Source organism: Humulus lupulus, chromosome 4 (genome assembly GCF_963169125.1).
Source record: "Humulus lupulus chromosome 4, drHumLupu1.1, whole genome shotgun sequence".
Taxonomy (NCBI): domain Eukaryota; kingdom Viridiplantae; phylum Streptophyta; class Magnoliopsida; order Rosales; family Cannabaceae; genus Humulus; species Humulus lupulus.
The window spans coordinates 19,688,766-19,760,854 of NC_084796.1; the positions used below are offsets into that span (position 1 = coordinate 19,688,766).

The 72,089-nt window shown below is 37.6% G+C and overlaps 1 protein-coding gene and 2 long non-coding RNA genes across 6 annotated transcripts; 1 reads left to right on the plus strand and 2 right to left on the minus strand.

Annotated features, from left to right (window-relative positions):
• The first annotated feature begins 8,236 nt into the window (after positions 1-8,236).
• LOC133830124 (uncharacterized) lies at positions 8,237-14,656 on the plus strand. Of its 4 annotated transcripts, XR_009891921.1 has the most exons (5): positions 8,237-8,595; positions 9,853-10,818; positions 10,911-11,016; positions 11,553-13,379; positions 14,057-14,656. It is a non-coding gene; the product is annotated as an uncharacterized LOC133830124 (long non-coding RNA). The 4 variants fall into 4 exon arrangements; XR_009891920.1 differs by having other exon boundaries at positions 9,853-11,016; XR_009891922.1 differs by having other exon boundaries at positions 9,853-11,016; positions 11,553-11,621.
• Positions 14,657-25,020: 10,364 nt separating this feature from the next.
• On the minus strand, positions 25,021-26,275 carry LOC133828858 (uncharacterized). Its single transcript, XR_009891347.1, has 4 exons — positions 26,136-26,275; positions 25,778-26,012; positions 25,170-25,286; positions 25,021-25,078 (listed from the first exon to the last, which is right to left on the minus strand). It is a non-coding gene; the product is annotated as an uncharacterized LOC133828858 (long non-coding RNA).
• Positions 26,276-46,164: 19,889 nt separating this feature from the next.
• Positions 46,165-46,818, minus strand: LOC133831963 (uncharacterized). The gene has a single exon (XM_062262364.1). The coding sequence runs from the start codon at positions 46,816-46,818 to the stop codon at positions 46,165-46,167; it is 654 nt and encodes a 217-aa protein (XP_062118348.1).
• Between the last annotated feature and the right edge of the window lie 25,271 nt (positions 46,819-72,089).

A 72,089-nucleotide genomic window follows, 5' to 3' on the forward strand; every position in this document is an offset into this window, starting at 1 on the left:
CTACAGGGCAAAGGCCAGAGCAAAAATATTGCTTGAAGGTAATGTCTCTGAGCAATATGCTATCTTGGAAGACTACTGCAAAATGATATTGGCTACAAACCCAGGTAGCACTGCCATCATCAAATCAAATATGGTAGAAGGAAAAAGGATATTTGAGAGGGTACATATCTGCTTAAAAGCTTGTAAGGAAGGTTTCAGATCTGGCTGTAGACCACTCATTGGTCTTGATGGGTGCTTCCTCAAAGGGTATTGTAAAGGATTGCTTTTAGCTGCAGTAGGAATAGATGCAACAAACTCAATGTATCCTATTGCTTATGCAGTTTGTGAGAAAGAAAACACTAACACTTGGTCTTGGTTTTTAGAATTGTTGAAGGAAGATCTAGATATTGACAGGCCTTCTCAGTTTGCTATGATGAGCGATAGGCAGAAAGGGTTGGAGAATGCTATTGCTTCTATTTTTGAGGGTGCAGAGGTGATAAATTGTGTTAGGCACTTGCATTCCAACTTCAAGAAAGACCACCCAGGTTTGTTATTGAAACAACAACTATGGGCAGCAGCAAAGGCAACCACTATTCCAGAGTTTCAAAAGAGGATGAGAGAGTTAAGGGAAACTAGTGAAAATGCTTACAATTGGTTGGCACTAAAGACTCCATCCGAGTGGTCTAGGTCACATTTTAGTGAAATGGCGAAATGTGATATGTTGTTAAACAACCTTTGTGAATCTTTTAATGCTGCAATAGTTGATGCTAGAGACAAGCCGATAATTACTTTGCTAGAAAAGATTCGTTATTGGCTAATGAGTCGGTTTCTCAATAAGAGGGAAAGTCTGAAGAAATGGATACATCCCATGGGGAAAAGAATATTGCAAGTAGTGGAGAAGAACAAGAGTATTGCCAAGAATTGTCTGACTACTAGGGCTGCAACTTATCAATTTCAAGTAGACTGCCCAAATAATGAGTCATTTGATGTTGATTTGCAAAAATTGACTTGCAGTTGCCGAAGATTTCAACTCACTGGTATCCCGTGTGGTCACGCACTGGCTGCCATATGGACAAGTGGGGCAGAGATAATGGACTATATCCATGAATGTTATAAGAAAGAGGCATTTCTGAAAGCTTATGCAGGAATCATATACCCTATGCCAAGCCCAGAGCAGTGGCCAGAGACTGGTTTGAACCCTATATACCCACCTTTTGGAACTAATCTGCCAGGGAGACCAAAAAAGGCCAGAAGAAGAGAGTCTGATGAACCACCCCTAAGTTCAACAAAAACTCGAAGGTTTGGTCAGATCCACTTGTGCAAAAAGTGCAAACAGCCAGGCCACACAAGCAAAACATGCCCCAACCCAACAAATGCTCAGGTAATGCATTATTATAACAAATGCTCAGGTAATGCATTGATGAAAGATTACACCAGATTAACTCCATGAATTTTTTATTTGTTAGGTTCCTGCTAAAAAGAAAAGGGGTAGGCCACCGGCTGCAAATCCCACTGAAGCAACAAAGAAAAGAAAAGAACGATTGACAAAGCAAAAACAAAGCTTTTCTCAGCAAGGGGGTCCCAAAACTCGAGCCAGACAACATGACCTTTCTCAGCAAGGTGGTCCTTCGACTAGGTCCACATAACATGCCTAGACAACCTGCTAGAAGAATGTTCACGCTTTTGACAAAGCTTTTGAAGATAGAGAATGAACTAATTTATGTCTAGTTAGGGACTTTTGATGTTTTTGTAAATATTTGACTTCACTAGATCTTATGTTTTTTTATAGCTATGGGCAACATGGCCTTTGCACTTGATGTAAACCAAATAGGCATTAGATCTTAGTTTGTTTGCTAGTTATGGACAACATGACCTTTAAACTTGATGTCAATACTATCTGGTTCTGGTTCTTACTCTGGTATTGCATCTTAATGAAGTACACTTGTTTATTTTTTTACTTTAGGAATTGCACAATACAAATATAAAACTTAAAACCACCAGATTAAAAATAAACCATCAAATTCAATTTAAACAAATAACACTTACAAAAGGGTCCAACAAATTGGATCATAATTTACAACAAAACATTACAATGATATCCCATAACTTAACACCATTTGTTGATACATATTAAAACTACTACAATGGCTACAACCCATAATTTTTTATTACTTTTTACCACCCTAACTTCATCTTCATGCTGTACTCCATCCTTGCAATCAGCATCAGATACAAAAATCATATCCTCTCCCATAGATTGATCACTCAAAGCTTGTTGTGTGCTCCAATCAGCATGTGTGTTTCCAGAAACAAGTTCATCCTCCAACTGTTTAATTTTTCTCAACAACCCAGGTATGACCACCTTGCTTCGGGCACACATATGAGGGTCTAACCAGGAGAAATACCCACAACCACCATTACTCTGTAAACACAAGAAATCATCAAACCAGTAGAAGTTAAGAAGAGATGAACAAACCCAAAATTTAAAAAAAAAAAACTACAAATTAACCACACCCGACCCACAACCACCATTACTCTGTAAACACAAGAAATCATCAAACCAGTAGAATTCAAGAAGAGATGAACAAACCCAAACTTAAAAAAAAAAACTACAAATTAACCACACCCGATACTTATGGCAGCACTTGAATCTTCTTCCAGGATTATCGTTGGTCCAAGAAGTCTTGATGACGACTACTTTCGATGGCCAACAATTGCAGCTCCATTGTTCCATGGTCACATTCAAATTTTTATGCCCTAGACCTTCGTTTTCTTCAAATTGTACACGAAGGATGGGGTTTATAATTTTTAAGTTTTTAATTCAGATGGTTAAGTTTTTAGTTATATTTATTAGTTTTAATTTATTATATCAGAAACTTTTTTTTAAAAAAGGATTTAGGTGACCTGTAATATTTAAAATTACGTGGACCAATTACAAATCGCCAGATTTACCTCTACATGGCACTTGACGGTCTGGTACCAACGGATGCCAAGGATTGTTGACGAAAGGTATTTTTACCACCAAAAACAAGAGTTAGGTATTTAAGTGTTATAAAACCAACAACTTAGGTATTTTCGCCGCAAATTACCCTATATTAAATATGTTGTTGAGTCGTGGTTTACTGTGTGGATTAAATATGCTATAATCTATATATATCATTCTTTTGTTTTTGAAACTAGGTTCTCTGCTCAACTTTACAGTATTTAGGTTCTATATTGGAATTCTCAAGGGAAGACTAGAAGTAGGCCATGATTTTGGGTTGAACTAGCATATGTCGTTGTGCATTTATTTTCTACAATTTCTTTGTTTTGCACACTATCTATTTGATGTTTTGATTCTTTATTTCTTTGAGTTTGTGTTGTGTTTTACAACAAATATTATTAAATATGAGTTAGAAACACATATAAGAAATATTTTATTGTATATGTATGTATATACAATTAAGAATCCTATCCATCAGTATTTGGTTTCACAAAGAAAATAAAAATCTTTCATAATAAAACTTTAAACAATGTTTATATTAAATATGTTGTTGAGTTGTGGTTTACTGTGTGGATTAAATATGTTATAATCTATATATATCATTCTTTTGTTTTTGAAACTAGGTTCTCTGCTCAACTTTACATATTCTAAGGACTAAGCCAATATTTTTTTTCCTTTAATTTGGTGTTGGCATATTGAGTGGATGCCAGCTTCTTGCCTTAAAAGCAAGCTCAGCAGACATTGAACAAATTGCCCCTATATATGAGGAAGCTGCTTCTATAATATTATTTCTTCCATTGCTTGTTCCAGTCAAATGAAATGTCTAAGCTAAAAATAATAGAAAAAAGAAATAGATATATACTCACCATGAAATGTAGTCACATATCATCATTGAGACTCAAAGGTTATTGTGTGTATATTATGTAGCTATACATGAATTATGGTTGAGGAGGGTCTTGAAGCTTGTAAATGATTACTAAATAAGGTTAGATCCACAATACATTAAATTAATCTAAACTCTATATTTGGTAAAATGGGGTTGGATTAATCAAGCGAAAAAAGGGTCCAAATTGATCAATTTCATCATATGATATCTATTATAATAAATAAGATATGTCTTAATTTTTTTTTAGAAATTTTGATATATGGTTTTGAACTAATTAAATCGTTGTATAGATTAAAGTGATAAATGCAATCACAAATAGAGCCTTAGAATGTAGGTATATGTGTGTGTGTGTATACTTTATGAGGCGCAATGCTATTATATGTGAAGATTGATGAACTAGCTAGTTTCTCCCAAATATAAATATATCATGAGATAATCACCAAGGATAAAAGAGTAATTTTGGGTATTGAATTTGAGTCAAAATCCTGAATTCGAGTTAGAGGGAGTTTTATGTTCCCTATGTTAGTCATTTGTGAGTTTGATGCTTTTGATGTGTGTATATATACTCTAGTACACACACTTGATTGATTTTGTTTAATTTGTTGTCTTTTGAATACATTTTTGGTGGTTGATATCAACATAAGTATGTTTGGTATTTGTGAATGCAATGCTTATTCTTCTATTAGTCAGATTATTTATTAGACTTCATATAATCAATGCTTTAAGTCATTAGGCCTTGTGCAATATAGAAAAGTTTTGCTAATCATAAGTTTATAACATCAAATCATACTTTGTTTTGATGTGAGAGAACTTGATGAGTGCATACTTTGCTTAAACTTGTAATATAACTTTCTTGATATTATATATATATGTCCATCAATCATTTGGATCTATATATATATATATATTTATATATTAGTCAGATTCATTGATTGTGAGCTAACTCAACTCTTGGACTTGTATTAGTTTGTGCCTAGATTTTAATTGCAACACAAAGAAAATCTTATTTGCATAATTATTTCTTTATTAAATATTTATAGTAAAATTGACTTTTTTAATGGTTGTATGTTGTAATGCAGAGAACAAGCTTGATAGCGAACCATTATAGTCCCTTTATTCTCAGTTTGCAACATCTGAGGTGAGCTCTTTTTCTCACTCTTTCTACTTTCTTTACATCTTGGAATTCTTTGATTTGAATGTTCGATTTTGAAAACTTGGGCTAATAAATTTAAAATAAGCATTATTTATGAAGACATAGATTGTGATAGTTAAAATTATGATTAGATGGATGTGAAGAATGTAGACATTGAGGATCATGCTTCTTGGCCTGAGGCTATTGAATTATATTTTTTTAGTCTTCTATATGAAGAGGTCGAAAAAGGATTACAAACAATAACCTTGGACAAAAAAGGATGGCTAAAAATAGAAAATGACATATTTAATTTTTTTGGAAAGAGATATAAAATGCCTCAATTGAAATCCAAATTCAATCGATTGAGAAAGGCACATCGAGAATTTTCTCATCTTTTGGAACAAACTGGTATGGGATGGGATCCTCAAACAAATACTATTACAGCAAGTGATAAAGTATGAGATACTTATTTAAAGGTAATAGACTTATACTATACTTGTGTTGTTGATTACTTGATTATTCTAAATTCATGTTATGTAGTAATGTTGTGTGTTTTTGGATTTTTGTAGAAATATCCAAATGCCAAGAGATTTCGAGAAAAAGGATTGCAATATTATGAGATGCTTGGAGAAATATTCAATAATACAACAGCCACTGGTGGTATGAGTTATGCCTCCACTCAACTTCCGCCTTCTTAAGTTGAGGAACGCCAACAAGAGCGCCATTTTGTTGGCACTGGAGCACATGTTGATATTGGTTTTGAATTTGATGGTGATAATTATGGAGAGGAAGAAGAAGAAGAAGAAGTTACTGGTGTACGTCGTCGAGCTACTTCTGCTCCACCAGATGCACCAAAACCAAAAGAGAAAAAGAACAAAGGGGCTAATTCTGCCTTCGACCAAGTGATGAAAGAACTTGCAAAAAGTATTTCTGCTAAGACTGAGGCATCATTAACACGGAGTGAGACTATGCATAAGTATTATGAATCGAGAGAAAAAAGAATTAGCGAGGACAATGTCGCTAATTCTTACAATGTGGAAGATTGTCAAAACGTTCTTGATGATATTCCAGATCTGGATAACAAAATATACCTCAAAGCGTTGCATGGGTTTGTAGCAACCCCAGAATGGCGCAGAATATTCATGAGAATGAATGAGGAGCATCGACATGCTTATCTTGATTCATTGTTGGAGTGATTTAATATTGTTTATTTATTATGACTTTGTCTGTTATGAACTACCAAACCATGAAGTTTACATTTTCTTAGATAATGTGTAATGAACTTGACTTGGTGTTTATTGTCGTGATTGAACTTTTATTATTGTCATAATTAGGTACCTAAGATGGATGATTCGGATGAGGATTTTGAAATATTATTTGGTGATACTTCATCTTCATCAAGCGAGGAATTAATTGGTCAAGTTCTCATGGCTAATCGAATACATGAGATGCAAAAATCTCAATAGATTAGACGACCACTACGCACTTCAAATATGTCTAGACGTCAATATTACTTGAGCTGCTAAATGGACATCCTGATAGATTGTTTTACACAATTAGAATGGACGTTAATACTTTTAGATCTTTATGTCTTCAATTAGTTGAAATGGAAGTCATAGAACATGACAGGGTAATTAGTGCTGAAGAAGTTGTTGTCATGTTTCTATGGATAGTAACACATAACCAACGAGTTAGGACTGTGGCCAAAAGATATCAACATTCGGTAGAAACTGTTTGTCGTCAGTTTGGCAGAGTGCTAGATGCATTGTGTTATTTAGGAAATGTAGTAATAAGGCCTCTTCACTTTAATACTATGCAAGCAGAAATTCAAAATAATTCGAAGTATTTCCCATGGTTTAAGGTAAATTTTATTTATTAATTTTAATAAAAAAAACTTGTTATAATTCATATCAATTTAATTGAAGTTGGTAATGATTTATCTGATTTGTTATGTAGGATTGTGTTGGAGCAATTGATGGTACTCACGTAAGTGCAGTTGCACCAGCTCTAAAACAACTTGCATATAGATGAAGAAAAGTAGATGTAACACAAAATGTAATGGCTGCATGCTCCTTTAATATGATGTTTTCTTATGTCTACGCTGGATGGGAAGGAACAACCAATAACTCTCGAGTGCTTCTTGATGCAATTAGAAAAGACGATAACTTTCCCATGCCATCACCAAGTCTTAAATTACACTTGTCTTGATGCATTATAATTTTCTTTCACATTCCCTTGTTCATAATAAGTGATTTTAATATAGGTAAATACTATGTTGTTGATTCTGGCTATCCAAATATGCCTGGGTTTCTAGCACCATATCGTGGTGAACATTATCACTTGCGTTGCTTTAGAGGAAGAGGGAACCATCCTAGAGGTGCGATGGAGTTATTCAATTATAGGCACTCATCATTGCACAATGTGATTGAACGTTGTTTTGGACTTCTTAAAGCCAGGTTTCTAATTTTGAAGTCAATGCCTCCATACTTGCTTGGAAAGCAACGTCGAATACCAATAGCATTGCGCTATCCACAACTGGATCAAAATGCATTCTATTAATGATAGAATGTTTGAACAATATTCAGTTGATGCCACCCCTGTTGAAGATATTGAAGGAACTGAAAGCCAATCTAATACAACAATAGAAAACCAACAAGAAGGAGATGAAGCAGGAATTTTTTAGGCACCGCAGATTAATTTCAGTAAAGTTTATATGTCTCAGATGGAAAATATTAGAGATGACATTGCTGGACAAATGTGGCTTACTTATAACAACAATGTTTAGTTAATTAAAAATATGTAACTTTAATTTAGAAAAAAAATCAAAATTAATGACAATGCAATATTGTTATGAATTTAATCAATGCACTATTATTAAATTTTAATTTATCAATATAATTAAATTTTACTTAATTAAATTTGTCGATAAATAAAAATTTAATATTATACAACCTATGTATATAAAATATAAAAATAAAAATAATATTTAGATTCAGCTGAATCAATCATGTTTTCAGTTTCTTATATTTTTAAATTTAATACCAATCACAGATTCAGTTTTTTAAAACTCAAAAATAGTTTCCTGACATTGTACCAATTATATTTTCAGAAACATGTTTTTAGTCACTAAATTCAGATTTTCATTTCAGAATCTCATTTTTAAAAAATATAATTTTTTAATCGTGAACCAATCATATCCGACCCTAACGGATTGTTTGGACCTTGGAATTTAATTTAGTAGGAAAAAGGGAAAAAAAGTTGAGAGAAAATGGTTTTATGTGTTTGGAGTTTTTTAAAATTTGAGGGAAAATTAACTAAGGGAAACATTGGGGAAAATCTTTAAATAAAACTTGGATTTTACTTTCCCCTTTTTTTGGTGAGGAAACTGAGAGAAAAACTATCGAGTTCTCCTCCACGTTCTCTTTCAACATCGACGAGGACGAGGCCACCACCTCTCCTCCACCGGTGCGATCATCGCCTCTTCCACTGCCACAGTTGTGGCCTCCTCCACCGGCGTGACCATTGCTGGGATCACCTCCATTCTTGGGTCCACCAACTTGGGCAAGACAATTTGGTTATGAGTCATCGAATTCAAATTTCTACTCTACTGACTCAGTATGTCATTTTATTTTGTTTTTTCTGTTAAGTCTTGTGTTCACTGAGTCCGTTTGATAATTATTAATGTTTTTGCTTTTGTTCAGATGTATGTAGTTCTTATGGTCCTAATGCTTGATAGGTGTTTGATAAAATTCCTTATTGAGCATTGTCATATCATAATTTGCTTATGTGATTAACGGATATGAGAGCTTTGTTTCTTGTCTTTCCCTTATCTGAATTTGTAAGATTCTTTAGAATTTGGTATTGATGAGAAAAATGGTTACATTCTATATCTCTTATTCTTAGAGGAAAACAGAATGCATAGCAGTTATTTGGTGGCTTGGCAAGTGATTTGTATATCTCTGCATATGGTCTTTATTTACACAATGTCTATCTATGTGCATACACAATTAGTTGACACTCAGCTTTGTTTTGGAGGGTATTCAACCCTGCCCAGTATGTACTTGACATGTCTGTTGTTATTTATCTTTGTCAAATGAGTTTTTTGATTTGTTTGATGGTGTCCTAGCTCTGGTCAAGACTTGCTTGTAGGTTGCAATAGTCTCATGGTCAGGTGAGTCTCATGTTGACTGTTATTTTCCAATATCATGTTACATTGATCCTGGATTTTAAAGAGAATGAAATTTCTTTTATTTTTCTATTTTATTTACACTTATACAAAGCCTTCTCTCTACATTTTTACACTTAAGTATATATGTTCAGGTATATTTTTTATTTAATTATTTTTAAACTTTTAATTGTTTCGCAGTGTTTGAGAACTGCATGCCAAACTCAGCAAAAGATATGTAGGCAACTTTTTATAGGAGAAGTTCCAAACTAATTTTTTAATCTTTTTCCTTCTAAATATTTTTAACATCTTCCTCGTTAAGTTATTTGATTATTTGTTTTATCTGAGGTTTCATGCATTGTAGTCAACTTGGCCTAAACTTGTATCTGTTGTTATTGCCCGATGATTTGATCAGTAAGAGTGTTGTGGCTCTGTTAAAAATCAAATGCACCACCAATCATTTGAATATTGCTCTTGACATTTGTGGTTTAAAATTATTTTTTGATGCTTTTGCAAGAATTGATTACTTTGAAAAATGGTTCTACATTGCTAAAATATGGTGGCAAATGGGTTTTGATTATTTAAGAAGATTGAATATCCTTATAGTTTTGATTGTGATTAAACATTTTTCTAGAATGCCTTTCTTTGTGATGTCAAAGGTCTTTCTCTGTTGTGATTCCTAATGCTTTACTTGTATCCCTTGTTAGGTGAAAAAACTGAGAAAACCATTCAAATTTCCTTCTCTTTCTTCGATTGTTTCAATCTCTGAGCTCCACCATGGGACAACCACCACCACCACTGCGACCACCACCTCCTCTACCTCCACGACCACATCTGTGTCACCCTCTGTAACGTCCCTAAATTCTTAATAAGGCTTAGTGCCTTTATTAGGGTGTCGGGAGGGCATAATTGGAATTATACGTAATTTTATTAAATATTTATGTGATTATGTTAATTACATGAGTTATATTATAATATGATTGATTATGCATGTTTAAGTGAATTAAATATGCTTATAGACATGATTCTGTTAAAATGTCGTTTTCGTAATTTTAACTCTCTAAGGGTATATCTGTAATTGTATGTACTATATGCTTGAGCACACATTGTTATGTGGGTATATTTGTGATACTCGGCACGAGTCGATTCTATTAAGAAATTTAGCGAAAAAGTCACAAAGAGATTAAATACCCGACTTGGGTTGAGCTTAGGGGTATATTGGTAATTTGGCAAATTAGCAGGGTTTATTGGTTAATGGGAATTAATTTGGTGAGTGTTTGAGCTTAATGGATTCAATTGGGAATTTATGGTATGATTTTAGGTTAATGGGAATTTTGGAAAAGACTAAAATACCCTTGGTTTGGACAAAGAGCATTTGAGTGGATAAGGGGCAAATTGGTCATTTTGACCATTTGACTAAGTCAAGCTCAGTGGTATGCTGAAAACCTTAGGGGATTACACGTTACTCTCTCTCTCTCTCTCTCTCTCTCTCTCTCTTTTTGTGGTTTTCTCTCAAGGTTTAGATAAGCACTTTGAGGTTTTAGTGTTCAATTCTTGAAGATTATTGGAGTGTCTTGAGGAGGAGTGGGATTAGTTGAAGAATTGGAGCTTGTTGTTGAAGTTAGCAGCCATCAAATCCAACATCATAGCTTGGAAATTCGAAATCTGAAGAGGTAAGAACCAATTGCCTTGTTTTTCATCTTTTTTTTTGGTGTTTTTGGATGAGCTGAGATTAGGTTAGGTTTTTTTGATTTGAGGTTTCTAGGGGGTTGTTGGAGCTGGATTTTTGTTGAAGAAACGTGTTTGGGTGGCTGTATCAAGTTGGGACTGAGGTTAAAGCTCATTATTCAAACCTTAACTCTTGGATTTGGGTGAGTTCTTAAGCTCAAAGCTCATCTGGCAAATATTTGAATTTTGATGTTTTAGTGTGCTTTGTGGTTTTTTATGGTTTTTTGTTGGTTGTCTAAGTTATTGGAAGTGATTTGTGGTTAAAAATTGATGGGAAACTGGCGTGTTTTGGGGGGCTTAGGTCGGGTTTCAGTGAAGTTAGGTCGGAGAAATCGCAGAAAACAAAACCCAGAATTTTGGGTTTGTGTCGTAGCGCCCCTGTGCTGTGTAGGGGAAGTTTTGGGGAGCCTCTGCCTAGTTGGGCGTTCTTGCACTAGTTTTGGGCGCCCCTGCGCTATGCAGGGGATTTTTTGAGGGGCCTTTGCCTAGTTGGGCGCTCTTGCCCTATGGCCAATTCAGCATGTGTCATTTTTAGGGTTTGGGAAGAGCATGGGGGCTCTTGGGGACGATTCCACCACCTTGTTTGGTGGAATTGGAGGTCCTGAGAGCATGAGATTGGTCTCGAACTTAGTATTTAGATTTAGTTCTTAACGGGATTAGCGTTTATGGTTGTGACTAGGTTTACCGCAAGGCTCGGGGGAAAAAGGATCGCGCTCGGGGTCGTACCATTATTCTCACAGGACTTGAGGTAAGAAAACTAGTATATGCACATAGAGTTAATCGGTTGGTATGCTCATTAGCATTGAATTATCTGTGAATATGTGGTATAATCTATATTCGGCCATCATGATGAACATGGGGTCGGACATCCATTGCATTGAGTGTGGGGTTGGTCGGTGAGCGTGTGGAATGCATGTCGTATAGGCAAGTTCAGTTTGAGGGTATGGACCCCACTTGCCCGGCATGAACCGTGAGCTGAATGCCTGTGTATGCCTCTCGCTCGGTTGGGTCGTTCCCCAAGGCTGTTTTTCCTGGGTCGTGTAATTGATTATATGATTAAAATTAATATTTTTGTAAACTATGGAACGTGTTTGCAGGTTATATGATTGGAATGAATGTATCTGATATATGTGAAACATGTGTTTATTGCTTTTGAATATTTGGAATACTGTTATACTTTGTAGGGTTTTTGTAACGTCCCAAAGTTCCTAATTAGGCTTAGTGCCTTAAATAAGGAGGCCATGAGGACATTATTTGATTATTATGTGATTTAATTAGATATTTATGTGATTGTGTGAATTGCATGAGTTATATTATGATATGACTAATTAAGCATGTTTAGGTGTATTAAATGTGTGAAACAAGTCCGCTTTTATTTAAAGGGGCATGATTGTAATTTTGACATGCTGAGTGAATAATTGTGATTATATAATTGAGATCACATTATTATGTGGATATATTTGAGATATTCGGTAGGAGTCGGTCCTTTTGAGCAAGATGGTGGTTTAATCACAACGAGGATTTATACCTGGCTCGGGGTGAGCCAAGGGGTATTATGGTGAGTTACTGGGACTTATTGGAGTAAGAGTCATATTTTGGGAAAATAATGATATTTCGGGCTTGGCAGAATTATGGAGGGGGGGTATTTTGGTCATTTGGACCATTTGACTATATGATTATTGAATGAGTTTATTAACTCAGAAGTTTTGAAACACTCTCTATGTCCTACCTCATGTTCTCTTTCTAAGTTGAGTTGATTTTTTGGAGAAAGATCTTGATCCTTTGGGTATTGGGGCAAGGCTTGGTGAGATTGGAAGCTTATAAGCTTAGGCAAACAATTTTAACTGAGGTAAATTCAAGTTTTGATTTCTGAATTTTGAATTTTTGAGTTCTTAAAGTTATTTATGAATTTTGAGTTTCTATGATGTTTTGATTGAGTTTTGAAGTGGGTTAGTGAATTTCTGAGTTACTGAGACCATTTTCATGGTCAATTGTGAGAATAACCATGTTTTAGGATGGTTTTGGGGAGATTGCAGTTTCTGAAATCGCAAGAAAATATGGCCTCGTGGGGTCGTGTGCCGCGGTTCTGTTCTTGCGGCGTCACGACCCTCATGAACTCAGTGGCCAAGTGGTGCCTCGAACTGCCTTAGCGCCGCGACGCTAGGTAAGTTCTGCCTCGGCGCATTCCCTGTGGTTTTGAACTCGGGGCTCTTTGACTAGTTGAGCGTTGCGATGCTTAGTGTGGGGGCGCCGCGACTCAAATTGGAGAAAATTCATAAATTAGGTTTTGGGTTATGGGAACCCAAACCTAAAGGCTAGGGAATGATTCTATCACCCAAGTTAGTAGAATTCAAGGTCCCAGAGGCTAGGGCTCGGCCCGAAAGTCTTTATTGATTCATTTCTTAATAGTTGTACCTTGTTTTGGTTGTAACTAGGGTATACTGTTAGGCTCGGGAGGAAAGGACCGCGCTCGGAGTCGCTATACGTGTCTTGTTAAGGACTTGAGGTAAGAAAGATGCACCCTGTTTATGCTTAGGGCTTAGCCCGGTTATCGAACATGATTATAACCATGCTTAGTATGTTTTATTAAACATGTTTGACTGTGTTGTGCATATATGTACTAAATCATGAGTGTATATCTGTTATATCTAATTGAAAAGCACGACTTATAAGCCGAGCGTTTATCGATTATAGTTAATTGGAAAAGCTCGGCTTATCAGTCGAAGATTTGTCTGTTGTATCTAATTAGGTAGCTCAACTTATCAATCGAGGGTGTATATGTTATATGTATGATTGAAAGGCTCGCCTTATGAGTCAAGGGTGGAAATAGCTTGCTGAACGCAGGCCGATGAGGTTAGGTCTACTCGAAAGCGTGATATACGCTTGAACGACCCTATGGCCACTTGAAATATAAAGCGTTAGGTACGCTTGGCCAGCCCTAAGGTTGGTTATACAAGGAATAGGGCAATGGGCCCAGTGTCGCTCTATAGTCACTTATCTGGGAAATAGGGCAATGGGCCCTGGTGTGGCTCTATAGTAAGTTATCTAGATTGAATGCATGCACGAGTAGTGTTATTATTGCTAGGCATGCTAATTAAGGTTATGTAATCTGATGATTTACTGGTTATGAGCATGTTTATGTTTTCTTGTTGCGCCATGACTCACGAGTGTTGTGTGGTGCAGGTAAAGAAAATGAAAAGTTAAACCAGCCATGCGTTGGAGAGCTTCAAGGTCGGGGTGTACATATGCGGCTTGCTTGACCACCACGACCGATGATATCTGTTGGAACTAGGGTTGGACGCTGATTTTGCTGCTTAGGAGAACTTTTGTAATCATTTTGAATCTATATCAGTTTTGAACTCTTTTGGGAACCCATGTATCGAATTCAAACTCTTTAATGGAATGGTTGACTTTTGACCAAAAAATTTAGTATCTAAACGAGGGCTGTGCAGAAATTTTTACAACCCGCCCAACCCGAATAATCCGCCCAAACCAACCCGAAAAAACCGCCAAAAAACGCAACCCGAATAAACCGACCAAAATTTAAACCGCTCAATTGTTTCATTGGGCGGGTTGAAAATATAACCCAACCCGCCCATTATAACCCAACCCGCCCAATTAAGCATTATATATATAAATTAATTAAGTTTTGTTTTATTTTTTTACTATAAATTTAAAATATTGTTTTAAGTTAAAAAAGATAAACTTCACACTATTAGTATTAGTATTTAAAAGAAAAAAATTACAAAAATTAAAAAAAAATTAAAAAAAATAAATAAAAAATTTGTTTGGGCGGGTTGACCCACCCAACCCGACCCCCGCCCAACCCGCCCCAAAAAATCCCATTTCGGTTTGGGCGGGTTAACCCGACCAACCCGCCCAAATTATTGGACGGTTTAAAAAAAAAAAATTTCTTAATTGGGCAAGTTACGGGTCATTTTTGCTAACCCGATTATGACATTGGACGGGTAAAAATGCCTTGTAACCCGACCAACCCGCCCAATGCTCACCCCTAATCTAAACCTTGTTTTAGTTTCAATTACACGTTTTCAGTCATTTAGTGAGTTAAACACTAATTTTAATACATCGTGTAACCATCCTGGATTAGAAGGACATTACAACTTGGTATCAGAGCAGTTTAAGTTTAAGGGTTCCTTAAGATTGGCCAAGCATGTACACTTGCTGTTAAAGATAAGCTCGATTCAGAGTTTGGTAACTATTGATGTTAATATGTGTTTATCTGCCTATTTGATATATGAATGTCTTATCTGCATGCTTGGTTAGGAAACATAAGTAATACCGATGGGGCCTGGCCCTTGACTGCTATATGTATGCTGAAGACGTGCTTATTAGCACTACCGTGTAAGTGTTAAAAGACATGCTTAATAGAATTATTATTGTTTACGAATGCTAGAGAATGCTTACTAGCATTGTTATATGCGTATGAATACTAAGAACATGCTTATTAGCACCCTGATTGAGCATGAATATGAACTGACATTCTTATTAGCATGACTGCTGTGTGTGAAAGCTATTGAAGTGCTTATTAGCATTACTATTGCATGTGAATTCTTATTTGCTCGGTTTTAGGACTGCGGGGTGGTGTTGGGCGCCGTTATTGTTGCATAATGAGTCGAGTCATTGATTGCAGATAGACTTTGAAGTATGCTTCTAGGGCAATCAAATGAACTAGTCAGCGCCGAAATTCAGGTTGGAAATAATGACTAAGGTCAGAACCCTCCGCTAGCCCCTGAGAACTGGCAACAGGTGCTTGCTGACATGCAAGCTAGACTACAGAGGTAGGAAGAAGAGATCTGCCTACTGAGATAGCACTAGGTTCCAGTTGGGAATGTCTCGCCAGTTGTACATCCTGCATTGGTACCAATTGTTGCATAGCCACTAAAGGCTGAGAGCAGATGGGAGCCGCTCTATGAGCATTTTAGAATATGGCACCCTTCAACCTTTAAGGGTAGTTCAGATCCACTCAAGGCAGAACAATGGATGAGCATGATTACCACTATCCTGGACTTTATGAGGGTAGTTGGTAACGAAAGAGTGGCCTATGCCATGTACGTGTTTCAAGAGGATGCCTGAATCTGGTGGGAAGTGATATCCCAAACCAGGAATGTGAATACTCTAAGTTGGGAGGAATTCAGAGACTTGTTTAATGAAAAATATTATAATGATGCAGCTAGGGCTGCAAAGGAAAAATAATTTAATAATCTGGTTCAGGGAAATATGTCAGTAACAGGGTATGCATTAAGGTTTGACAGATTGGCCAAGTTAGTTGCAGACTTGGTGCCTACAGATGTAACTAGGAAGGAGAGGTTCATTCGAGGGTTGAACTCTATGATAGCCTTAGAATTACTACAGTACCTGGAGTGACGACATACACTCAGGTAGTAGAGAGGGCCCTTACAGCAAAGGGCACTAAGAACAGAATCTAGCATGAGAGTGTGGTCAGAAGAGATACCAGGAGGGTGGGACCTCCTTTTTCAAGGTCTGGTAGGGGCGGAGGCCCTAGTGACCAAAAAAGAAAGACACCAGACACTTTTTCAGCTTCAGGCCCCGACTTGAGACCATGGGGTATACATATTGGCTGCCAGGGCGACAATGAGATTTGGAGGACGTATCCAGAATGCGCCAGATGCAGAAGATGTCATCTGGGAGTGTGTTGGGCAAAGGCCTGTTTCCTATGTGGGATAGTTGGGCACCTCAAGAAAGACTGCCCAAGGGTGAAGAAAGAGGAGCCGAAAAAGGCGGACAACTTGACTCCAGCTCGAGTGTTTGCATTGACACAGGTAGACGCTGAGGTTAGTCGTTCAGTAGTGACAGGTCAGGTTTCTAGTGCTAACATTTCTTACACTGTATTGATTGATTTTGGTGCTACAAATTCATTTGTTTATACTAGAATAGTTGATACATTGTGTAGACCCTTTGATTATTATTATGTTGTGGGATTTGGAACCTTATTGCCTACTGGGGAGCTAGTAGTCTCAAGGAGATGGGCCAGATCATTGGCAGTAGTGGTTGACAACAAGGAATTATTAGTGGATTTGATTGAACTGGTCATGGATGACTTTGACATGATTATGGGTATGAAATGGCTAGCCAAGTATGGGGCAACCATAGATTGCAAGAAAAAAGATTGTGACTTTTGAGCCTGAGGGTGAGGACCCATTTGTGTTTGTTGGCACTGTGCATGAACCTTGCATTCCTATGATATCAACATTGAGGGCTAGAGACCTATTACAAGGTGGTTGCACAAGATTCCTAGCTAGTGTGGTAAATGCCACTAAGGCTGTGCCAGTTGGACCTGAAGAGACCAGATTAGTCTATGAGTTTCTAGATGTGTTTCCAGAAGATTTACTAGGGTTCTCATCGCACAGAGAGATGGAATTTGATATTGAGTTTGCACCAGGGACAGAACCAATGTCTAGAGGACCTTATAGAATGGCTCTAGCAGAATTAAAGGTACAATTACAGGAGCTACTTGATTTGGGTTTTATCAAGCCCAGTTTCTCGTCGTGGGGTGCGCTAGTTTTATTTGTAAAGAAGAAAGATGGTTATCTAAGGATGTGTATTGATTACAGAGAGCTAAACAAGCTGACCTTCAAGAATAAGTATCCACTGCCGAGGATTGACGATTTGTTTGATCAGCTACAGGGCAAGACCGTATTCTCGAAGATTGATCTTCGATCTGGTTATCACCAGCTGAGGATCAAGGAGTAAGATATACCGAAGACAACATTTCATACCAGATATGGGCATTATGAGTTCTTGGTCATATCATTTGGATTGACTAATGCCCCAGCAACTTTTATGGGCCTGATGAGCATAGTGTTCAAGGATTACTTGGACATGTTTGTGATAGTCTTCATGACGACATCCTGGTTTACTCTCAGTCAGAGGCAGAACATGAACAACACCTCTAATTGGTATTGCAGAGGCTGAGGGAGCACATATTGTATGCAAAGTTCAAGAAATGTGAGTTTTGGTTACCTCAGGTGACATTCCTTGGTCACATAGTCAGTAAAGATGGAATTAAGGTGGATCCAGCCAAGAATAAGGCAGTTAGAGATTGGCCAAGGCCAAGGAGTGCTTTAGAGGTCAAGAGTTTCCTTGGATTAGCAGGGTATTACTGACATTTTGTGGAAGGGTTCTCAAGGATCCCAACACCACTGACGGAGTTGACACGCAAGAAACTAAAGTTTGTGTGGTCAGATAGATATGAGAACAAAATCTAGGAGTTGAAGTGGCGATTAATTGCAGCTTCAGTACTGAGTCTTCCATCATATTAGGAGATGTTTGTGGTATATTATGATGCTTCACGACAAGGGTTAGGTTGTGTCCTTATGAAGCATGGAAATGTGATTGCCTATGCATCATGACAATTAAAGGATTATGAACAGCGGTGCCCTACACATGATCTGGAGTTAGCAGCGTTGGTCTTTGCCTTGAAGGTATGGCGGCACTACCTTTTTGATATCTTGAGAGAATTTATGGAGAATTCATCCCTGAAGAATTTCCTGAAATATCCAAAGTCTTACTAAAATTGACTCGTGGACTAGGCAGAGTTAACTGCTGAACCACGTAAAATTCTCGTTGTTATTCTGTATTATTTATCTACGCCATAGTTCTTGTTGTTTAATTGCTCTACGTTTTAAGTTGACGAAAAATGACGTCAACAATTAAATATATAATATATATAATCTTTTTTTGTCACTGTCAAATTAAAAAACTAGAACAAACATAAACAAAAAAAAACAAAAATGAATTAAAATATGATATTTTAAAGATATTTTATGATAATTTAAATAATTAAATCATAATTATTTAAAAATAATAAATGTATATATATCATTTTTTTATCTTATAAATTTGTGTGATAATTTGTTTTTTTATCAAGTGATTGGAGTTATTTTTCTTCATCAAATTCACCAAAGGACATTGTGAGATACATTAGAAACTAAAAATAGTTAATGCATGTATACTACTGTCTACACTATGACTGTTTCTATTCTTATTTTATTTCTATTATTAATTTCTTTTTAAATATTATTGTATTTTATATATGTGTCATGTAGCCATGTAAATATAAATATATATCTATGTCAACGTTGTGTTTAGATGTCATATATCTAGAGATTATTGATATAAATGTTTATATATACTATAGAACTATAATTTATTCTATTATATATATATATATTTTTAAAAAGATGAATCAATTTTTATTAAAAGTATAGATATTGTTTACAATTTCAAAACTAAGCAAACGTTGTGCATTGCACGATGCACGTTTGCTTAGTTTTAAAGTTGTAGACAATGTCTATAATTTTAATAAAAACTGGCTTACCGTTTAAAAAATATATATATAATTAAATGAATTATAGTTATATAGTATATATAAATATTTATATCAATAATCTCTACATATATGACATCTAAACACAACAATGACATAAATATATATTTACATGGCTACATGACATATATATAAAAATTACAATAATATTTAAAAAGAAATTAATAATAGAAATAAAATAAGAATAAAAAAAGTCATAGTCCAGTAATATATATGCATAAATTATTTTTAGTTTTTAATGTATCTTGCAATGTCCTTTGGTGAATTTGATAAAGGAAAAGAGCTACAATCATTTGATAAAAAATAAACTATCACACAAGTTTATAAGATAAAAAAATGATGTGTATGCTTTTATTATTTTTAAATAAATATGATTTAATTATTTAAATTATCATGAAATATCTTTAAAATATCCTATTTTAATTAATTAATTTGTGTTTAAGTTTATGTTTTGTAATGACCTCCTTTCTTAACATACGTATATATAGTATAAAACAAAGCTTAACCTGAATACGACAATATTGAAATTCTGAATTTTAAAAAAAAAACTTTATTAAAAAGTACATAAACTAATGTTCATAACTTTAAACCATACAATACTCACAACCAAATAAAACTTTATCTTACATACAAATCTTAATACTTTTAGAAATAATTTTTGTGGCATTACTACACCTTAACATAGAACTATAGATGTATCCAACCGATAAATTTAAAAGTTTTATGTAAATTATAAAGTTCATGAAATACTTTTAAAGCTTTATGTAAATTATAAAGTTCACAAAATACATTTTATGAAATATACATATAAAATCAAGTTTATCGTCTATTTATAATATAACATAGCAGAATTCCACTCCCTTCAAGTTAGCCCCATATGTACAGTCATGTTGGCTTCACGTATACTCATCAACCATTTATATTTGGGGCATCTTACCTACAACACAAACATTATATGAGGAGCTAAGTCTCAATAAGCAGAATAACTATCTCATATGTATTAAAATAAATGTGCAACATGTTATGTATTTTCTTTCTTTCACTTTCCTTTCTTTGGGCCTAAGAGGATGTTGTTGCCGGCATTACATAGGGAATCACATTCCCTCCTGAACATAAACATGATAATAGGGAATTTCTCCCTCATAAACATTCATTATATAGGGAAGTACGTCTCCCTTATTACATTTTGGGACATAGGTCTCCCAAGCAGCACTACAAGAAAAAATGCTTTTAATAACACCAAAAATGTGTTATCAAAACATACCATAACACTTTTTGATGTGTTAAGACCGACTATGTTATCGTAGGTCAGGGTACTTTACATAACACTTTATCATTGTTATACAGATGTGTTATTATACTGTCAACGATAACACACTTTCTGTGTTATTTTAATAAATAGATAAGTGTTTAATTATAGTATTTATAGTCGATTATATAACACATTTCAATACTTATAAATTTGTGTTATACTACACTTTAGTATAACACATTATTTGTGTTATATAATGAAGTTTGCATAACAAAATTCTTTATATAAAAAGCGTTATTGTAATAGATATTATAACACAATTTTCGTATTATTTTAATATTTAGATAAGTTTAAATTCTCATTATATATTCATTTATATAACATTAATTTATTCTATTATATTTTAATTTTTTTTATATAATTAAAATTAGCTTTCTAATATATACTAGCATCATCAAATGAACTTGATTTTCAAATAACAAAAAGTAAAAACATTCAACATTGTATTAACAATCCACAAATTAGTTTAAAACATTCAACACTGTCATCAACAACAAAATGTTCTTTAAGTATTCAAGTAGTCTTAAATATTCAACATATTGAAAAGTTACTACTTTCAGCACAAAATATTCTCCCCTGACAGTGCATATATGCCTAAGCTCCTAGTATTTGCCAAATTAAAAAACAACAGTTGCAATGACTGTACAGTTGCAGGGAGAGGGTCCACTGGTCAGCAATGACTGTACAGTTGCAAAGAATGGGTAGTAATCCCAGACACATTAGAAATATTAGCCACGTCCTCGACAGATTCCATATCTATCATGCCACCAAAACGTGAATTGAGACAACAAAACTCCACTATCAAGAGAAGCAACACAATGAAAAGCTTTATTGTTATGTTAACCTCTGTAGTTGATGGCCTGAAGTCACACAGTACCCGAAGGCCAGAACCTGATGTTTTCAACAAATGTATGCAAACAGATAAGTTGAGGCTTTTACGTGCAGATCTCAAAAGAATCAGAAAGTAACATGTCCCAAATGAACCAGTAGCAAAATACACCAAAGCCAATAACAAAATACATATTCTATGCCATTGAACCAGTAGCAAAATGCACCAAAGATGTTAAAGAAAAAAATAAAAAACTGTCAAAATGCACCAAATGACAAGGAAATCTCAAAATACGGACACAAAAACATGTTTAAAACTATTTCTAAATCATGCATACTTATAGTTACTTCAAGGATAGTTCAATTATGTTTACACCACGAGTTGCCATTCTTATGGTCTTTAGTAGAAATATCACCCAAAAATGTTTCTTTCAGTAAATTAATCAAAGAGTTTCAAGGCAAACGAATGAAACATACCCAAAAACAAAGCAAGTTATAGACAAAATTATGGACTGTCCAATACGCAAAAATAGAACTTATATATATGTATGCATGAAATCTTATGAAATGGAATAAATGAACAAAAACTTAATAAGCTAGCTGCCAATATAATTTTCAAGATGATTACAATAAACACCATGCCATGATGAGCTTTGATGACCTTGTGGCTATAGAACTGTAGTGTACAACTCTACTTACACTTGTTCCAAATCCAAGGACATCCAATCCAACAGATAAATCTGTCCTACATTCATTCTCTCTCTCTCTCTCTCTCTATATATATATATATATATGAGTTTAGTCTATATATAAATATGGGAGAGGAAATGATAGTACCAGTTGGTGTGAATAATACAAGGAATTAGATAATCCTTGTATAATCCTTAAATGATATGTTGGGGACGTGAGCAATGATTGACCAGTCCTCCCCTGTTTCCCTTTCGATTCGAGGTGTTAGCAATTCACAATAGTAAATGCGTAGATAATAAAAGAGAAGTGAGCAGTTATTTAGGCAAGCATCGATATATGAGTTTAGCAAAAATTCATTCCTATTAAGATACAAATACATACAAAGAGAAGAAGGAATAGAAAGAATATCCTTAAGGCATACAGAAAAACAGAAAGTAAATTAAAATGGAAACAGAGAGAGAAATAGAAAAACAAATAAATTCATTTCCATACATATACAATGTAGTTATAATTGATATAGAGGCACATAAAAGTTCAGAAGACAATGCTCTTGAAAGAAATGACACATTCAGGAGATTGTGGCATGTCTTTAATCATCAGTTACCCATCCAACTTTTTGTTACCCAGTAGTGATAGAAGGTTAGATAACTATTTTCCATTAGGGGTATGGGGAAAGAAATGAAAACAAGAAAATAATAACAATTTAATTGGGGATGAGATTCGAGTAATGTACCAAAATTTAATGAGGTTGCTCCTCTAATTTAGAGATCACTTATACTTTTTGCTATTTTTCTATGTTTTTGTTTCCTCTGATTTTCCTCGTTATGTCTTCTGACACAGAAAAGAAAAGAGATAAATAAATAAAAACAAGCACATTAGCTATTAAAAAATGCCTAACATTGATTTCACACCATAATTGAAAAAAGGGCCTGATCTAGATAATTTCATATTTTCACAAAATTAGCTGAAACTGTGAGCTAGAATAAAAGTTTGAAGACAAGAAGATTAGAATTTGTGAGGCATCTTTGTAATACGAAGGTGCTTGTATATGCTTAGACCATAAAAAGACAAGATGAAAATATTATCATGTCTAGAACAAATGTATCTATAAATATGGTAGCAATAGTTGGTATGAGCAAAAGAGAAAGAAGCCATGGCAAGTTGTAAGCTAAAATTTGGTTAAGAGAAGAAGCAAATTTTGTTTTCAAATTATTGGCCCTATTCAAATATTTAAAGAATTTGCACCTAAAAATAATCACAAGATTCTGAGAACAGCAGCAGCATACTAAGCGTATAAACTCCACTTCGTAATAAACATTTATCTAAAAGAATTTAGTGAAGAAATTAATTTCATGCAAGTAAAAGTTAGAAATAAACTCAGTACGCGTGTGTTCAAAAAGGAACAAGTAAATGATTACAAAAGAATAATATAATGATTATGTAAAAGCTTACTTGCTTCAGAAGCTCTGCTTCTGTCGCAAAAGAAGACCATTGCAACAACATCAAAAGATTAGACATAAAATGCTCTTTACCATGCAAGAAGTCCAATGTTCCCGTCGATGTATTAAACTCATAATGAACCTACAATAAAATTAATACACAAGTCAAGCACCACACAACCAAAATTATTCACAAGGCAAATGAAACTACAAAACATTAAATTTATTTACTCATTTGCTGATTTTCTCCAAAACCAAGTAGCAGAGCAGGCATTAGATGAACAAGAATCCATAAAAGCAAAAGGACTACTAAATACTAAATTTCGAAAAAAAAACAACATACCTACAATAGGTACAACTATTCTGTCATAGTTTGCTTTTCTCAAGAATGTATAAGAAAGAAGTCCGATGCTTTAAGTCAATACCCTGCACACAAGAATAAGGGGATAAGACCTATTCTAATTATTCATTATGCATGCATAAGCCACGACGTTAATTTAAAGTAATATTCAAGCTGTGAATAGCATATACCTAAATTTAATACATTTAAGAGGGAAAATCATAAAAATCCCCCATCTTCCCTTCCTTTCCAACAACAGTATAATATATATTTATATATAAATAAATATAGTACAAACAATAAACATATGTATTTCAACAAATATATATATTAATATGAAACTGAAAACTAAAAACCATAGATGAGATTTTGAGAGACGCATAGAGAAATCCTCAAAATCATGAGAGAAATTGTCTGAAGGGCTACAAGCGCTTGCTGAAGCAGGTTCTTTGTACCATTCATTTGCTTCTCGAGTCAGAAAGTTGGCCTTTGCATATAAGAAAACCACTTATTTCAAAATATATATATTTTTAAAAAAATGAAAGGAAATTACTGTAAACAGTAAACACTGCATTGGCAATATCAAAATTTTGAGGGAAATCAGTATCTAGAGAAATTAATTAAAATAGTTGGACTCCATTTCTGTCATAGTTGTATCTCTCCAATTGTTCCCTTATTCTTGCTGTGATGAGTGTTGTACCAGTAGATCCTCAAAGGTCATTTTCAGTGGCTCACTCCAACAAAAGCCTCTAGTTCTCAAATGTGGACTACATTTGAGTTGACACATACATAGCCATCTTGAATCTATTAGGAAGAAGGAGGAGCATTCTTTAGTCTCAAGTAAACTCAGTGGTTTGAGTTTTTTATTCATCCATAAAAATCATAAAGTTATCCATTCAGGAAAGCATCTTAAGGTGTTCCATACGAAATTGAACAATAATGAGCATGAGAACAAGCCAACATGCAAGAACTACAGAGAAAATCACAACTAAAAGCCTTTTCAAACTTATGTGAGTCAATAAATTTAACCAACTACACATATTGTGAATCATCTATATCTATTGGCATCAGAACACTTTGTAATACTAATTTTTGTCATCTTGTAGTTGTAACCATGTACACCTAATATCATACCTATCAAGAAAGAAAAAAAATACCATAGATTCCACACCTCTTGAACTAATCCTTGAGCTTTCATCAAATTCCCAAGATTACTATGTGCATCAACCTGTAACATTAAGAAGAAATGCTATGTTCTATTCAAATATTTTGTTAAATCATTGAATGTCCAAGTGTCAAGAGTCAGAAAGAAATTCTACCAAACGTGGATTCAGTGCAAGAGCCTGGCGACAACATTGAGATGCCTCCTTAAACTGCCATTTACGCATATATGCACTTGCTAAATTTGACCATGCATCAGCAAAATTTGGTCGGAGCTGCGAAATAAAACAATCAGTATAATATGGAAAAAAGAATTCAAAGAAAGAATATATATTTTTGCTCTTGATGATCATGCCCCCACGAAAAAACAAATTTGGCTCCGCCACTGGGTGTAAGATTCCTAGTACTAGGAGTGATATTAGCTAATATAACAACCAAAACCTTCCCATCAAATTGACTCTACCCAATACTTCAAAACAACCTAGTTGGAGTGTTTGCTCTAGCCAGGTTGGTTAAGTTTCACTGGAATTTATCAACACTAAAGTAATAATTTAAGCAAGCACCAACTTACGTCAGCTAAAGAATTGATTATTAACACTTTTAATTAACATAAACACCCCCACCAGTGGAAAGAATATATCAGGAGTTAACTAATAATTGTAAGACAAAAACATAAAATATAATTTGAACTCAAAAAGTATATATTGCAAACACATCACAAAAAAAAAAATCCCACTTATGGACTAGATTGATGGCTGTAACAAACCTCGATAGCAATTAAATAGTAGCGGATTGCAACATCAATGTTGCCCTTCTCTTGCAGCAGAAACATAATAACTGTCTATTAGATGCTTGCAGGCTAAATACTTGACAGTGGAACCATAAAAGATACTAAAGATTACCTTCCAAGTATTTGCCATGTTTCCATAACACTCAGCAAAGCGAGGATCAATTTGAATAGCTTCTTCATTTTTTGCAATGCACGTATCAAAATCATGTAGCTAAAACAGAATAAAATAAAATTTAAGAATCAGGTGCAAGTAAATTCACTTACAAGCCAGAAACACTGAAGAGCGTACATATATTGAGAAAATACATGAATGCTAATAAGCTTCATTGAGAACCTAATAATGGATTGCACCCAAGAGAAGGAGATTATCTGTGCGCCGAGGATTTCTTTCATAAATAGCATTACTATGCTCTAATGATTGCTTATAGTTTCCAGCTTTGTACTTCTGGTGAGCCAGAGACATGAGCATGTCTTCATTGATTGCAAGGACTCAAAATTAGGCAAAGGAGAAATTAAAATAACTAGGAAAGGACCAAATCATTGAAATAAATATATATATATATATATATTGGCCCCTTTAAGTTTGCACCTCACTGCTAATTTGGAAAAAAATATAAATGAAGTTAAACACAAAGTAAATGATAGGTAGAACATTGTTAAATAAATTAGTTCTGGGAAAAATAAATCACATGCAACTTACAACATATGTTACCTCAAAGTTATATATGCATTATGTGTTAATAAGGATGGCACTTGTCATTGGTTTTTTATTATACAAGAAAACGAATCTATATGTGCAAACAGAAATATGAATGCTTACATGTGGGAGACATTATAACTATTCCACAATATCGAGCTAAATTTTCAGAAACAAGACCATTTGCATTTTAGAGTCCTTGTAGAAGTCATTTACTAAGGTTAACTTCTATGGAATAAACAATATGAATCAATTGCTTTCAGAAACTGGGAGCATATTTAATACTTATAAAATATTGTTTATGCACATCTTTATGTGTAGTGTGAACAATATTTTAGTTCTGGAGCATAGATCATTTTAGTGGAGAAACAAGACATATTTCACAAGAAAATCTTGTACCCGATCCCAAAAACAAAAACACCTTTCACATATATCTCTCTAAACCTTCACCCTTAGTACTATATAATTGTTTAATCTTTCAGAACTGACGAATTTTCTTCATAATATTAATACTTATGTCAAACAGAACCCAGATTCATTGCACCAAAATCTTAATAACAAAGGACCGATCACTCAAAGACCAAAAACCTAACTCAATTACAACTGAGGAAAACAGGAAAAGGCAGTAACCTTCGCGAGAATCCAAGGGCTGAGACTGCTTGATGACATTAACAGAAGACGAAGCAGAGGCAGCAACATCGGAACGAAGAGCCAGAACCTCATCGCCGTAAGGCACCAAATTAAGTTGCTAATGGGACGACGACGGCAGCGGCGATGGCTGCTGATTCTGGTACTGGCCATGGTGGAGCCGAGGATTGGCTTGCAACGAGAGCATTGTTGTCACTTGTTCGGATTGCGAGAAAATTCAGAATTGGATCATGAAAGAAAAGAAAAACCATAAAAAAAAGGAAACGAAAGTGATTTTCCCTTTTTCTTTCTCTTTTTCTTGCTCAAGAAGCCCAACGACTAGAAATTGAAGGTTGACAGAGAGATAGAGAAAGACGAGAGAGAGTGAGGAGTTTGGATGTAGTACCAAGCCGAAGAAATGGGGAAAGGAAATGGGTCTCAGAAATGTTGAAGGAAAGGATGGGTCTCAGAAATCAGAAATGTTGAAGGAGAGGAAATGTTGAAGGAGAGGAAATGGGTCTCGCGTCTCAGAAATGTTGAAGGAATTGAAGGAAAGGAATTGGGTCTCTCGGGTCTCACAAATTTTCAGGTCTCACAAATGAAAAAAAATGCTAAGTGGCGGGATGGTGCAATTATTACCGCCCTTTTTTCATAAAGTGGCCCAATATAGTACTCTAGCATAATACTTTTTTATTAGTATTATATTCATGTGTTATGGAAATGGGTATTTGGTGTAGTGCAACACCTCTACTTTAACGCTTTCAATAACTTGTCTGTGAACATTAAACGTGCTTATGCATAATAAATAACATTCTTGAAAATAACTTATGCATAAAAACAATAAGGCAGGATAACATGTAAAACATATAAATGCACATAAGACATATACAATACTTGTGTTGTAGAAGATGATTCTATTTACTTTACGTCCTGATAAAACAATCGAAATTGTTAGCTTCCTAATAAAAATACAAACTATTAACTTACATAAAATCTACATGATGTAATTTTAGTTTATAATTGTTATTATTCCATTTTCCTATTTTATTATTTATTTTATGTCCAGGTGAATGGTCATACTATAATTGTCCATAGCAAGATCCCGATCTAAAAGTCGTGGTCATAGTCATACGAAAATGTCCAAGTCATAATATATGTCCATAATATCAGGGAATAAGGTCATATAATAAAAGTCCATAATAGTCCAAAGTGTGACCATAGCATATATACGTTTAGTATTATAATGACACATAAAAAAATAGTTTATATTTCAATTTTGGCATTGTAAATTATAACGACATGGTAAAATAATCTATATATAAATTTTGGCATTATAACGACATGGTAAAATAATCTATATATATAAATTTTGGCATTATAACGACATGATAAAATAATATATATATATATAAATTTTGGCATTATAACTGCATAGTAAAATAATCTATGTATAAATTTTGGCATTATAACGACATAGTAAAATAATCTATGTATAAATTTTGGCATTATAACGACATAGTAAAATAATTTATATATAAATTTTGGCATTATAACGGCATAGTAAAATAATCTATATATATATAATAGCTAAGTAACTGAATTGAAAGGCTCGGTAAGGAGCTTACCTAAAATGTTTTCGTAGGCTAGCGATACAGAAAAATTTTCACCTAGATCTTAGAGATTTAGAACTTTAAAAGAGTGTTAAGAAGATTTGTAGGCAGAGTGAGAGAAAGAAAATGAGGTTTTGTAATTCAAAATGAGTTTTGGAAGAGCTTATTTATAGGAAAACCTTGGGTTACTATGCTAATAAAATATTTAAAATATAAAATATAGTGGAATAATAAAATATTCAAAATATCAAGCATAGTGGTATAATAAAATATTCAAAATATCAAGCACAGTGGTATAATAAAATATTCAAAATATCAAGCATAGTAATTTACTGAAGTCATCACTGTATCACTATTGCATCAACATGTGGAACCCATGGGGTGAACCCCACTATGGGACCCATGTGGACTCTACTGTGGGACCCACTATGAATAGTACTCGGTGAATAGTAACCAAAAAATGAAAGTTTGATGAATCTTCTTATATTACTTAGTTCAACATTTTTTACTCACAAACTTTTCTGAAAAAGTTTCTCCAACATTCATAATTATTCTTATGTGTTAGTTACTTCAACAACTTAGAATTTTAAAATCCCACAATAGAATACAGTTATATCCCCAACGGTCAGGTTACTGTTTCCAACGGTCGGATCACTATTCACCAACGGTCATAACGGCTAGTTTTTGTCCTATAAATATTTGTTCCTTCTATCATTTACTTGCAACAACTTTAACATCGCTTACCCTTCTAGATAAAATTCATCATCTAATCATGAATTTCTCTTTATTGCTCATAACTTTAGTGTTTGTTTGTACTTTGCATCATTCTATGCGTATTCGCTAGTTATTTTTCCACTTTACTTAATAGCTCTAGGCTTCGATTAACATTGTAATGCACTCAAAAGTATGAATAAAAATATCTTCTCTTATTTTTCATGATTGTTATAATGCATGTGTAGAAAGAAGTGAGAGTTACATGTTTGTTCTAGTTTTTGAATTTGACAGTGACAACAAGATATTATATATTATATGTTTAATATTATAAGTGAATTTTAAATGGGAAATTTTAGACAGTATGTTTAATAACATACTTAATTTTTTTTAAATGCCAACATAAAATACTCTCCCATATATATGCCATTTTAAAATTTTGGACAAAAATACCCATATCACTAACCGAGATCCCTCACCTTCTCTCTTCCCAGCCAAACCAAACTCTTCCCCCTTCCCAGCCAAACTCTCTCATTTCTATCTCCTTATTTTCTCTCGGTTCACATTCTCACCATCTCTCTCAGGCGAAGCTCTCTCTCTCCTCACAGTCGCCGTCGCCACCGTCTTCTCCATCGCCAGCCACGGTAAGGTAAGACATTCGGTTGTAATGTGGTTTTTTTTAAAAATTTGAATCGTAATGTATAAATCGATGAAATGGGTTTGATTGTTAATCTTTATTTTGCAAAAAATGTAACTTAAAATGGGTTTGATTCTATATGCATTCTGCAAATTCTGCAAAAATTTTATGGGTCGATGTTCTTTCGATTCCACATTGATGCTCCATCGATTCTCCATCGATGACATACAGTGAGCAATCGATGCTCCATCGATGTTATATCGATTCTTTCATAATCGATGGTTTATCGATACCACATCGATGCTGAAGTATAATCGATGCGCAATCGATGCCACATCGATGCTAAACATATATGGCATCGATTCGACATCGATACACCATCGATATCACATTGAAAATAACATCTAAGTTAGATGTTCGCATCAGCATCGATGGAGCATCGATGTGGAATCGAAAGGCTGCATTGATGTACCATCGAAAGGCCATCGATGGTTTATCGATGCTACATCGATGCATAATCGATGGCAAACGATGGTTTATCGATGCCATATCGATGCTGAAGCATAATCGATGGCAAATGATGGTTTATCGATGCTGAACATATATGGCATCGATTCCATGCTCCATCGATGCTATTTCGATAGTACATCGATCCCATTTCGATGACAACAACAGATTGAGTATTTTTTTTATAAATTCAACTAATTTTTTTTTTTGGATATATTTCAGATGCCACCTGTTGACGCGGTTCTTCGGCAACAGGTAATTAAGAGAAGAAGAGAAAGAGATTAGTACTAAAAGTAGAACCGTCACAGATATGAAATCTTTTGGAAAGAACTAGGTGACTCAAGACACGTTTTTAAGTGGTTCGAAGGTTAAAATCCTTCTACTCCACTAGTCAATATTATTGATATTCTCTGGGTATTTGGTTTACAAAGTATATAGTTCTTCAAAGACTATTTTTTCCAACCCCTATCAATTCCCAGGGTCTCCTTATTTATAGGAGAAGGCACCTGGAAGTTGGTAGGGAGGTCATCCCGTGACCTTACCATTTGTCATATCAAATCTGTGACATTCATGATTAATTCCTAAACCTGACACACAAGTGTGGTCTAATCAGTATGGAAGGAGATAATGGGCCGCACGGCCCAACCCGTCCGTGGGTGTCTGAATACGCACGTTCTTGCTGCGTGTCCGAGAAGTCAAGGGGATATCGGACACGTGATGGCAGGAATATGCACGTTTATCTTGCGTGTTGACTTCCCATAGGGTCGGAGCTTCCTGAGAAGCTCGTGACCGGAGCAGTTCATAACCCGAGCTGCTCCGTCCGTGGCCTTCGGATGTCATTCTCAGCTCCTGGGGCAACAAATGCGAGCTGGAAACAGGACCCCCTCGAGCTGACAAGGGCCCGTCCTGGAAATAGAGCCTCCGGCCTGCGGGAGCCTCGGACTAAACCAGGTTTAGTCCGAGGCTCGCCCTGCTAAACAGCCCGTGGGAAAACCAGGGCGTACATCTGCCCCCCAAGCTCCTGCTCGTGGTCTATGACGTCAGATACAGGAGACCACAGTAGGGGCTTCTAGACTTCCCCCACAACCCTTCGCATTCCATTCTTTTCGCAGGCGTCTGATACGTGGAACGCCGTGGGTGGCGACGGTACACTCTACGAGAACCTCATTAAATGGCCTAGCCTACTGTCCATCCGTCGTTTCACATTTCGAGTGGAGGGTCTCCCAAGAGCCTTTTACACGTGATCCTTCCCTTGTATAAAAGGGGGTGGTCATCCCACGCACGGGCCACCTTATCATTCAAAAAAAATTCCCAAATTTCCTTCTTCTTTCTCTGACCTTCCAAAGAACGAAACCCTCATCTCTGCTGTTCTCATCTTCTCCGTTCACGAAGCTTAAGCGTACGAGTTCCTTCAAAGCCTTGGAGGCCATTGTACCAACGAAGCTCCTACCAGCGCAGCAACCTCGCTCACCATCCAACCATATACTGTAAGTTCTTCTGACCCTGTTCACTTTGAAAGCATGCCACTGTAGCTTAGGTAAAAAATATTACTGTAGCCACATGCAGGGGTTTTCTGAGCTGCGTGAATATAGAGGGTGACAGCCCTTCTTAGGTTAGGGCACGCCTGCCATGGGACATCGTTTTAGAGTGTGGGTTTCATGGTGTTTCTTCAGGAACAATTTCTGGGTAGGACCTTTAGGAATTTTTGGGTGCAAAAACCGGGTAGCTTAGGGAATACGCCTCAAAAGCGGTTTTGCCACGCTTTGCCTGTTGAAACTTTCCCCCCAAGGCAAATTTTTACTCTGAGCCCTCTAGCACACGAATTCCGAGTAATCTGGGATCTGTTGAGGGCATAGGCGCGTGTTCCTTGGAACGCGTGGCACCACTCTCCACGGGCTGGGCTTACCCCAGCTCGTGTACTTAATACTTGCTTCACTCTTCTGCTTGGGTCGCCTTTTCTAAAATGTTTTCTTTTGCTCGATAGGCGACCAGATGGCCCCGAAGAAGAACCTGCCCCAGAAGAACGTGGGAAGCTCGACCTCCCAACAAGATAAAGGAAAGGCGGTGATGCCCAGCTCGCCGATTCCCCACTTTGGCCCGGCCGTGGAGAAACAGGCCGAGGTGGCCCCCGACGCGTTTTTCGAGGCGGAGAGAATCGTCTCGAAGATAACCGACCAGACAAAGATCACCAAAATCTTCCTCAACCACAACATTCCCCTGGGGATGGCCTCCGTGATCGCCCGACCTGCTGCGGATGAGGAGCGGAGCTGCACGCCGCTCGATGAGTCGTTCGCGGCCTGAAGCGGTGAACACTTCAAGGCAGGGGCCTTCCTCCCCCTGGATCAGTATTTTGCTGATTTCTTGAACTATGTGGGGTTGGCCCCATTTTAGCTCCCCCCCAACTCATACCGTCTGCTGGCGGGATTGAGGTATTTGTTTCAAAAGCATGAGTGGGAGGTCCCCACTCCCGCTGATATTCTATACTTCTTTTGCCTCAAAGCCAGCCCGGACTAGCGGGGGCGAGGCGACGGGTTCTATTATTCAACCCGCTTCCCTAACACAGCAGCAGTCATCGAGCTGCCGAGCCATCCAAACGACTTCAAAGACCAGTTTTTCATGTCAACTGGGTTCCGCAATTGCGACCATCACTACTTCAACCGTCCTCGTAAGTGATCCTTGATTTAGTTCGCCTTTTAAAGGTTATCTTATTTTAGCTCCTCCCTTATTCCACTTCTGACTTCAACCAACCTTGCAGCCATCTATGCGAGGACCGAAAAGTTTGTGACCCTCGGGGGTCAATACGATACATTGGCGAACTTGCCCCCCAGTGAGAAAGACTACCGCGTGCTCGTGACAGACGAGACGATGGTATTCTGCAAGCTGATTTTCCCAAATCAGACTTTGAATTTGAAAAGGCCCTGGGGGCCTCCCCCAGCCCGCGACAACAGACCGACCGTCGCGGAGGAGGTCGCAGACGACGAAGGCGAGGAGGAGGGTGAAGAAGTTCCTCTCGTGATGAAAAGGAAGAGGACCTTGGAGGTCGCCCAGGGCGAGGAGAGGGTCCAATCCGGAGCAGCCGCGGGTCCTTCCGGCCAAGGTAACCCTTACTTATTTAAGAACGTAGATAGGGCCATCGGAGACCCCCGGCTGGTTAGGTTCAATCCTAGGCAGATCGTCCATCGTCATCAGAGGAATCCGGACCTGGATACGCTCTTACTCCATTGCGTTGACCAGCTCGTGCTGGACAACCAAGAGAGTCGGCCTAAGGGTACCGTAGTAGTAGATAACACCCTAGCTTTTAGGTCGGTCCTTTTTGAGGAGTACGGGACCAACTTACGCACGTGGCCAGCGCTCCAGAGGGGAATCTATGCTCCGGGGATTAGGCAGTACGTAGAAGAGTCCAGCCCCGAGTCAGAGCCGGACCTAGAACATGCGACAGTTCGCGAGATAATCGTCTTAGGCTCCTCCAGCTCGGGGGGTAGGGCTCCCTTAGTATTCGCTTACTTATTGCCTTTAAACCTTTTGTCTCTTTCTGCATGATTGCTACCTTGTAATAACCATGTTTTTTGTTCTTAGCAGAAGAGATGTCTCAGCCCGGAGGTAGTCTACGGGGCGCGGTGTTTGGCGGGAACCCCCCAGCGGGGCCGAGGCTAAAGAGGCTCCGAGAGTCCAAGAGCTCGGCTGGGACCTCCACCAAATCCCCGGCTAAGGAGAAGGAGAAAGCCCCTCCATCCCAGGGCGCGGGGGCGATCCTTCCTGTCGCCAGGACAGGACCCATGCCCCCGCCACCCCAACGATCTCCACTAGCCGTCCAGGACGGGGTAATGGAGATCGGGAATCCGGCCACGGCAGTCCCGGATGTGCGCATCCCGGTCGATCACCAGGACTTGGAGAGGATGCCGGAAGCATTCCGGGGAACGGTATATGAGTCGGCGAGCTATGCCGTCAGCCATTTCTACAAGCTCAAGGAGAAGGAACTCCGGGCAATTGAATCAACGAGCCCGGTCCGAGTTATGGAATCTTCGATGGACATGACCCTAACGGTAAACTGTTCCATTCCTTTAAAGCTTTTAACATTCACACGCCGCCCTTTTTTTAATTTTTTTATAGCTAGTTAATTTGTCCTTCCCTTCTTGCAGGGCATTGCTGCCGCGTACAGAGGCATTGCCAGGACCAAGGCCCAGCTCGAGGGTATGGAGGCTGAGCGCCAGACCGCGCTTCAGGAGGCCCAGGAGGCAAAAGACGCGCTGGCGGCCTCCAAAGCCGAACTGAAGAAGATCCGTTCCGAGAACCAAGAGCTTAAAAACTCCCTGACCGCGTCGCGGACGGATCTCGAGGCAGCGAAGACCGAGGCCCAGGCCACACAGGCCGCCCTGGAAGCCGAGCGGGTCGTTTCGGAGCAATCCTTACAAGACCTGTTCTATCACTGCTGGTCCCACAATCCGGACGCGGACTTTTCTTTCATGCCCCCAGACCTCTGGGCGTTTTTGTTGCCGAAGCTCCAAGCCCGCCTAAATAAGAAGGCTCCTCCCTCGGAGGCTGGAGAGGCTTCTGCCGCGGCGGAGCATGACGATACCGCGACCTCCAAAAGGCCAACTGATGGGGCTTAGGATACTTCTCTTTGGGAATTTTGAACTCTTACTTTACATTAGAATAAAATTTTTTATGAGGTGCTTCCACCTCGAGACAATTTGCTCAGCAATTTTAACATATATATATTTTTATGCATTTGGCTACAATTCATCTCTTTATTTCTATGAACTTAGTTCGGGTTAACCGTTATTTATATCCCGGGCTTTTTAGAGAAAGGCCACGATCTATAAATTTTAGTTAACTTCTAAGTTTTCTGACCTGGTTAAAACCAGGAGCTTATTTTAAAAAACTTAGTTCGCGTCAACTTTTATCCATATCCCGGGCTCTTTAAAGAAGAACCACGGTCAACAAATTTTAGTTAACTTCTAAGTTTTATGACCTGGTTAAAACCAGGAACTTATTTTAAAAAACTTAGTTCGCGTCAACTTTTATCCATATCCCGGGCTCTTTAAAGAAGAACCACGGTCAACAAATTTTAGTTAACTTCTAAGTTTTCTGACCTGGTTAAAACCAGGAACTTATTTTAAAAAACTTAGTTCGCGTCAACTTTTATCCATATCCCGGGCTCTTTAAAGAAGAACCACGGTCAACAAATTTTAGTTAACTTCTAAGTTTTCTGACCTGGTTAAAACCAGGAACTTATTTTAAAAAACTTAGTTCGTGTCAACTTTTGTCCATATCCCGGGCTCTTTAAAGAAGAACCACGGTCAACAAATTTTAGTTAACTTCTAAGTTTTCTGACCTGGTTAAAACCAGGATAGGACTTAGTTTGTGATAACTCTTATCCATAGATAAAAATTATCACCTAAGTCGTTAAGGAGACCTGGTTATATCCAGGTACCATATGCCCCCCAAGTAATTGGGAAAAGGTCTTTCGTGGTTACTTTAAAATTACACTTGCAAATAAAGAGAAACATTTGATTTTTATTTATACATGGAAGGTGACCTTCTAGGCCTTACAAATGGATCATTGATAGTATTTCTTTAGGTGGATAGCATTCCAAGTCCGCGGGACCGCCCCTCCACCAAGTCGAGCTAACTTATAAGTTCCCTCTTTGATGACTTCGATGACCTGGTATGGTCCTTCCCAGCTTGGTCCCAAAACCCCATCTTTGGGATCCTTCCCGGCCAGGAAAACTCTCCTCAAGACCAAATCACCGACGCCAAAGGCACGTCTTTTGACCTTAGTGTTGAAGTAGTGAGTGATCTTCTGTTGATAATGGGAGAGCTTGAGTTGTGAATCCTCTCGCCTTTCACCCAATAAGTCTAAGGAATGGCATAGGAGTTCGTGGTTCCCGTCTTGGTCGTAGGACTAGACCCTATGTGACAGGACCTTCACCTCCACGGGGAGGACTGCTTCACTCCCAAAGGTTAGGGAGAAAGGAGTGTGACCCGTGGGAGTCCGATGTGAGGTCCTATAGGCCCACAGAACTTGGGGGAGTTGTTCTGGCCAGATCCCCTTTGCCTCATCTAGCCTCTTCTTGAGGCTCGCCTTCAGAGTTTTATTGACAGCCTCGACCTGGCCGTTCGCCTGGGGATAGGCCACGGACGAGAAGCTTTTCACAATTCCGTGCCTTTCGCAAAATTCGGTGAACAGATCGCTGTCAAATTGAGTACCATTGTCGGAGACGATCTTTTTAGGTAGGCCAAATCGACATATGATGCTTTTAACCACGAAGTCTAGCACCTTTTTCGATGTTATTGTCGCCAACGGTTCTGCTTCGGCCCACTTGGTGAAGTAGTCAATGGCTACCACGGCGTAACGGACCCCGCCCTTTCCGGTGGGAAGGGCGCCTATTAGATCTATCCCTCAAACGGCAAATGGCCAGGGAGATGAAATCATTTTTAGCTCGGTCGGAGGAGCTCGGGCAACCGCAGCGAACCGCTGACACTTGTCGCACTTTTTTACATAGGAGATCGAGTCTTTGGACAGAGTCGGCCAGTAATAACCTTGCCGGAGGATCTTCAAGGCCAGGCTTTGCCCCCCAGTGTGATCTCCGCAGAATCCGTCATGAACTTCTTGCAGGATGGCCTTCGCTTCGCTTGGAAGAACGCACTGGAGGAGAGGTAATGAATGCCCACGTCGGTACAACACCCCCTCGACCAGCGTATACCTTGGAGCTTGATAAAGGACTCGTCGTGCATCGTTGCGCCCTTCGGGTAACTTGCCCTCGACGAGGTACTCAATAATGGGAGTCATCCAGGTCGGCCTGATGTCAATCATTTCAATATCTGCCTGACCTCCGTCTATGCTAGGTTTCTTCAAGAACTCAACTGGCACCAACCCCAGGGTTTCTGTCTCTCCCGAGGTGGCGAGCTTGGCAAGAGCATCTGCGTTGGCGTTCTGCTCCCGAGGTATCTGTTCGATCGACCCTCGCCCAAACGCAGACAATTCAGACTTTACCTTTGCCAAATAGGCGGCCATCTTGGGACCCCGCGCCTGATACTCGCCTAGAACCTGATTCACCACGAGCTGGGAGTCGCTGAAGCATTGGACAGAGCTCGCCTTTAGCTCGCTAGCTATCCTAAGTCCAGCTAACAAGGCCTCGTACTCTGCCTCGTTGTTAGATGCCTTGAACCCAAACCTTAGCGCAGAGTGGAATCTATGCCCCTCTGGGGATATCAGAATGATTCTGGCCCCGGAGCCGTTCTCGTTAGATGAGCCATCAACAAAGATCTTCCACGATGAGCTTGAGGAGGCGACCTGAGGTGAGTCTTCTGATGGAATCTCATGGAATCCCGCGCATTCTGCCACGAAGTCGGCCAAGGCTTGACTTTTTATGGTAGTTCGGGGAGTATAGAAAATCTCGAATTGACTGAGTTCGACCGCCCACTTTAGCAAGCGTCCCGAGGCTTCAGGCTTTTGCAAAACCTGCCTTAAAGGCTGATCGGTCATGATGTGTACAGAGTGGGACTGGAAGTATGGCCTGAGTTTTCGCGAGGCCGTGATTAGGCAGAACGCCAGTTTTTCCATCAATGGGTACCTTGACTCAGCTCCGAGGAGTCTCTTGCTGATGTAATAAACCGGTTTCTGAGCCTGGTCCTCTTCTCGCACCAGAACGGCACTAGCTGCGTCCTCAGTTACGGCCATGTACAGGAAAAGAGGTTCTCCTACCTTGGGCTTTGATAGCACAGGCGGTTCAACCAGGTGCGCTTTTAGGTCGAGGAATGCGCTTTCGCATTCTACTGTCCATTCGAACTTCTTGTTTCCCCGGAGCAGGTTGTAGAAGGGCAAGCACTTATCAGTCGATTTGGAAATGAACCGGTTCAGTGCTGCCACTCTTCCTGTGAGGCCTTGGACATCTTTCCGCGACCGGGGGGAAGGAAGCTCGAGCAGTGACTTGATCTTGTCGGGGTTTGCCTCGATTCCTCGGGTATTGACTATGAAACCCAAGAATTTCCCCGATGCGACACCGAAAGTGCACTTCTGAGGATTGAGCCTCTTGCCATATTCTCGCAGTATGTTAAAGCATTCTTCTAGATCAGCGACGTGGTTGCTGGTAGTCTTTGACTTGACGAGCATATCATCGACGTACACTTCCATGCTTTTCCCGATCTGGCCCGCGAACATTCTGTTAACTAGCCTTTGGTAGGTAGCTCCGGCATTCTTAAGACTGAACGGCATGACCTTATAGCAATAGACATTAGTCGGGGTCATGAAGCTGGTATGTTCCTGGTCTGCTGGATTCATCGCGATCTGATTGTAGCCTGAGTACGCGTCCATGAAGGACATGAGCTCGTGCCCCGCCGTGGCATCCACCAGCTGATCGATCCTCGGTAATGGAAAGCAATCCTTGGGGCAGGCTTTATTCAGGTCGGAAAAGTCGATACAGGTCCGCCACTTCCCATTGGGCTTTGGAACTAACACGGGATTGGCAACCCAAATGGGAAATTTGGCTTCGCGGATAAAGCCACACTTTTTGAGCCGGGCCACTTCTTCTTCAAGGGCTTCGGCTCGGGTTGTCCCTAAACGCCTCTGCTTTTGAGACTTGGCAGGGACGCTTTTGTCTAGGTGGAGCGTGTGCATGATTACGCTCGGACTGATCCCTATCATGTCCTCGTGCGACCATGCGAATACGTCCAGGTTCTTCTTCAGAAACGTAGTTAGCTCCGCCTTTCTTCTATCGCAGAGGTTCTTTCCGAGCTTAACCGTCCGTGACAGATTTTGCTCATCGATGCTTACCTCCTCGAGCTCTTCAATAGCTTGGAGCTCGGACTTGTCCTCGCCTACTCGGGGGTCAATGTCCTCGCTTAGGGTGAGCTTTTCGCCTTCGGAAATCTGAGGTTTTTCAATCTCGGGAGCCGCCTTGGGTCCTCGAGATTCCTCTTCGTCCTGAACGGCCATCGTCACCTGCCCGGGTTTAGATTTTCCCTTCATGGAAATGCTGTAGCATTCCCTAGCAGCGAGCTGATCGCCCTTGATAGTGCAGATCCCTGTCGAAGTAGGAAATTTCATGGCGAGGTGCCGGACGGAAGTGATAGCCTCGAAAGCAATGAGCGTAGGTCGGCCCAAAATGGCGTTGTAAGCAGCGGAGCAGTCAATGACTATGAATTCGAGTAGTTTGGACACTGTTCGGGACTCGTCTCCTAGGGTGATCACCAGCTCAATCGTCCCTATCGCTGCTGATCCTTCTCCTGAAAAACCATACAGCATCATCGAGGTTGCCTTCAGCTCGGCAACAGTCAGGTCCATTTTTTCCAAGGTGGATCGGAACAGGAGGTTCACCGAGCTCCCATTGTCCACCAATACTCTCCTTACTTTCCGGTTGGCGAGCTGGACTGTTATGACCAAGGGATCGTTATGAGGGAATTGGACATGGCTTGCGTCTTCCTCCGCGAAGATAATCGGTTGTTTCTCTAATCTTTGTTGTTTTGATTGACGCTGTTCTGGGACGAACTCCGCTCCATTGTGGGCCTTCAACTCATTCACATACCTCTTCTGGGCGCCTTTACTCGTGCCAGCCATGTGTGGTCCTCCAGAGATGGTGGAGATCTCCCCCTCGACCGCGGGGGGAAGGACATCCTGATCTACCCGAGGTCCGGGCTGATTGGCTGGGACCTCCGGAGCGGGTCGACTTGCCGGGACCCTGTTTCGCGAGTATTGCGCCAATGGACCTGCTCGGATTAGAGTCTCGATTTCATCTTTGAGGTGCCTGCAGTCGTCGGTATTGTGCCCGACGTCGTTATGAAAACGGCAGAATTTGGAAGCGTCTCTCTTTCCCTTAGGGTGTTTTAATGGCTCCGGCCTCTTCCAGGGGACTCGCGTAGCGTTGGCCAGGAAAATATTCTCTCTGGTCTGGGTGAGCTCGGTATACGCTGTGAACACGGGCTTGAATTTATCCACAGACTTATTCTTCTTTTGACCGTGCTGGTTGTTTTCACCATTTCCTTTTCTTTTGCCGCCACCGGGCTGGTTATTTTGCGCAACGTCGGGAATCGCCGCTATGATCTCTGTTCCCGTCCCAGCGGGCTTCTCGAGGACCTGGCTGGTCCCCGCGGCTGAAGCTTCAGCTTCTTCCAAGTTTATCCACTCTTGGGCTTTGTTAAGGAATTCACTAACCGAGCTGACCCCCCTCCTTTGAATATCCTTCCACAGATCTCCACCGACTAGGATCCCGGTCCTCATGGCCATGAGTTTGGAGCTGTCGTCAGCGTCTCTGGCTCGAGCAGCGACATTTGCAAATCTGCTCAAGTAGGCTTTCAGTGTCTCACCAGGTTGCTGTCTCACATTAGCTAGGGAGTCGGCCTGGACCCGGGCGGCCTGGGAGGCTCGGAATGCCCTTTTGAAGTCTGCCGAAAATGTCTTCCAGGAGCTGATTGACTGCCTTTTACTCTGCTTGAACCACTGCCTGGCGGGCCCAGTTAGGGTGGAAGGAAAGATCAAGAAACGAAGCTCCGGTCCGATGTTATGGGCCATCATTAGGGTGTTGAACATCCCTAAGTGGTCAGACAGGTCTCCATCCCCGTTGAACTTTGACAAGTGGGGCATACGAAAGCCAGAAGGGTATGCCGTTGCTGCTATATTGGGGGCGAAGAGTTCCATCTCATCCCCTTAATCATATTCGTCTTTTTCCTTTTCCGATAGGAGCTTCTTCATCAGCTCCTCCATCTGAGTTAAGCGCTCTAGGGTTTTGTCCTGAGATCCTGGGTTATTCCGGGGCTGTTCAACAGCTCCGGACCCGTTGTACATATTAGGCGGGTTGTTGCCCCTCCTATCTTGAGATAGGTCATTTGGGGCATTCCCGCCGTTACGTACTTCGGATCGGACCCCAACTGAGCGGGCCTGGCTACCATCCCTAACTCGATCCTCTCTATGAGAGTTGAGGCGATCTCGAAGGTCGCCTCCCTGGGTAGTATGGTGACTTTGTGCTGAACTTAGTCGCTGGCGCAGGTCTCCTCCCGAAAGATCACTCCGTGCACTGCCGGTCCAGTGACTCCTGCTGGACAGACTCGGAGTGCGTCTTTGGCGGCCATGACCTGATCCCTCCTCCGGCACCCTGCCGCGCTAGGAGGGTCCAGCCGACGGCGGGCCCCTCCTGCTATTCCCGTAGGTCGGGATGTCTCGGACGGGCTGAGGAGACGGATATCTGATGGGAGAAGGAGGATGCCTGACCGGAGAGGCGATCCTAGTGCCGTCCGGACGAACTAAATTTAGTGGGGGCCTCTCGGCCCTGCCAGCTTGCTGGTTTCGCGCTGGGCGAGCTGGACGTTCTTCGGGGACGGGCTGACGTCTCCGGATCTCCTCGGCCCTTCTTTGGGAATTTCCTCGATCTCTTCTGGGCGTCCTCGAGGAAGGCTGAGAGCTAGGGGTTGACGTCCTAACCGAACGGCTGTACTGCTGCTGCTCGGTCCGAGGCATTTCCCTGAGGCTTGCCTCCTGATGGTGTGATGAAGGGGCGGAGTTGGCTGCAGGAAGTCTACCCGAACGGCTATGCCTGGATCGATTACTCCGGCGAGACTTAGGAGCCTCGCCTTGCCTCTCTCCAACGTTACCGTTGGTTGTGAGAGGGGGTAGTCGGCTCAGAATATCCTGGATTTGCTGACCAGCTGCTGCTAACTGGCTCCTTAGCTGAGCATTCTCCATCTCCACCGCAGTGTAATAACATGGATTCAGATTAGGCGGCCGGGGCGCTGAACTACCAGTGTCGTCTTGGCCCGCCGGCTGCTTCCCTGGCCTCTGCTGGACTTCAGGAATTTGCTCATCAGGGAGGGCAACATGGTGGGCCTCCTGCCCATCATGCTGTTCTGTCTCGTTGCCATGTTTGGATCGAGTGGTCACCATAGTTGTATGTTTGTGGTAGTACTAATCGTACTTGCTCTCAATGAAAGCACCAAACTGTTGACGCGGTTCTTCGGCAACAGGTAATTAAGAGAAGAAGAGAAAGAGATTAGTACTAAAAGTAGAACCGTCACAGATATGAAATCTTTTGGAAAGAACTAGGTGACTCAAGACACGTTTTTAAGTGGTTCGAAGGTTAAAATCCTTCTACTCCACTAGTCAATATTATTGATATTCTCTGGGTATTTGGTTTACAAAGTATATAGTTCTTCAAAGACTATTTTTTCCAACCCCTATCAACTCCCAGGGTCTCCTTATTTATAGGAGAAGGCACCTGGAAGTTGGTAGGGAGGTCATCCCGTGACCTTACCATTTGTCATATCAAATCTGTGACATTCATGATTAATTCCTAAACCTGACACACAAGTGTGGTCTAATCAGTATGGAAGGAGATAATGGGCCGCACGGCCCAACCCGTCCGTGGGTGTCTGAATACGCACGTTCCTGATGCGTGTCCGAGAAGTCAAGGGGATATCGGACACGTGATGGCAGGAATATGCACGTTTATCTTGCGTGTTGACTTCCCATAGGGTCGGAGCTTCCTGAGAAGCTCGTGACCGGAGCAGTTCATAACCCGAGCTGCTCCGTCCGTGGCCTTCAGATGTCATTCTCAGCTCCTGGGGCAACAAATGCGAGCTGGAAACAGGACCCCCTCGAGCTGACAAGGGCCCATCCTGGAAATAGAGCCTCCGGCCTGCGGGAGCCTCGGACTAAACCAGGTTTAGTCCGAGGCTCGCCCTGCTAAACAGCCCGTGGGAAAACCAGGGCGTACACCACCCAAACGTATCCCACTGCTTGAGATCCCTATGGAGGATCATTATGTCGGTCGTATGACCTATAGGGGTTCCGGGAGGTTAACAAAATTGAAGAAAAGATTTGAGGAGCATGGATTGTTGGGGAGGGTGAATGAGTCTGTTTTTGGACCATTCTTCACAGCCCCTCCCTTTTCGTTCTCTGGGGCATTGGTGCACACACTGCTTTTGCGAAAGGTCAAGTCTCCGCGTGGCGATGAGGTGCACTTCTTGATGGGCCCAAACTTATGTAAGTTTGGGGTGCACGAGTTTGTCATTATCACTGGCCTGAGCTGCTCCTGTCCACCACTTGCCATTGACATTGAACCTCACATTACTTCCTCCTGCCTAGTTGATACATATATTAGTGTGGAACCCGAAAAAGACATTCGGTTCAGTATCTTGGAACGAGCTTTTAGTATGTGCGATGTACCTAATGATTTGTACAAGCTCGGTTTGGTTTACTTTGTGGAGGGGATACTATTGGGCGCTGAGAACGACAATGCTATTTGGCGAGATTCATTGTCGATGGTCGAGGATTTAGATTATTTTGAGAAGTATCCATGGGGATCCCTTTCATTCGATACAACTGTGAAACAATTCAATAGAGATATGAAAGCGATTGGTGGTACAATACCAGGTAAGAAGGCGAAGAAGATCACTGAGGTGGAGTCTTCTAAGGGTTTTAAGGTGGAGGCAAAGTACACTTGCAAGGGGTATCCACCAGCCTTGCAATATTGAGCATACGAGACGATTCTTGATTTACAGAAGGAACACGCCAAGCCCTGTGGATTTAAGTTCCCTAGGATGCTACAGTGGGAGAGCATAGGCCAGCCGAAGCATTTGCATTTGAAGGATGTACTTGCGAGGAGACATGTAAGTTATAATACATTTAAATAATTCAAGAAATTTTGAATTATACTAATCAACTTATGTCGTTTCTAATTTGATTGTTGTGTTTCCATTACAGTTGTCATGCATTTCTATCCTAAGGCCTCGACCAAATGAGCGAGACTTCTTTGATGCCGTATATCAGAGGACAGAGGGGGATGCTCCTAGGTATGCGATGCTGCAGAATATGATCCAGCCTGCAGCAGTGGATGGAAGACCTTACAATCCTGAGGTAGAGGCTGTTGCGGTGGCTGAGATAGCCGTTGAGGCTGGCATATTTGTGGAGGATGCCCCGACAGAGTCTGCTCCAGATACTAGTACAAAACCTACTTCTGCTCTTGCTCCTGCTCCTGGGGCTTATGAGGAGGTGTTGGGTGAGATAGCCAGACTATCAGGTGCAGTGGACGATGTTAAGGCCACTCTAGGTATCTTCTTTAAAAATCAAGAAGTCATATTAGAGAAGCTGGCAACACTAGGTGGTATACCTACTCCTGCACATACTCATGCACCCACTCCAACAGATGATGTAGAGTACGACATTCTCCCCTCATGTTACGAGCCTTCTGTTGGAGAAGCCACACCTTCTCAGCCAGTGCAGACGGTCTTAGGTACGACTAATCCATGAGTTTTTTTTTGTTTTAAAGAGATTAGATACTAATTGCTCATTTATAGGTAAGCGCATTAGACAGAGACTAGTAAGGTACGAGGACTATACTCCAGCAGCCAAGAAACCAAAGTTCAAGGACCCAGTTATGAACCTTCCTTTAAAGGTGTTGGATCAAGATATGTTGACAACTTTTAACCGATGGGTACTCGGTGAGATTGACAACAGCAGACTGAGGAAGTTGGAATGTTGTGATGGGACCCCTATTTGGTTCTTGAAGTTGAAGGTGGCAAAAGAATGGTTGGCAGAAACTGTAAGTCTCTTATGTTTGTTAGAACATTTATCTCATTTTAACAATCCACTCTTCCTTAACGTTACTCTATTTATTTGCAACATCTCGACGCTGTGAATTATCTTATACGGAGACGTCTTTTTGAGTTGCCGAAGACGTACCCCGTGAAAGCCACCGTACTTGATTCATCATTTGCACAATATATTTCTGCCAGATTCGAGGAATTCAAGAAAAATGGCAGGAATTACCAATGGGACTCGGACATTCTTGATTTCTTGGAAGGAGATGCCAAAAAGTAAAAGAAACCTTGGGGTGATTGCAACGAGGTCTACTTCCACTGGTGCATAGAAAATCGGCACTGGGTCTTTTGCGAAATAAATTTCGCTGATTGGATGATCATTGTATTTGACTCAGATCATTCTAACTTTAGCCATAATACGTTGTCTGAGTTGATTAAGCCTTGGACTAGGATGCTTCCATCTTTACTCAACGCTTCTGGTATGTTTAAAGGACACCCCAAGTTGAAAATAGCTAGACCGAAGATCACCGTTCCAAACTTTGATTGGCGGCGCATGTCCACTGATATTATCCCACAGTCTAGAACCAGGTAGGCGTACTAGATTCAGATTTTCAATAATGTTCTCCTTTAATTTTCAATACACTCACAATAAAGATTTCTTGGTTTCAGCGGAGATTGCGGCGTATTCACCATCAAACACTTGGAGTTCATTCTTGGAGACATTCCCTTATCATATGCCATAGAGGACAACATTCAGTACTTCAGGGATAAATTATGCATCGACATTTTTTATGAGAATGTGTACCCTTGATGTTAGAACATTTATTTTGATTTCGATGACACACAATAGTATATTTCTCCTTAGTATTGTATATAAAAAATGTCGTTTCGATTAACAAAGTCCATTAATACACAAATATAAAGAGTAACAAAGTCCATTAATACACAAATAAAAAAAGTAACAAAGTCCATCAATACACAAATAAAAAGAGTAACAAAGACCACTAGTACCCAAATAAAAAGTTTAACATTGATGCCATAAATTTCAAACACGAACTTTACAAGTTGCCCTATTATGGCCTAGACCTCCACAAGTGCTGCACTTGCGTGGAACAACCAATTTATCTCCATTGGAAGGATGGCGTTTCGTCTTAGGCCTACCTTGTTTCTTCTTTGGACTACCAACCGGGTTTTTCTGCGCAGGTGTTCTCACTGTTATTGTCATAATGTCATGTGGAACAATCCACTCTTCCTCGTTGCCAGTAGGATATATAGATTCTGTGTAAGAGGACATCCATGTCTCAATTTTATAGTAATCTGAACACAGCGAATAAAAGTTCACCCCTCGCTTAAGGGATCCAGATAGTGCATGAGCACATGAGATACCAATAATCTGAAACACGCTGCATGTGCATGTCTTATTCAAGAGGTCGACTTCACCATTCAGCTCACCATCTAACACATGGAACTCATGCCTCCCTATTGCATAAGGAATCAAGAATCGAGCTTTCTCAGCCATATCCACCAAATTTTTCTCATAGGTCGGTGCAAGAGTTGTAGTTGTCTTCTCGCTAGTTTCTCTCCTATCACAGAACCAGGACTGTAGTGTGAGGCGAATAAATTCGACGAATGTAGTTATCGGAAAGCTCCTAGCATCCCGGGTCTTATTGTTGAAACTTTCAGCGTAATTGCTTGTCATTATATTATACCTAGAATCCAAGAAAACTAAAATTTAATAGTAACATACATTTAGAAGATTTCATAAATTAAAATACAATTGACAGTGACATACCTATTTCCAGGAAAGTAAGCACGGGACCACTTATCAAAACCCATGCCTTCTAGGTATTGAGCAATGGCTGGGTCTTTTGATTTGATTTTTTCAAATTTAGCGTGGAACTTGAATTTCCTGAAAGCATATGCCGCATTATACATCAACACATGACATGTAGAGTCCAAGAACTTTACTTAGCTAATTATTTAGTAGTATTATAGTATGTATAGTATTATCTTTGTCATTGTGGATTTTTGGTTCAGACCGGGAATTATTTGGACACTCATAGTAGTACTTATAGGTTTTCTAAGTTTAACCTATAGTTTAATAATATTAAGTTTAACCTAAGGTTTGATTATATGACTGATATTAAGGATAATATTTGTTATACTATAAAGGTTTAAATGAGGACCAATAGGATTTTAAGCACATGTTATGAATGGATGATTAAGAATTAATTATTTTGATGATTAAATTTAATAAGGAGTAAAGTTTGAATGCTATAGGGTCAGTCAGCAGCTTTGAATACGTTGAGGGCTTAGTCAAGGCTGTTTACTCCATTCAAACTTAGCTAAAAATGTGTAATTTCGTGTTTAAATAATCAGCGAATGCCGATATATCGCAGCTATAGGGGGTGATATATCGCAGCACGTAGATACGGAAAACACGAGACGATGCACGGTCGCCTCGGGCATACTGGCCCAGGCGATATATCGCCTACAAGGGGAGATATATCGCCTCCTTCAGCATAATTCAAATGTTTTTGAATTCTTTTTCCTTTCAGCCATTCAACTTCTTCATAAGTCAAACATCTTTTGAACGAGTCTTCAGCCTCTGCTGAACGATTATTCAAATTATTTTCACCTAAAAAGCTATTATTTTTATTCAAGTAAAATTAAGATTCCTTCATTCCCAAACTCTATAAATAGGACCTAGTACCCAGCCATTATTCACCTTTTGCTCTAAGTTCAGAAGTTGCAAGTGCTAGGAGAGTGTGAGAGTTAAACACTTGGGTGGGAAAATCATAAGCTTAATCATCTTAAGCTTATCAAACACTTTGGGAAGTAAGATTTCATAGTATTTCGGTTCGAGGGTTAGATTGATCTACATGTCCTCAAGGTATTCAACACACTCTAGTTCATTGGTTTTATGTTATGTTTCCCTTCTCTTAGTCTTCTACTCAGTCTTCTAACCTCATTCTTATTTTGGTTAGGGAATCTAAGTTCTTGAGCACATAAGTTTTGGTAAGTGTGACTTTCAATGGTTTAGTCTTTCCATTCCTTTAATTTCATCTCTTTTTCTTCATTAGACTCACCCTGTTATATATGGTTTTAGGAGTGTTCCAAAAAGTCCCAACGCTGTCCTCTTATCCCGGTAACTTTGGTAAGGAAAATAGGGTAGAATCAATATGTTATATGCTTATGTTATCTTATGTTTTATGTTATTAAATGTATTATGATATGTATGTATGTATATAGGCTTGGGCATATGACCCATATGACTAGCAAGACCCCAAAAGATTATGGGCATATGACCTACTTAGCTAGTAGGACCCCACTAATTTAATGGGCATATGACTTGTTTAGTCTATGGGACCCCAAGTAACTGTAATGCCCCAAATTTCCTAATAAGGTTTAGGACCTTGATTAGGAGGCCGGGAGGGCCATAATTGATTTAATATGATATATAATGATTATATGCATGTTTACGTGAATTATATTATTATATGATGGTGAATGCATGCATATGGGTGTATTTATTATTATAAGGGCATTTTGGTAATTTGGCCTGTTGAGGGCATATTTGTAAATTGGGTGCATATTGTAATTTGTGAATGAGATTTAATTATTATGGAGATATATTCGAGCTATTTGACATGAGACGGTCATATATAATGGATTAGCGGTTTTGTCATAACGGGGTCAATTTTGGGGTAATAGAAATGTTTATTTGGTGATAGATTGGGAATATTTGAGATCAGGGTGAAATTCTGGAAGTTTTGACTATAGTGTCCCCGGGGGTGTTTTCGGGACCCCGAGCACTAGGTTTTATTTAAGGTTACTTAAGCTTGAAGTAGCTTGACAGATAAGAACGTACGTTAGAAACTTCTCGTTCTCTCTCAAAACAGTCCGTTTTACCGTTTGAGCCTTTTTGAGGAAATCTTGAGTTCTGGGAGTCGGAATCAAGCGAGGGTCGAGGCATAGAGATCCTAGGAAAGATTAGAAGCTTCTTAACCGAAGGATTTGACGAGAAACAACCCAATCAAAGGTAATCTAAGTTTGAAGTTTTAAGTTTTTAAAGTTTCTAAGCTTAGAATTGGACTTTGTTAATTGTTGAGTTTTTGGTCGGTTTGAGCTTTGGGTTTTGAGGGTTTTGGAGTATTGGGAAGCTTGGGAACTTTGATTTGATGATTGGGGAATGTTTGGGTATGTTTTTGGAGGATTTGGAGTGCTTGAAACACGTTTGGGAATGGCCCAGGGTTGGGGGCCGCGGCCTTGTTCTTGTGCGCCGCGGCCCTAGTTCGAAGAAGCAGGTGTCTGGAAGTGACCCTTGCTGGGCGCCGCGGCCCTTGATGGAGGGCGCCGCGGCCCTAGCCTCAGAGAACCCTGGGGGCCGCAACCCAAGGTGCTAGGGCTGCAGCCCTTGCCCTGTTTTCACCCCGTTTGCTCGTTTTGACCCCGGGAACTTAGTTATGGGCCTCGGGAGTGTCCCTACTACTTGGATTAGTTTGGATTGATCTCTTGGGGGCTAGATATTGGTGTGGAACCTTTGATTATCATGTTATTGATGGTGTTCCATATTTGGTTATGATTAGGTGACCGCTAAGGGCTTAAAGGTTGATCGTTCTCAAGGGTCGTTCTTAGATTGATTCTAGCTCGAATCTGAGGTAAGAAAACTGCACCCTGTGTATATGAGACATGCATGGTTATTATTGATGCAGGTCGGTTGATTATTATGTATGAGACATGCATGGTTATTATTGATGCATGTCGGTTGGTTATTATGTATGAGACATGCATGGTTATTATTGATGCATGTCGGTTGATTGTTATGTATGACATGTGTGGTTATTATGATGCATGTTGGTTGATTAATGAGTATGACATGCGTGGTTATTATTGAAGCATGTTGGTTGATTACTATGTATGACATGCATGGCTATTCTTGATGCATGCTGGTTGACTATTAAACGTGACATGCATGGCTGTTATTGGTGCATGTTAGATTGCTAGATTTATTGCATATGATGCATGAGAAACATGTGATTGGGACATGCCTTATATACTGAGTATGATATCGTTCAGAGCTTGAGTCTCTGTGTTGATGCATGGCTCTAATAGTACTAATACCTGTTTAGTAAGCATGCTAAATACCTCGTTTATGGATATGGAATATGTGATATGTGATTGGTGGCATGTCTTACTAGTGAAAGACACTGACTAGTCAGGGACCGACTCTAAAGTCGAGAATCACGCATTGAATGGCTCTATGGCATTAATGCTAGACCGACCCTAAAGTCGAAGAACTTATAAGCGCTTGCCTGGTCTACGACCAGATGACTATAGCCAAGGTATATGACCCCGGTGACCGTTTGTCACATGGCTAAGGGACGTTGTCCATAGTTTTGACTCTAGAGTCGTGAGGAAGGTTATGTTGGTGACTAATCACCTTGCACCTGTCCTAATCAAACTTAAGAAAGAATCACTTATCGGTTAAGCCCTGGTGACCCTATCGTCACATGGCTAGAAGGAGCGATGCTCATTATTGTGACTTTTGGCTATTGTCACCTATTTGCTTGGACTGATAATCCTGAATGGTTATTACGATCGTTGTTGATATTATATCATGCTTTATTGGGTTTTCTTGCTGGGCTTCGGCTCACGGGTGCTACGTGGTGCAGGTAAAGGCAAGAGGAAGCTGGACCATCCTTGAGTTGGAAAGCTTAGGTGATGACGTGTACATATGCAGCTGCTCGACCACCACGGCCGAGGTTTAAAGTGGAACTAGGGTTGAACCCTGTTTTGCCGCTTAGAACGACCTGTTGTAAATGTTTTCTGTAATAGACTCTGAAACTTTATTTTTGGGATCCCAATGTATATATTAAACGTTTTAGTGAAACGTTACATCCTAACCAAATTTTTAATCCCTAAACCGCTAATCATACTTAGTTTCACGATTTTGGCCAAATGACTCGATTAGCGAGTTTAGCACTATTTACAAGGCACACCGTAACGGTCCCTGGAGTTTGGGGCGTTACAGTAACAATGGCCATTATAGTATGTGTATGTTATAAGTATTATGTTAAGTCTTTATGTTTCTTATGAAATTATGTTTATGACTATGTGTTAGATTTTCCTTGCTGGGCATTAGGCTCATTCCTTTTTGTTTTATGTGCAGGAAAATAGCTTTAGAGGAGATCAGGTTCGTGGATGCTTGGGATTGTGTATCGATGGTGAATGGAGTCAAGGAGCCGAGCGTTATTCGATTCGAGGATGTAGTTTTGTTTTATGTCTTTTTACATGTATTTTCCGCACTATTTATGTAATGTCTTTTTACTTTAAGTTATGTTTTGTTTTAAAGACAATGGGTACCCATATCCTACTTATTTTATGAAAGTAACTTTTGTTTCTACAAGTTTCTAATAAATTTATGGTATTTTCGCAAATGTAAGTTTTATTAAGGTTTGTATGTATAGTTTCATTAATGGTCCAAAAGTCTAGAGTAGTGGGTTATTACATGACAATGATCAGTCTTGAATTTAGCAACCACATTCATACTAATGTGGTGGTAGCAAGCACCGTGATAGGCATCGGGGAAAATAGTTTCCAAGGCATGTGTAATACTTGCATGCCTGTCAAATACAAACGCCAGGTCCTCGACTTCCCCAATCGCTTCCTTTAGCTTTGACATGAAATACTTCCAAGAATCATGATTCTCACTATCCACAATACCAAATGAAACTGGATTTAGATGGTTATTTGCATCTAGCGCTACTGAACATAACATCTGCCCACCGTATTTTGTCTTTAAAAAGGTACCGTCCACACATAACACAAGACGACATGTACGAAACCCTCTTCTACTAACTCCGAGTGAGAAAAAGCAATATTTGAATCGATCTTCCTCAGTGACAAAATCTGTCAACGTCCCGGGATTTTTCTGTTGAAGCATGAACAGGTACGATGGTAACTTCTGGTAGGATGTTTCCAGTGTCCCTCTGACATAAGAAAGAGCCTTCTCTCGGCATCTCCAAGCTTTTCCATATGACAACTCAATGCCATAATCATTCTTAATGTCCTCTCTTATGTTGTTTGCCATGTACGCATTCGATCTAGTCTGATATTTTTTCTTTATGCAATGACCAATAACCCAAGGTGCAACTTGGCGATGGCCTTTATGTGGAGGTCAAGTGAGCAAGTGTATTTGTTGGTGAAATGAGTTATCTCGAACATATCAGATTTAGGAATTCTCTTCCCCCTCAATCTCCACCCACAATCAGGATCCTTGCAAGTGATATACCAAACTTCAGTACCTGACTTCTTCACCACAAACTCGAAGTTCTGCTTCATTGCATACAAGTGTGCCTTCGTCTTCAACTCTAACTTGTTCTAAAAAACTTTCCCAACTTCTATTACTCCACAACTCACCCCAGATAACGTGGGGATAACATAAGAGGGGCATGGGATATCTTCAGCAGTATACGCTGGAGAACTCCATCTATTTCCATCATCTTGTGTAGTTGGACGACTGCTCTCTGATCCAGCAGTCCTCCGTCCTTGGCTTTCTTGATGACTTGGCAATGGTCGTACATTTAAATTATCTACTTGAACCACATGTAGCATCGAAAACTGATCCTCTGAGTTATCATCAGAACTATTGCACCCCTCAACTCTTTCATCATCATCACCAAAAAGGGCAACTGGATCGTCATTGACATAAGGCTCATACTCATACCCATCATCATGTGGGAGATTTGTTGGGGGAAAAAAAGGTTTCATTATGACTAGGACCTCCCATGCATACACTTGGCCCATGAGCTATTTGTGGAATAGCCGTGCATGATTGATTATGATTTTCCATATTAACACTCGCTCTAGGAGATGGATCAATAAGAGCAATGTTCTTTGCAATCGAACTAACACATAAAGGAACCCGATGTTTTAAGGACTTTGAATTTTCAAGAATAAGAGCACTAACTCCTTCATCATCTGTGATTTCAATGGGATCTACGCTAAAATCATTGCATGTAAACGGCACTTCCAACTTTAAGTCAAACAATGAGCTATCCACTTTCAACTTTGAATACAACTTCTCCAATAATTCTATGTAACCAACATCAATCGGTACATGTATTATAGTGTTCGAACCAGCTTTGAAATTCCATTTTTCTCCTTTCTGTTCCCAAACACCGTTGTAAGAAACATTTATATTAACTCTGGAACCTGCAAATTTACAAAAATCTGTATCGATGGTAAATTAATGATGTATCGATGCCTATGAAAATCTGTATTGTAGTTCAAAATCGATGCCACATCGATGACATTTCGATGCACCATCGATGCTGATGGTTGCCATTTCGATGCGATACCATTTCGATGCCACATCGATGCCTTATTGACACTGAACCAAATAAACATATATGGCATCGATTCAACATCGATACACCATCGATACCAACATCAAAATTAGATATTTGCCTCAGTATCGAAATGGCATCGATGGTGTATCGAAATGTCATCGATGCCATATATGTATATTTGGTTTAGCGTCGATGCCACATCGACGCTGAACCAAATAAACATATATGGCATCGATGGAATTTCGATACACCATCGATATTACATCGATACTAACGTCGAAATTCGCCTCAGTATCGATATGGAATCGATGTGGCATCGATGCTGATGGTTGCCCTATGTATGCGATTCAATTTCGATGTAATATCGATGCCATATCGACGCTGAACCAAATCAACATATATGACATTGATTCAACATCGATACACCATTGATATTACATCGAAAATATCATCTAATTTAGATGTTCGCATTAGCATCGACATGGAATCGATGGAGCATCGATGTACCATCGATTTTGGAAATCCCAGATCCGAAGAACAGTTCAAAAATTGTAGAAAAAAATACAAACTCAACTGCAGAACAGTTTGAATCTAATATCTAACCATGACATTTCATATTCATAAGTAAATTAAAGAAATGATACTTACCTATGATTTTTTCTCTTAAAAACGCCAAGAAACTTCCAATTTGTTCCACCTCCGAGCTGTGAAAAAATGGCTGTAAATGAGGGATGAGAGAAAGAGATAGAGAGAAAAAATATGTGAAGTGTTAAATTTGAGTGAGGAGGGTATTTTTGTCCAAAACATAAGAGGGGGCATATTATGGGGAGAATTTTTAAGTTGTTATTTTAAAAAAATTAAATATGTTATGATGCATAAAGGGTAAAATTTCCCTTTTAAATTTAAGTTTGTGGTTAGTTGATAGTAGATTATATTATATTATATTAATATAAGTATTAAATATATAGTCTTGTATTAAATATTGTTATAATAATAATATTTTATAATATTTGAATTTATATTAATATAATTAGTAAAAAATAGGATTATATATTATTATCATAATAATATTAAATTTTTATTAATATAATTATCAAATATCTAATCTTGTATTATATATATTTAAGAAATTGTATTATATATTATTATAAAAATGATATTTTACAATATTTGAATTTGAATTATATTAATATAATTAATAAATATATATTTTTTAGTTGATTTTAAAAATATATTTCATTAAATATTTAGAATATCCCATTAAAATTAACAAAAACAAATTGGTAAAACAAAAAAATTCAGTATTCTACCCACTTTTTGTGTAGAAGAGACATATGAATATGTATATCTGTATATTATTTGTAGACTTATAGTTTATGTCATCAGCGGTGGTGATTGTCCTACAAGTAAATAATAATGTATAAGTACAAACTGTAAATTTGGAGAGAAACTTTAAAATATATACTTATGAGATAAATCTTTAATCATGGTATAAATGAAAGGCTATTTAGGATTTTTACCCCCGAATTATGACCTATACATTATTGTGCCCCCTGATTTTTTCGAGCCGTTAAAAATTCCCCTCAAACTATTCACCGTGATGTAAAGTGAGACTTCTGTTAAGTTTTATCTCATGTGGCTAACGGAAGGCTGACATGGCTATTCATTCGTTGATGTGGCATTGCCATATTAGCGCCACATGTGTAAAAAAAAACCATTCAACCATGTTATTACTATTATCAAAACTTAAATCATATTTTAATTAATTTAAAAAACTAAATTTGAAAAAAAAATGAATAACACGTAAAAACATTCAACCAATTCAAAAAAACATATCGATCATTTTCTTCCAATGAATTATGAATGACCAAAAATCTAGACCCATTCAAAATGTTGAACACAATAAACTCAAATACATTGATTTTCATTCAAAATCTCTCAAATCTGGGTATACAATATAAAAAAAATCTACAAATCTCACAAAAATACCATCAAAATACAAAAACCAAATCCAAAAATCCATAAACAAAACCCAAATCTGAAGAACAAAAATCCATATTTGAAAAACAAAAACTCAAATCTTTTAACAACACAAATCGCCATCTTCGTCAAAGCCATCTTCCCGTCCTGCTACCTTCCTAAAAATTGCCTTTTCCAAGCCATCTTCTCATCTTCGTCACCCAGAACTCAAGCCCTCCATCTTCTCATCTTCGTCACGCTGAAGCCCATTCATCATCTCTGCCTAGAACTCAAGCCCTCCACCTGCCTCTCCTTCGACCCCCAAGCCCAGATCTGACCCTCCGTTTGAAAACAAAAGCCCCAAATGTGACCACCACCTTCGTCCGCAATCATAGCCTAAGATCTGACCATTCCGTCAACGTCACTTGCGAAGAAGAAGAGAGGAGATTGGAAGAAGAAGAAGAAGAAGAAGAAGAAGAAGAAGAAGAAGAAGAAAATCGGGAGAAGAGGAAGAAAATAATTAGGGCTTTTTTAGCTTTGTTTTTAATGTTTTATTTTTTATTTTTTTTTAGTTTAAGTTTCAAATTTAAATATATTGTAAAGGTTTTTTTTGTCATTTTTTATTTATTAATTTATAATAAGAAAATATATATTTTTTAAAATGAATTACACATGTGGCGCTGATCTGGCAATGCCACATCAGCGAGTGAATAGCCATGTCAGCCTTTCGTTAGCCACATGAGATAAAACTTAACAGAAGTCTCACTTTACATCACGGTGAATAGTTCGGGGGAAATTTTTAACGACTCGACAAAATCAGGGGGCACAATAATGTATAGGTCATAGTTCGAGGGGCAAAAATCCTAAATAGCCTAAATGAAATAAAAGTTTCTCACAAACATATTAATGAAAGTTTCCCTAATTTATATATATATATATATGAAACATTATTGACATATATTAAATGTATTATCTTTTAATTTTATTTAATGATATATTAACTAGTTGATTAGTTTTTTAAAAATTTAATATTAAATTGAAAGTTAAAAAAATTATAAGAGCATCTTTTTGTTTTTTAAAATTTTAATTTAAGATTTTTTCAAGTGAAAAAAATAATTACTAATTGATATATAAGTTGTTTCAAAATAAAAATCAAATAGAAAAATATGTAATTTAAAAAAAAATCGTTTTTTTTACTTTTTAAAAAAAAAATATTTCTTTCCGTTCTATTTTTATAAAAACAACATAAAAAATATAAACATTTTTTTTTCCAAAACATTTTTCTTTCCTTACAGAACATAAGAAAAAAAATATTTCTTTTTACACACTTTATTTTTTTCTTACTTTTTCCTTAGTTTTTTTTTCCTACCAAAATTCTAACTCCAAACAAGGCCTAATTAAAATAGGATTTCATTTCCTCCTTTTTTTTATGAGAGCACTAGCACGACTGCCTACTCCACCACTGCGACCACAGCTGAGTACACATCTTCTAACGCATTCAATTCAAGAAACCATTAATCAAGTCCACCAAAGTATTTGTCATTTAATTTAAAACTAAACTCTATTTTTAAAATTAAAGATTTCTATCCCTCTCGCTTACCCTCAGAAAGAGAGAAAATGAAGCTTAACTGCACACTCACATGATCTTTGCCGAGAGAGATAGGAGCATTCGGTGGAACCAGTGAACTACACACATAACTAAACCACCGACCTTGCAGATTATATATAATATTTTTAAAAAATGGTAAAATCTGGTGGTATAAAATTACAGATTAATTTGTGTTTTTGATAAATTGGTTGAAAGTGATGCATCTATAGTTATTAATTTGTGTTTTTGATAAATTGGTTGAAGTGATGCATCTATAGTTATTACTTTGTTTTATGATGGGTGTCCCAATTTGAAGATTGGTCCGATTATTAGTGATGTTTTGTTGGGATCATCGCTTATTCATTTTCTTCTTTTGTTATCAATCAGTTCTTTCCAAGATTATATTTTAGTAGATTCATACTCTCACTTTATATGTTCTTCCCTATCAATTGAATTTTTTTTTTGAATGAAATAGCTTCATTAATAAGGCAATGAATCAGCCAAATCAAATCCAACCATAGAGGGGGTATCAATTGAATTTACTAATAATAAAATGGCCTTTTTCTCAAAAATAAAAAATTTATAAATTAATTTTACAGAAAGAAGAATTCGGTGGCCGAAGAAATTACTAAAGTTAGGTAAATTACCAATTTCAAAATTATGATAAAACAAAAGCCCAAAAAATATGTTTATAATCTGATTTAATAAGAAAAATGATGGCGAAGTTAGGTGAGGGTGGGATAATTGATTTGGTTTTAATCCTTGTCAGTTACATTATGATTTCTTTAAAAAAAAACAAAAAAAGTCATTCGTGTAGGCTTGCTTTGATAGTGGAGTAAAACATTAAGACTCGGTCAAATCTCGATGGCTTTAAGTTCTAGTTCATTCAAATGGGTAGGTAGTGATGCAGTAGAAACTAGAAAGAAAAACAAGCCAAATCAATGGCTGAAGAGCCACCGTGGCAAAAATGTAATATTCAAAATTTAGGTAGAGAAAGGTACCTTTCTTATAAAATAATATAATATAATTTTAGAAATGATAAAATAACTCCTATAATTATTTCATTAATTAATAGAAAATAGTTTAACAACATTTTTTATTAAATATAAAACAATAATATTAAATATAAAACAATAATATTATCACAATTATATAATCATCAAATAAGCTAATTTGATGTTGTCAAAAAGAAAAAAAACTAATTTGATAAACAATATACATATTCTTTATCACTTTTTATTCGTAACTAAGATACAGGACACGTAAAGTTGATAGGTAATAGAAATTATATTCTGTTGTTTAGTTAGACTTTGAAATGAATTAAAATTACTTTGTTTAGTTAGATATGTGAAAGGAATGGAATAAATATTGTATTGACTATGGAAGAAGAATAAAGAGTTAAATGGATATTTTACATTTTTTTTTTATAATTATTTTAGAAATGGAATAGAGATTCCAACGGTATATGAGTGGAATTTTGTTTCCATCAAGTAGTGGAACAATAAGTCTATTGGCATTGTAATTAATTCCATTCCAAAAGTCATTCCTGCTTTACCAAACGTGCAGTTAAACTACACAATCTAAATTACACATTTAAGTTTTGTACAAAATAAAACAAAGAGCCTAAGATAGGATCAAGTTAAACAGTTCAACCCCTAACTCACAAATCACTCTAAAACCCAGTAAAAAATAACGAATATTAAAGGACTTTTAATTTTAATAAAAACTCTACATTGTTGGCTTAAAAGTAAAAATGACACATTATGTATAGAACAAAACAGATAAATCACAATAACTACAAGAGCAAACTAACTATACATACACATAGAGATAAAAAAAATCTTTGTGAAGACGGACGGGCCTGGCCTACCTCCAGAACCTGCCCCTAATGAGGCGAGGATTCCTTGCTTAAATGAGAAATGTGACAAGGACATGAATAATTTCTCACCCCCAAATGTTAAATAGGGTAGAAATTTTTTGTCTAAACGAGTAATGAGACATAAATAAGAATAATTTCTCATCCCCAAATATTAAACGGGGCAGGGAAGGGAATGACACTCCCCACCCCCACCTCGTTTTTTTTTATTATTTATTTTACAAGTTTCTTTGTGTTTTTGTTGTATATTAACAATTTTTTTAAAAGATTTTTAATTTTATTTTGAATAAAATTTAGAATTAGGAATTATTAACATAGTGTAGTATTTTAATTTTTATGTATTCTACATTTTTATTTATAATTTGTTTTCTAGTATTTATATAGATATGTCCTTATGGAGATTTCCTGCATTGCCCTCGACGAGGAAAGTGCAGGGATGAGGTGAAGAAGGGGATTAAAATTGTTAATGATGATGGAAATGGGGGGAACACTCCATGCTAATATCCTGCCCTGTTTCCATCCCTACCTACTCGTGCAAACCACACTACTAAACTTGTAGCTCCTAAACCCACTATAAAATTTGATATCCTATCATACATAATTGGTTTGATTACTCCCACAATAATGGAGATCGGACAATACCCCATACAAATTTCAGGAATTAATATACAGGTGCAATGGCTTGCCACCTAATATAACATTGTGATAACACACACTAGTTTGTGAAATAATAATATGTACACATCATGATTTTATCACGTATAATCAATCATATGCAAGTAAATAAGATTGCAAGAAATTATATACATTTTTATTTTAGAAAATCGAGCAACATGATAATTTTTTTTAACAAAACTTTAAAATAATCATAACTTATATAAAAATACATACAAAAAATAAAATATTTTTTGGCACACTAATGAAGTGACGTACCCTTTGTTATGGGAGAGTGAGATTACACCACCACAATATTATGAATCTACACACAAATATCCTTGATGGATGTCAACAACAGATTGAGTTAGCGGATGCAAACTCTAATTTGTAGATCAAACTTCTTGGAACTTCTCGAAGCTTCAAATCATTGCAAGAACACCACCTTGAACTTCTTCTTCTTTAACAAAACACAACCAAAGCCTATACACGAGGAGTATCGCTGTTATGATTCTGTATTTCCTAGCCCTTGATGAATGCGTGAGGCATTTCTAAGAGGAAATATGAATTGTGATTGAACAAGCTTTTAAATTTACAAAGACAAGCACTTTCTTTATGAATTTCTTGAAGAAAATTTGAGATCTTGAAAGCTAGAGAGAGAGAGAGAGAAAGAAAGGTTAGAGAGAGATTTTGAGAGAGTGATCAAAACTCTATGAGAACCCTTTTATAGAGTAGGCACAGTCATTAGGTCTAACCAATTGGATTATAGCATCAAAACACACCATTTGGAGCTTAAAACACATGTCTATACAAACACACCAGGCGATGCATTGCTTGCCAGTAGGTGATGACAGGCGATGCGTCGCCTACCAACAGGCGCTGCAATGCCACCCCTGCAGGTCAAAACTTTCGAAATTGACCTTAAACACCTCCAAATGCCCCTAAATTTTTTGGACATCCTTAGATATCTCATTGTATCACTTTGGACCCAAAAAATATAACTTTTAAGTACCTACAATAGAAACTCAAATTTCACATCTTCACTATGTGAAAGTATTAAGTGTGTTACACGTAGCTTGTGTAACAACACTTAGTCTTTGTATTTTAACCAATCATAACACCCTTTACATAGTCTAGAACACATGCAAGTTGAGTTTTCAATTTTTCAAATATTTCATGACACAAAATTTGAAACATATCTCAAACAATTCCGTATAAACAAAATAAGTCTAAGAATTAAGCTGAATTCTTACATCCTTAGAGTCATAAATCTTAATCCAATAAATGCTCTTAAACATCTAACTCCTGTGCTTCAACTCTTTAAGTCCACCCAAGAGTCACTTTGTTCTACAATCATTAACTAAACGAATAATTAATACCATGATAATGTACCATTCAAAATGAGTCCAACAACATATAAGACAATCCTTTTGAAAATGGTGTTGGGATTTGTGCCCTTAAAGCGTATTTATGTATTGAACGATTACTGTTAATTAAATAAAGTTAATATTTTGCACTCATATTTGTAGTTAATTACATATGTCATTTATCATGAAGATCAATTATTATTGATGTGGTCTTGGATTTAATGTATGTATAATGATATGTATACAAGAGGATTTAATTCAAGATAATAATATAAAAGAATGTCTATAATAGCTAAATAAAGTGGGAGCTTTATTTAATAAAGATTATAAGTATGGTCTATCTTCTGTTTAAGATAGAGCAGTTTATCCAAATTGTTAAATGTAGCGACACAAAAAGATAGATGTACTATATACAATATAGATTGTAGTGGACTAGAACACGATGAAAGAAGGAAATTCTAATAATCTTCGTTAAAATATAGAAGTTCAACATTCATCAATCGATGGTCGTTTGAGACTTGACCTCAATCCTGAAGTGAGTAATGAACTCCTATTTGTGCTTTTATGACTTTTGACTTATTGGGTAAGGTTCAATATTCCTACGACTCAATTCTATTTCTACGACGAATTCCTGATATCATGGCGTCATAGAAGTACAAGTGGCTAGGAACATACTTCACATTTATGAAACATGCTCCTTACTAAAATGAAAGCATATTAGTTGTTTCTTTTAGTGCTGATTCGGTGCTTGAACATAGAGCGTTCAATTTCTGTTAGAGAACATAAATTTCATTATGTAATTAAATTTATAGAATATTTTTCATTAGAGGATCAATGGAACTAATTGATAAAGACATAATTAGAGAAGTTAATTGACATTAAGACCTAGGTCTAATTATGAACAGCTAGCAGATGGTCATAACTCATGCAATGACTAAATTAGTGGACGACTTTATAGTTATAGCTGTTAGAGAATATATATTATTGCTCAATAGAATTATGGAAAAACCAAATACAACTCTATGCAAAAATACAATGGACAATATAATATTGATTAAATAAATATTACAACTCAATTGCTCAAAATACAAGTAAATAGGAAGATGTAGAAGAAGAAGATTACAAACTCAATACTATAACAATACAAGTAAATAAGATCAACAAGATCAAAAGAATGAAAACACAAACAAACTCTCACACAACCAAAGTGTAGAGTAGTGGGGATTACCAACTTGAAGAAGGTTCAAGACCTTTGTCCAAAAGCTTATTTCCCCCTATTCTCTAAGCACTAAGGGATCTCTCTAGGAAATAGCTCTTTGGAATTATCAAGCCTTTTGGTGTATTTTCCAGCCAAGTGCTTTGTGGATGGAAAATTGTGTGTCATACAAGTGAGCATTAGGCTCCTATTTATAGAGTTTGAGATACCCCCTTGAATTTCAAATTCCACCAACCCCCATGGCTGTTACCAATGTTTAATTAGATGTTTATGGAATTAAAATGGAGATTTGGGAGTTATTTGGGATGTTAGAACCGTTCAATTTGGAAAAAACTGAAAATTCACATAGGCTGTCAGCCTCACTGGCCGCGGCCACGACTTTTCAGTGGCCGCGGCCACTAGCTTCTGTCCCCCAGGCCGCGACCACTAAAAATCAGTGGCCGCGGCCACATGCCATTTTCAGCACAAAAAAGTCATTTTTCCAAAACGTCCCAAATCCTTTCCCACATGATTTTGTAACCTTCAAACACCTATTGGGAGTTAAAAACATGTCTCCAACAGTCATATATCATCATGAATTTATGAAATCCAATCTCAAATGTGTAACATATAATATACACATTATTGGGTAATATTTGGGAGTTACAAATCTGTAACTGATTTTGTAACTCCAAAATATGTCACATTTGGGCACACACATTAGTCCAATTTTGTGACTCTCAATAATATGTTACAAGGTGTGACAAATCACATTTTGTCACATTATTTAATCTAATATTATATTATATGAAATAATATAACATTCCCCCACTAGATTAAATAATCACTTTTTGTAACACTTATTTAATCAATCAAACATTATATTAAAATATAATATTAAAATGTTATATTATTTTATAATATAATGTAAAATTATATTATATTATAATATAATGTTTTAGATTAAATAAATGTGACAAAGTGTGTCACATTTTGTAACATATAATAGAGAGTTACAATATTTAGATATAAGAGATATATCCAAATAATGTAACATATTTGGTGTTACAAATTTGTAACTTCCAAATATTACCCTTTATTGTGTAAAATTGTTGTTACACAATATTGAGATGAATTTCATAAAGCCATATGTGATATGGCTGTTAGAGATATGATTTTAACCCTAATAATGTGTTTTGGGAGTTACAAAATCATTTGGGAGGGTTTGGAACCGTTTGGAAATACAGCACAAATATTTGTGCTGAAATTGGTCAGTGGCCATGGCCACCAACATTCAGTGGCCGCGGCCTGTGGGACAGAGACCAGTGGCCGCGGCCACCATTGTCTCTGGCCGCGGCCACAGGCCAAAAACTGACCAAATTTTCAGTTTTTTCAATATTTGTTGAACGGCTCAAAAAACCCAAATAACTCCCAAATCTCTTTTTTAATTCCATATTAATCCAATTAAACATTGGTAACAACCATGGGGGTTGGTGGAATTTGAAATTCAAAGGGTGTCTCTAAACTCTATAAATAGGAGCCTATAGCTCACTTGTAAGACACAACTTTTCTATCCACTAGAGCACTTGGCTAGAAACACATTGAGGCTTGATAATTCCAGAAAGCTTTTCCAATATCTGAGAGAGATCCCTTAGTGCTTGAGTTAGGGGGAAATAAGCTTTTGGACAAAGGTTTTATACCTTGTTCAAGTTGGTGATCCCCAATCCTCTTCACTTAGGTTGTGTAAGTGAGAGTTTGCTTTTATTTCTGTTCTTCTTTCTATTGCATTGTTTTCTACTTATTCTCTTGTTCCTATTACTTGTATTTCTTGTTCAAAGGTTGTAATTTTCTTTTCTTTATTTCAAACATTTTAGTTTACTTGTAACATTTTGCTTTGAGTTGTATTTCCACCATTCTCTTCTTCATCATCATCTTTTCCCTTTCTTTGGTTTATTTGTATTTTCAGTTATAGAGTTGTAACCTTATTTAATCAATCTATATTTACTTGTAATATTATTGCATAGAGTTGTAATATTATAATCATTTTCATTGAGGCAAAACAATTTTTTCCTAACATTCAAAAGCTTATTCCTTTTTTGTTTCAATGGAAGGGGAAACCATCAAGATCTTGAACCAAGACCTAGTAAGGTTGGATAGGTTTGATGGATCAAATTTTACTAGGTGGCAAGACAAGGTGAGGTTTCTATTAACCACTCTCAAAATCGCCTACATCCTTGAGTCTTCCTTAGCTCCTCTAGCCGAGCTATCCGACAAAGACACTCCCGAGGAGGTGGAGAAAAGAAGGAAGAGGGAGGAGGAAAATCTTCTTTGCAGGGGTCATATCCTCAACGCCTTATCCGATAGGCTCTATGACCTCTACACCAAGACCAAATCAGCCAAGGAGATTTGGGATGCACTTGAGAAAAAGTTCAAGGCGGAAGAGGAAGGTACCAAAAAGTTTTTGATATCTCAATACTTTGATTTCAATTTTTTTGGTGATAAACCTATTCTTCCTCAAATACATGAATTACAAATTATTGTTAATAAATTGAAAGTGTTAAAGATAGAGCTTCCCGAGGCCTTTCAAGTTGGTGCTATTGTGGCTAAATTACCACCAACTTGGAAGAGCTATAGGAAAAGAATCCTTCATAAAAATGAGGATTATTCTTTGGAGGAAATCCAAAAACATATTCGAATCGAAGAGGAATCGATATGTAGAGATAAACTTGTGGAGGGGTCTAATGAAGAGACTTCCAAAGCAAATGCGGTGTCACAACCAAAACATCCCAAAAACAAAGGGAAAAAGGGTAATGAGGAACCTTTGGGTCCAAAAACCAACCCAAACAAGTTTAAGGGCGAGAAAGGTCCTTGCTTCGTGTGTGGGAAAAATGGTCACTATGCTAGAGAGTGTGGACATAGAAAAGACCAACAAGGACCTAAGGTGAATGCAACTCATGAGGAAAACATAGTTGCTACCCTTAGTGAGGTGAATGCGGTCCAAGGCAAGGTGAAAGGATGGTGGTATGATACATGTGCCACCGTCCATGTCACCTATGACAAATCATTGTTCAAGACCTTTGAAGAGTCAAAGGGCAACCATGAGATACAAATGGGCAATGAGGGCAAATCCAAGGTACTTGGCAAAGGTACTATTGATGTCTACTTCACCTCCGGCAAGAAAGTTACATTAGTGAATGTACTTTATGTTCCTGAAATGAGTAGAAACTTGGTAAGTGGTGATTTGCTTGGCAAATCCGGCATTAAAGCTGTTTTTGAGTCCGGTAAACTTATACTTACCAAATCAAATGTATTTTGGGGAAAGGGGTACTCTTGTGAGGGTATGGTCAAATTGTGCACCAATGATGTAACTTTCAATGTTATCAATAAAAATGTTAATTCCGCCTATATTGTTGAGTATGATTCTTTATTTTTGTGGCATCTTAGACTATCACATATAGGTTTTTCAACCATGAAAAGAGTAGTAAAATGTGGTATGATTGCATGCAATATTAAAAACTATGGTAAATGTGAAACATGTGTTAAGGCGAAAATGATTAAGAAACCATTTCCTAGTGTAGAAAGATCATCTAATTTACTAGATTTAATCCATAGTGATCTTTGTGAATTAAATGGTGTTTTAACTAGAGGTGGTAAAAGGTATTTTCTTACTTTTATAGATGATTTTAGTAGATATACCTATGTGCTTCTTTTAAAGCATAAAGATGAGACGTTTGATGCTTTTAAATTGTATAAATTAGAAGTTGAAAATCAACTAAATAAAAAGATTAAGGTGCTAAGAAGTGATAGAGGAGGAGAGTACTTCTCTAATGAATTCAATACATTTTGTGAAGAAAATGGTATAATTCATGAGTGCACTGCACCTTATACACCACAACACAATGGTGTTGCCGAAAGGAAAAATAGGACTTATCTGGAGATGACAAATTCTATGTTGGTGTTTTCTAAGTTGAACTTCAACTTATGGGGTGAAGCACTTTTAACCGCTTGTCACATTCTTAATTGAATACCGATGAAGAAAAATGAGATATCTCCATATGAGTTATGGAAAGGAAGAAAGCCCAACATAGGGTACTTCAAAGTGTGGGGGTGTCTTGCATATTGCAAGAAAAACGAACCTAATAGAACAAAGTTAGGTTCAAGAGCCATAAAGTGTGCTTTTGTTGGTTATGCCAACAATAGTAAAGCTTATAGGCTATTAGACTTAGAGTCTAATATTGTGATTGAATCTAGAGAAATTGAATTCTTTGAGAACATGTTAAGTGACAACAATTCTCAAGCTTCAACATCTCTAAAGGAGAATATGTTAGATGAGAACAATTCTCAAGCTTCTACATCCAAAGTTGATTCTCAAGAGGAGAACTCTCAAAAGGATGTAAAGCAACCCTTTGAACCTAGAAGAAGTCAAAGGCTTAAAATTCTAGTAGTGGATGAGATAGATCCTCAACGAATTTCGTTCTACATGGTAGAAGGAAATAGAGAGGAAGTCATTAGGAGAATTCCTATTGTACTTCTCGTTGAGGATGATGCTAAGACTTATAGAGAAGCTATGCAATCGAGAGATAGTGCATTTTGGAAAGAAGCCATCAATGATGAGATGGATTCCATTCTTTCCAATAACACTTGGGAATTGATAGACCTCCCACCGGGGTCTAAGCCAATTGGGTGTAAGTGGGTATTTAGGAGAAAATACCAAACTGACGGCACTATCCAAACATTTAAAGCTAGATTAGTAGCTAAAGGGTTTAGGCAAAAAGAGGGTATCGATTATTTCGATACCTATGCGCCTGTTGCAAGAACAACTTCTATAAGAATTTTGTTCGCTCTAGCTTCTATACACAACTTGTATGTTCATCAAATGGATGTCAAAACAACATTCCTTAATGGTGACCTCAATGAGGAGGTCTATATGGAACAACCCGAAGGGATTGTCCTACCAAAATATGAACATAAAGTGTGTAGACTTGTAAAATCCTTATATGGATTGAAACAAGCTCCTAAGCAATGGCATGAGAAATTTGATCAAGCCATCATGTCTAATAGGTTTAGACATAACAATGGTGACAAGTGTTTGTATTCCAAAACTTGTAAGGGATATGTGACCATTGTTTGCTTATATGTGGATGACATGCTTAATTTAAGTAATAGCATGAAAGGGATAGATGAAACGAAGAGGTTTCTATCATCAACCTTCAAGATGAAAGATCTTGGAGAAGTTGATACCATACTCGGTATCAAAATAAAGAACACATAGTGGGGGTTTTGCGTTAGGGCAAGCCCACTATGTTGAGAAAGTATTGAACAAATTTAACCATCTCAAGGTTAAAGATGTCAATACTCCATTCGATCATAGTGTAAAACTAGAGAAGAATGAAGGAAGAGCGGTGGCTCAATTGGAGTACACTAGTGCTATAGAGAGTCTAATGTACGTTGCCCAGTGTACTAGACCTGATATAGCATTTGCTGTAAGTAAACTTAGTAGGTTTACAAGTAATCCAAGTGTGGATCACTGGAAGGCAATTGGAAGAGTCCTAGGTTATCTTAAGAAAACCAAAGGACTAAGCCTTCACTACTCCAAATTTCCTTCGATTTTAGAAGGATATACAGATGCAAGTTGGATATCCAATCTTGGGGAGGTGCAACTGTTTGGGTATTTACACTTGGTGGAGGTGCAATTTCTTGGGGTTCCAAGAAACAAACCTGTATATCTCATTCCACTATGGAAGCAGAGTTCATAGCTCTAGCTGCTACCGGCAAAGAGGCCGAATGGTTAAGGGATCTGTTCATAGAGATTCCCCTAATCAAAGATAATGTATCTACTATATCGATACATTGTGATAGCCAAGCGACATTGGCTAGAGCATACAGCGGAGTGTATAATGGGAAGTCTAGACACATTAGTCTAAGGCATGGATATGTAAGAGAATTGATTCAAAGAGGAGTTATCTCAATATCCTATGTGAGAACTAGTGAAAATCTGGCAGATCCTTTCACTAAGCCACTAACGAGGGATTTAGTGGATGCATCATCTCGTGGGATGGGACTTAAACTCCCTAAAGAGATTCACGATTGATGGTAACCTATCTTAACACTAGTTATTCAACTAGTGTTAGGTTCAATAGGTAATAGCAAGTCATTCAAGTGAATATTAGTTGTACTCAAAACAAGTCCCATGTGAGATATTGAGTACTTGTGTGTTACCAAGTGGAGGGTTAAAACCGAAAGGTTTTTTAATAGAATTCAGTCTTGTAAAGACAAGTATTTTTGGTAACAAAATTCTATAAGAATTCTACCTATATGGACCTAGGGGTGGTGCTGCCTCTCATGAGAATTGGGAGTATTCTCAAGAACGTCCATGAATGGAAAGTGCACATGGCCATTAACGGTGCAAAGCGAGACATAGAGGTCTCAAGTGAACATCGCAAAGGTGTGTGTGTTATCACCGATTTGTTATCATGAAAAGATGGTTCAATGCCTAGTGCAACCTAATTTTCGACAAATTTTATGATAATTACACTATAGTAAAGTTCAAGTTGAAAAACACTTTACTTTATGCACTAATGCAATGACTCCTATAAGAGAGAGTTTGATAACTCTACAAAACAGAGTTATTTTACCACTTTTTATGTGCTAATTGTTGCTTAATTCTTGAGTTTTTAATTGATTTATTAAGTTTTTAAGTAATTTTGAATTTATTAGGTTTATTTTGATTTTATATATTTTTATATGTTTTTATAGATATTTTATTATAATATGTTGTAATTTAATTATATGAAATTTGTATTGTTAAGTTAGAAGTTAAAAGTGTAATTCTTTTGAACTTAAATGCTATATTAAATTAAGTTATAATCAATATTTTCAAATAATTAATATGATTTATTTATAATTGAAAATATTTGATTGTTATTTAATTTATTTTCATCTTGTAGGAATTATGTTGTATGCTTGAAAAAGAAGGAAAAGAAAGAAAAAAAATGGCATTTTTGAAGAGATTAGCAAGGAAGTTGGGCATTTTTCAAATCCTAGCCCATCTGTCACTCAGGCCCACGCCTGCCTCAAGCCCATCACAAGCTCACACCACCATCAATCCCAAGCATCTCCTCATATGCTTGCCTCCAACGCTTGCCAATTTTCTTGCCTTCTCCAAGCCAAGTCAATACTTCTCAGCATTACCAATTGATGCCTCCACGTGGGACTCCCATCTCATCATCATAGCAAGGCTCCCTTCACTCCTGGCCCAAGCAATTTGGCCCATCATCACATGAAGCCTCCAACCGTGGGCCTGTCCTTCGGCCCAGCAGTGTTCCAGCCGAGTCTCACTGCCCAGCCGCAGGCGTGTGCCGTACACCATCCCCTTGAGCCCATCAATTTGCTCATTTGTCCCCTATGACAAAAATGTCAACTTTTTACCATTTTGTCTATACATTTTTACCACTATATCATCATTACACCCTATAATTTACCTCTACATACCATATTTATTTTATTTAATTAATCTAATCAATTTAATTAGTTTAAATTGATTATTTTAATAATCTCACTTTGGCTATAAATATGGACTTTCAAGACCATTTTAGGGTGCTTAATGTTTTGGCTACCATCTTTTTCTCTCATTTTCTATCTACCATTCTCTCTTCCATTTGGGTTTTTCAAGAGCATTTTGCAAGTATGTATGTCATTTATTTTGCAATTTCTACTCTAGTTATGTGCTTCTAATCTTTGTCATAAGATTATTAAGATCATGATGAAGCAACTTGTAACTAGGTAATATTTATGTTGTATGTTGATTTCCCTTGTAATACAACAAAGTTTATGAATTTTTCTTCTACATATATTTCTTTCATCTTAAATATCTTGTATTTTAGATTGTTAGAACATATTTACACTTTGTTCTTCATTAGTGCATAAACATAATATTCTTTGTGTAAGATGTGTCATTAAATTGTACACATCCATGCTTAGAACAAAAATATTATGTTTTTCCTTATAAATAATGTTCATTGATTTATTTGTTATTTCATTAGATTGATTTACACTAAATGCTTTGAGATTATAATTTTGAAAAGTGAAGAAAAATCCTATCTTTTTATAAGAAATTTGTGCTTAAAATTATAAATCTTTTTGGAAAATGATAGTTTAAATTATTTTAACTATCACTAAAACTTGGGAATCAATATACTAATAAATATTATTAAACTTACATTTTGTGGATTCTAGTATCTTAATAATCTTTTCTTTTAACACTTATTTTCAACTCATTATTGCTTTATTTTTATTCTCTTAAATAGCTCTATTTTTCAATCTTTTATTTTATGTTCATAATATTAAAATTCATCAATCTTTGGAGCTAGGTTAGAATTTATTACTTTTAATTTAAAATAGTTTTCTTTTTTATTTTAGACAACTCCTTTGGGTTCGACCTCGTGCTTACACGAAAACTATTCTATAAATACGATTCGTGCGCTTGCGAGTATAAATATTTAAAACATACCCGTTTTGGGTCCATCAGAGTTCTTATTTAATCAAGTGGGGGATATGTTATATTTCAAAATATAATGATTGATTAAATAAGTGTTACAATAGATAACTATTTAATCTTGTGGGGGAATGTTATGTTATTTTATAATATAATGTAAAATTATATTATATTATAATATAATGTTTTAGATTAAATAAATGTGACAAAGTGTGTCACATTTTGTAACATATAATAGAGAGTTACAATATTTAGATATAAGAGATATATCCAAATAATGTAACATATTTGGTGTTACAAATTTGTAACTTCCAAATATTACCCTTTATTGTGTAAAATTGTTGTTACACAATATTGAGATGAATTTCATAAAGCCATATGTGTTATGGCTGTTAAAGATATGATTTTAACCCCAATAATGTGTTTTGGGAGTTACAAAATCATTTGGGAGGGTTTGGAACCGTTTGGAAAAACATCACAAATATTTATGCTGAAATTGGTCAGTGGCGGCCACCAACATTCAGTGGCCGCGGCCTGTGGGACAGAGACTAGTGGCCGCGGCCACCATTGTCTCTGGCCGCGGCCATAGGCCAAAAACTGACCAAATTTTCAGTTTTTTCAATATTTGTTGAACGGCTCAAAAAACCCAAATAACTCCCAAATCTCTTTTTTAATTCTATATTAATCCAATTAAACATTGGTAACAGCCATGGGGGTTGGTGGAATTTGAAATTCGAATGTCTCTAAACTCTATAAATAGGAGCCTATAGCTCACTTGTAAGACACAACTTTTCTATCCACTAGAGTACTTGGCTAGAAACACCTTGAGGCTTGATAATTCCAGAAAGCTTTTCCAATATCTGAGAGAGATCCCTTAGTGCTTGAGTTAGGAGAAAATAAGCTTTTGATTGTTAGAGAATATATTTTTATACTCAATGGAAATATGGAAAACCCAAAATACAATTCTATGCAAAAATACAATAGACAAGATAATATTGATTAAATAAGTATTACAACTCAATTGCTCAAAATACAAGTAAATAAAGAGATGTAGAAGAAGAAGATTACAAACTCAATACTATAACAATACAAGTAAATAAGAAGAACAAAAGAATGAAAACACAAACTCTCATACAACCAAAGTATAGAGTAGTGGGGATCACCAACTTGAACAAAGTTCAAGACCTTTGTCCAAAAGCTTATTTCCCCCTATTCTCTAAGCACTAAGGGATCTCTCTAGGAAATAGCTATCTGGAATTATCAAGCCTTTTGGTGTATTTTCCAGCCAAGTGCTTTGTGGATGAAAAATGGTGTTGTCTTACAAGTGAGCATTAGGCTCTTATTGCTTTTGAATGATAAATTATTAAGATGACAATTTTATGGATTTTATATGACATGCCTATATATTGATTTTGTGAATCAATAGAATATATCAATATGTGGATATGTGTATTATTGTATGATATCAATATTATTATGGGAT

Excerpts from the sequence above, each read along its gene's own strand:
- LOC133831963 (XM_062262364.1), bottom strand. The coding sequence starts at position 46,818 with ATGACAAGCAATTACGCTGAAAGTTTCAACAATAAGACCCGGGATGCT.